Source organism: Eublepharis macularius, chromosome 3, assembly GCF_028583425.1.
Source record: "Eublepharis macularius isolate TG4126 chromosome 3, MPM_Emac_v1.0, whole genome shotgun sequence".
Classification (NCBI taxonomy): Eukaryota; Metazoa; Chordata; class Lepidosauria; order Squamata; family Eublepharidae; genus Eublepharis; species Eublepharis macularius.
The window spans coordinates 171,287,857-171,359,945 of NC_072792.1; the positions used below are offsets into that span (position 1 = coordinate 171,287,857).

The following is a 72,089-nucleotide window of genomic DNA, read 5'->3' on the forward strand; positions in this document are numbered from 1 at the left end:
GCTTTGATTTAACTTGCTTTACTTTCAGTCGTGGCTCTTGAGCGAGTGAGAGAGAGAGAGAGAGAGAGTGTGTGCTTGCAAGCAGGGCTGCTGGTCTAAAGAAGGGCAAACTGCTTTGATTTAAGTTGCTTTACTTTCAGTCGTGGCTCCTGAGTGAGAGAGAGAGAGAGAGAGATATGTTAATTAGTTGGGAGGGACAACTGTATGAGTTGTTTTTTCTTAACTAAAACCTCAGTATTCAGGTTTAATTGCAGTGTTGGCACTTTGAAATAAATAAGTTGGTTTTGTGTTGCAGCTTGGGCACTCGGGCTCAAAAAGGTTCGCCATCACTGCTCTATGCTATACCTTATACTCTATACCACCTTTACACCTGGCAAGCTTCATTGATATCCTATACTATATACTATAATCTGTTTTTATTGGTGTGGTACCCTTGACTCAAATTATATCACATGTCTTATGAAGATAGACCCCTGTCAGGTCATACCACCAATTCCAGCCTCCTGTTTTTAACACCTGCTAGCCACATATCTCTGGAAAGACCACAGGACCCATTGGAAAGCCAGTGGGGTAAAGTGTTTAGCGGGGCTTTTTTTTCTGGGAAAAGTGGAGGGGGAACTCTCACCTGGGGAACTCCTGGGAGGAGGTGGTGCACCTGGAATGGGCTGCTGCACGCATGCTCCCAGGACTGCACAATGATGTCACTTCCAGGAAGTGATGTCATCACACAGGCATGGCTGCCCCGGGAGCGCTCCTGTGCTCCATGGGGGGGAGGGGTTCCGATTCAGGCTGGACCTGGCCGCTCTGCCATGGGGGAGCACTCCCCCACCCGTCTGTAGACAGATCCGGGCAAAATATAGAGCCCAAATTGGACCCAAATAGGTCCCAAACGGCCTGGATCAGCCTGGAACAGGCTGCTGCCACATGGGAGAGCACTCCCCTGCAGGGCAGCAGCCCGAACCTGGCCATCTAGGGCCCAATCTGGGCTGTTCGGAGCCCAAATCGGGCCAAAATGGACTAGAAATGGCCCAGATCAGCCTGGAATGGGCTGCTCTCACATGGGAGAGCACTCCCTGCTGGGCAGCGGCCCAATCCTAGCCGTTTTGAGCTTGATCCTGCCCATTTTGTGTCTGAATTGGGCATAAAATGGCTGAAAGGGGCCCAAAATGGCCAGGAACAGGCAGCTGCCAGGCGGGGGAGTGTTCCCCCACCTGGTAGTGGCCCGATCCATGCTGTTTTGGGCCCAATCCAGACCCAAACGGGCCCAAAATGGCCAAAATAGGCCATTTTAAAAATACCCACATGACACCAGTCACATGGGTATTGGGACACTCAGGTTTGAATCCCCAGTTTGCCATAGAAAAAGAAAGGCAGGGTATAAATGAATAAACTAAAATAAAAAGAAATAAAATAAAAAACCAAAATAATACCCTAGCTTTGACCTGGCCACTTTGGTGTAGGACAGCCAGTTTAGTGTAGTGGTTAAGAGCAGCAGGACTCTAATCTGGAGAACCAGGTTTGATTCCCCACTCCTCCATTTGAAGCCACCTTGGGTCAGTCACAGCTCTCTCAGAGCTCTCTCAACCCCACCCTCCTCACAGGGTGATTGTTGTGAGGATAATGACATACTTTGTAAACCACTGAGTGGGTGTTAAGTTGCCCTGAAGGGTGGTATATAAATTGAATGTTGTTGTTGTTGTTGTTGTTGTTATTGTATTCAGAAGTATACAGCCTCTGAACAGAGAAGTTCCATTCAGCCAACAGTCACTGACAGAGCTTTCTCATAAGCCCTCAAAGTCATTCTCAGGTCTTTCCCCCCAAAACCTGCATCTGAAGTAATGCTATTAAAAATAATAGGCCTATTCTACAAGTAAGTATTGCTACTTTAGGATTGTTTCAGGTGGGTAGCTGTGTTGAATTGGAGTAGAAGAGCAAGATTTGGGTCCAGTTGCACCTTAAAGATTCTCAGGATATGAGCTTTTGAGAGTCGGAGCTCCCGTCCCTCACCAAGAAGCTCTGTTTCTTGGAAGCTCATACCCTGGAAATCTAGTTGGTCTTTAAGGTGCTGCTGGACCTGAGTCTTGCTCTTCTATTTTAGGATTGCAAATGAAGAGTAGCTGCAACTGTTAGTAAATAAATAAATGGTCCACTGATGTCTATAGCCTCGGATGCCTGGTACAAATGAAAATAAAATAAAACCCCAATATGAGATGCTCACCAGTAATTCACTTGGCAAAAAGCTTTGGGCAACCAGAGCCTAGGCATATTTCCTCAGGAGTAAGTCCTGTTGACTTGAATGGGGCTTCCTCCTAAGTGTCCCCAGACTTCAAGATAATTTAGGTGGGTAGCCGTGTTGGTCGGTAGTAGAAGGGCAAGATTTGGGTCCAGTAGCACCTTAGAGACCAACCAGATCTCCAGGGTGTGAGCTTTTGAGTCAGAGCTCCGACGAAGGGAGCTGGACCCTCCAGAGCTTATACCCTGAAAATTGTGTTGGTCTCTAAGGTGCTACTGGACTGGAACCTTGCTCCCAGATTTGAAGGGAGCCTGAGCAGGGCCGAGGTCTTATTTTTTCCAGTGTGTGGGCATGGCTACCAAAGCTCATGTGGTGTGTCTGACGAGGAGGGGGGGGGGAGTGCTTTTTCTAGATAGATCAGCAGGATGGTTGCCGGCTCCAGGTTGGAAAATTCCTGGAGATTTGGGGGAGGGGTAAAGCACAGAGAGGGAGGGGTTTGAGGAGATGAGGGACCTCAGTGAGGTATAATGTCAATAGCCCACCCTCGAAAGCCTCAATTTTCTCCAGGGGAACTGACCTGGAGATCAGTTGCAATTTCTGGAGATCTCCAGCCACCACCTGGAGGCTGGCAACCCTAGCTAACAAGATTTTTCAAGGGTATAATCGAAAAGACTCAAGTAGCACCTTTAAGACTAACCAACTTTACTGTAGCATAAAATTTCGAGAATCAAGTTCTCTTCGTCAGATGCGTCTTGCACAGTTCTCTTCATCAGATGCATCACTCATCTGACGAAGAGAACTGTGATTCTCGAAAGCTTATGCTACAGTAAAGTTGATTAGTCTTAAAGGTGCTACTGGACTCTTCGATTTTGCTACTACAGACTAACACGGCTAACTCCTCTGATTCAAGGGTATAAGTTTTCGAGAGTCACAGCTCCCTTCTTCAGATAAGAATTGGTATCTGATTAAGGGAAGCTTTGACTCTGCGAAGTCCATACCCAGGAAAATCTTGGACTCAAATCCTGCCCTTCTACTTCACAGCCAGCCACCCAAAACTTTTCTGGGTGTGGAAAAGCGAAGCTCCTCGCAGCGGCCGGACCCGGCGCTTTCCCGGGCTGGGTGGGGAGGCGACCCCGTCCCGTCTCCTCCCTCCGCCCTCCCCTGCCCGCCCTCCGCGGGCCTGGCCGGAGCCCCCGCCGGAGCGCGCCAGCAGAGCTCCGAGGCGCGGCGCAGGATGCAGAAGGCGGGCGGGCCGAAGGAGCGCCTCTACAAGCTGCTGGTCATCGGCGACCTGGGCGTGGGCAAGACCAGCATCATCAAGCGCTACGTCCACCAGAACTTCTCGCCCCACTACCGGGCCACCATCGGCGTGGATTTCGCCCTCAAGGTGCTCACCTGGGACCCGGAGACGGTGGTCCGGCTCCAGCTCTGGGACATCGCCGGTAAGGGCGCCGGAGGAGGGCGCCGGAGCGGGGTGGGGGAGAGCGAGCAGCGGGAAGGAGAAGGGCGAGAGGCCGGCGAGACGCAGGGAGGGACTTTGATCGTGTGAAGCGCCTGCACTTTAATGACCGATCGTTATATCAATCATTCTCAGTAATACATCGCATATATATGTAATAATACTACATTATATTACACATAATAATTATACATCACATTATATTACGTAGTAAAGAGTCCAGTAAGACTAACCAACTTTATTGCAGTATAAGCTTTTGAGAACCACAGCTCTCTTCGTCTGATGCATCTGACAAAGAGAGCTGTGGTTCTCAAAAGCTTATGCTACAATAAAGTTGATTAGTCTTAAAGGTGCTATTGGACTCTTTACTATTTTGCAACTACAGACTAATATGGCTAACTCCTCTGGATCTATGATTATATTACATTATATGTAATAGGCATTTCATACACACACATTATATGTGTAAAAATACTACATATATATGTAATTTTATTGTATTTTATTTGTATGTATTTTATTTACACTTTTTTCAGTCCGCCTTTTTCACTGAGACCCAAGGCAGATTACACAGTGTGGGTCAGTACAGTCCATTTCGAATACTCATGTAATAGGGTATAGACGAGCAAATCTACAAAGATTTAAAACCAGCAGAAATCTCACAGAGTTGAAGAAACGCTGAAACAGCATAAGCTGTTCTAAGATTGACATGTTAAACAACACAAGGTCTATCCATAGCAGGAAAGTCTGTAGTCACTCCCTGTCCCTTTATTGGTGCATCTCTTTGAGACAGCTTCCTTATATTACAGTTTTCCTATCTGAGTAACAAAGTCCTCTTGAATAATTCAGTTTTGCTACACATCAGCATCTGAACCTACAGACATGTGAAGAAACTGTCTTCTCAGTGGCGACACAGACCTCTCTATCCCACCCTTCCTCCAGGGAGGTGAGAGTATCTCATACATCATTCTCCCTTCTCCCATTTTACCCTTACAACAACCCTGTGAGGTAGGTGAGTCAAAAACAGTGATCAAGAAGAGCAGCTGGCTTGGTAGAGTCTTCCAGATAGCAGCCTGACATTCTAACCTCTAGACCAGACTGGCTCTCACCGGGTTGGATAAAACTCTCTGTTAAGAAGGTGTTTTCTAAACTTTGTGCGGGCTCCACCCGTCCTTGGCTCTTTGTAATTGCTCAGCTCCTATCGGCAAGTCCAGGAGGTGAACGGGTCTCTGATGAAGCAATAGATAATGATGAGTGGATCTCATGAAAGTTAATCATTTTCAAACTGCCGATTTCAGGTGCTCTTGGTGGCATTTTGCAGGCAAGTTTACAAGTTTTGTGATGCATGCTTGCCAAATGTGGACCGCACTTCACTCATCTGACAAAAACAGACTCGAGTTTATCATTTTTTTTCTTTTTGGAGGGGGGATCCCTGCCCTTCCTCCAAAGAGCTTGGAGCAGAGAACAGGGGTCTGTCCATTTCCGCTTGATCGACGCAACAACCTTGAGAGGTTGTCTTGGTCAAAAAACAGTGCGTAGAAACGTACTGGGAGCTTTGATGGTGGAACAAGGATTTGAACACAGCTCTTCCCAGGCCTGCTCCAGTGCTCAGATCACTTCGCCATACTGGCTTTCAGTGCCTGCAATCCTATGTACACTTACTTGGGAGTAAGTCTCATGGAACCTCATTAGTTAGGCCTGTAGAGTATCACAAGACACTTTTCTGCTTTTATTCTTTGTAATTGTAAAGCTATAGTAAAGTCGGACTTACTGCCCGGTAAACGTGGACGAAGATTGCCGTTGGGAACATAAGTATAGAAGTTTTGTCATTTGAGCTCAATGAGATTTGAAAAAGCTTAGCTTTGGCTGGGCCATACCCTTTTATTTTCTAAAACCTTTATGAAACAGTGATCCCGCCAATGTGAGGCTGTTCTTTGGATTCAGCAGAAGAGATTTAAGGATGGACTCTGCAGAATCTGTGGGGTTTTAAATATCTGGTTTGTATCAAATGTTTTTTTCCTTAATTGTTGCAACTTCAAAACAGTTCTTCAAGAGTTATTGCGCTAAATTAAAAAGGGAGTAAGATAGTTATAAAACCATACAAAAAATTAAAAAAAGAAGATACCTCCAGATTAAACTCTCATTGATTTCAGTGGGTGTTCAGCACATGTAGAAATCTCTTTTATTGAAATGAGTGCTTTATTTTTGGCAATCTCTCTGTGGCAGAGATTGCCAAAACAGATCTCTGCCTCTCTGGGGCAGAGATCTGTTCGTGTTACATTGCAAAGTATGACAACACCAAATATCAACAAAGTGTTCTCTAATCTTGGGAAATTTTAGAAGAATTTCTCACTGCCTTTAAAAACGTGGCTCCAAAATTTATTTCTTGAATAGGAAAGAAAATGAGAAAATCGTATTGTTCACTATTTTAAAAGGCAGAAGCCCAAAATAAAACAAATTAAACAGAAATACAAAACATCCATTTGCCTAAGATAACATCAGACTGTGGACATATGTTTAATTTTTTTCCTAGATGAAAAGGATTTCTGTGTAATATCCACATGTAATATTTTGCAGTAAACATTTGCACACACGGGCATTTAGCTGCATTTGTTGATCATATGTGTTTTTAATTTTCTGGCATGGGTATGTTGTTTGTGTTAAAAGCTCTGAATGGATGAAAAACATCTGCAGAATGTGTTTTATTGGGGTGGGGAAAAGAAACATATAGAAAGGAGTGTTAGGTCCCACATTAAAAGCCAGATATAGGCTATGAATCCAGATCAAAATTTGTACTGGGGGATTTAAAGGCACCAATAATTCCTTGCTCTCCAATATCATAACTGCGGTATGAGCAAGGTTAACTCTTCAAGGGTCCCCCTGTGAATACATGGAAGGATTTTTAAAAGCTCTTCTATGTTCAATTTCTGTGTGATCAAGACAGGAAAATCTCATCACAGTGTTAACCCCATTCCTTTTTGAAAATATCCTAAGTAAAGTTGTTTGTTTGATAGCAAACAAACCTCTGATTGGTTTTGCTGCCATTGGTCAAGTTTTGGATGCTGTGCTCAGTACATCATGCGCTTTTGTGAAAACCCGAGTGGGATGAGAGTATTTATGTTGTGGGGATAATAATAACATACTTTGTAAACCGCTCTGAGTGGGTGTTAAGTCATCCTGTAGGGCGGTATATAAATCAAATGTTGTTGTTGTTGTTGTTGTTAAAGTGGCTGAGCACTTTTTAGGGAATGAGATTTGGCTATGGATTCTTCTCAAGTGAACTTCCAGTGGCGGGCCTGGGTGAACAGTGAATAATATTTACTGACTTTCTTCATACCCCAATTTTTCCCCCCAAGGGTGACCCAAAGTGGCTTACATCATTCCCCCCCCCCTCTGTTTTATCCTCACAACCTTGTGAGGTACGTTAGGCTGAGTGTGTGTGACTGGGGCAAAGTCACCCAGTAAGCTTCCATGGCAGACCGGGGATTCGAACCTGGGTCTCTAGATCCTAGTTTGACACTCTAACCACTACACCCCATTGGCTCTCTCAAATATGGAAAAAGGCCTTGATGTTTAGCCTAAACAAATACACATCAAAGGTAAACAAAAATATCACACAGAGATCTAATTTTTAACAAATCCTTACTTATACTAGCATTACTAAAAATAACTTTAGCTTTTTCTACATGTTGTTTCTTGTCCTCCCTTCTTAAACCTTTTTCTGCACCTGTTTAGATATTTACACCCTGTTTTTCTCTCTTTTTGTCCCCCAAAGCAGTTTGTAACATTGTTCCCCCCTCCTCCTCCATTTTATCATCACATTAACAACAACTCCTTGAGGTAGGTTAAGCAAGAGAGAGTCACTTAACGTTGCCAGGTCCAGACTGGGAAATTCCTGGAGATTTTGGGGGGTGGAGCCTGGAAAGGGTGGAATTTGGGGAGGGGGGGCTCAGAATGGTATAATGCCATAGAGTCCACTTTCCAAAGCAGCCATTTTCTCCAGGTGAACTGATCTCTGTCACCTGGAGATCAGTTGTAATTCTAGGAGATCTCCAGCCACCACCTGGAGGCTGGCAACCCTAGAGTCACTGGTCCAAATTTACCCAATGAGCTTTCATGGCACGGTGGGGATTTGAACCTGAGTCTCCCAGCTCCTAATCTGAGGTGCTAACCATTTCACCGTATTGGCTCTCTATTCAGCTATAGCTATAAGCTGAAAGTTGAGGTCTATAATTGAAATGCATCCTAAAATATGTACTTGGTAGAATATCAGCTGCTGTTTCCATCGGTAGCAAAAAGACTGAAGTTATTTTCTTAATTTCCAGCAATATTTGTTGTCGCAATCATGTTCATTTCTAAGCATTGTAGAAAATAAAGATTTTCTCTAGAGTTATTAAAAAAAAAAAAGTAGACCCGGGAAATGGGATTCCTAACATTCTTTTAGACTTAAGGGATTTTCAATGCTTGTGCTGTGTGTTTGGCAAAGACCGGGCAAGGGACTCTTGCTTGTACCTACTTTTTGGCAGCTAATATTTGCAGCTCCTATGGAATGAACTGATTTGCATCTAATCAGTTCAGGCTTTGCCCCTTTTTTGTTATACTGGCCATATGGGAGTGAGGTCTCCCCATGGAACCAGATAATGTGAGAAGCCTAAGCTATTGGTCCATGCCAGCATTACCACTGCTGAAACTGGTGCAGTGTTGTTTATCCTGGTAGGAAATCCACTGCAGTCACTCCCACACTGTCCATATATTATGCAAAGAAGAACTTCAGTTATCTCCATACGTAAAAGTATGGGGCGGTCACTCCAATTCAGGCTGAGATAGTTTTTTTTTTTATTGAAACTCATAACTGCAATAAGCAAAATTAATAATTACTGCTGAGAGGAACTATCGTTAAATGTAGTTTTCTGAGTACATTAGAAGAAAAGCATTGTGAAAGCATTCTAACTAAGGGGCGGATGGGATCCCAGGGGAGAGTACCATGGTTTTACAAACCTTTCGATTCGTGCGTGAAAATGTTCCACAGCAAATCATGCGCTCTAGGATCATATGATGTAGCTTTCAGGCTGACCGCGAAGATTTGGAAGTAATTATTAAAAAAAAAAAAAAGCTTTGGATTTTAATGAGCTGCTCAATCTCTAAGTTATTCCACAGAAGAGGGAGAATTTGCCAAGCGTTTGTCCGAGCGTTGCATTTGCCCAAGCAGAGTCTGAGGGGAGCTGCTCAGTTCCAAGTAGGTCAGGTAGCTTTTTAAGAAGGCCTCCTGACGGTGTGTGTGTGATGGGTCAGGTTCAGATATTTCTATTTTGGGCAGACAGGTACGATGCCCATCTCTCTTGGTAAGCTCTCACTTTAAGGGGGAAAAAAAACATTTGAAAAGCAAAAGAAAATTGCCTCCGCTCTTTTAAAATGAAAATTGCTTGCCCCTGAGGAAGAAAAACGTGCCTCTTGTCACGGGTGATTTTACTACTTAATCGAGTTGTCCAACTGATAGCTATCAAAACCGAAGCTAAAGAGATTATCAGGTTTAAACTGCCACTCAGATCTTGGTCTCAGTGCTGGGGAAACAATTCTGGGGACAGAGGTAGGAATACGTCTCTGCTGTTTGCAACTAATAATTTTTTGTGTGTGTGTATCTGTGTGTTCACGTGCGCATCTTTATCTCTCACAAAAAAATCGTTAGGGGCGTTAGTTTTAAGGTCTTCATCGTTCTTCTTCACGCAATACGTTCTTGAACTTGTGGAACTGACTGCCACAGGATGGCATGATGGCCCCTTGCTTCAATGCCTTTACAAAAAACCTGGATGGTTTCATTAAAGATAGGTCTGCTGTGCCTGTTAATGAGGGCTAAATGCAACTCCCATACTCTTGAATATCAGTTTCTGAGGAGCAACGACATGAGGGAGGTTTGTCTCTATATTTTGGTTTATTCAAAACATTTTAAAGCTGCCTTTCCACCAAATTTAGGGTCCTCAAGATGGCAAACAATACACACATTAAAACATAATAAAACACACACACAAATATATAAAAAGAAAACCTATAAATACGTGAATGGAAGGAAGGGTTGATAAGAATCAGTGAGGGAACACCAGACAGAACCAAGGTCGAATCCACATTCACCCATTACCCGCATGTTTATCGGATATCTTCCATTTGCCTCCAATCCGCGATTTTTTCCTCTTCGTTCACATTCCTGCTTCCAATCCGTCTTTCTCGCGTGTCCCTCCGGTCACACAGCCGCTCGAAAACCACTTTTTTGGGCGGGACCTTTTTTCCCCGCCCATTTTTTAAAAAAATTTTGAGCGCACTTTTCCGTTATTTCGATCTTGCCTTATAAAGAAACATCATTGAAGATAATGATGCCTCTCTTTCCCCCACTGACAGTACTGATGGCTCTCTCCCGTTTCTTTTTTGGAAATTTGGAAGCATGTGGGAAGCTTTCGTGGGCATTTCCTATGCAGGACAGTTCAGTGCCTGAATTTTACTGAAGTTTCACTTCCTTGGAGTGTCATTATTTCGATATTTCATAATTTCGATATTACAGTACTATAAAATAAAAAAAAATAAAAAACAGTTAAAAAGGAAGTTTCGCGAGTCCGTTCTGAGGGTGGATTCACCCCAAAATGATTTTTCAAACTACAAGATTTGATTCAGAAACAGCATAATAAATCCAATGCTATGAAGTCAAAAACAGTCTTTTGCAGACTACGGAGCACTTGCAAGTTGAATCAGCCAATAGGAACTCTCGGAACGGCCGGAGAGACAGGGAGGGGGGTGGTTTTTAAAAAAACCACGTAAATTGCGCATTGGCCCGTTCACGGCCACCGTGAAACTCCCGTTGAAAACCTGTGACCACATATTCGGGAGAAATGCGAATGAAATGCATCTGTTTAATGAGGTAATGTGACCGGTACTCGGGATTGCGTGGGGAATGCGGGGAACATGCGACTTAGAATGAGTAATGTGGATTTGATCCAAAAGTCATCATCCACTGACAGAAGGCAATGATAGAAGGGGACAGACAGATTTCCCTCGGGAGGGAGTTCCATAATTTTGGTCACTTAGGACCCGTTTGTAGGCTTTCAGGTTTGCTGAATGGACTAGTGGTTTCATCCAACATGGAACTCTTATGCTTCAAATTCTTTACTTAATGTACATTTTCAAAATATGTTTGAACAGGGCTTTTTTTCAGTGGGAACGCGGTGGAAGGGAGTTCTGGCAGCTCTTGAAAATGGTCACATGACTGGTCCCCCCACCTACTGATCTCCAGAAGAGGGGAGTTTAGATTGCCCTCCGTGCCACTCCAGCAGCGTGGAGGGCAATCTAAACTCCCCTCTGTCTGGAGATCAGGGGGTGGGGCCACCGCCCATGATCTCCGCCCATTTTCACCGAAGGCGATTTAAACTTTAAAAAACTCCCCCTTTTTCCAGCTGACCCAAAGTGACGTCATTGTGCAGTCCTGAGTTCCACCACCTCTTTTCCCAGAAAAAAAGCCCTGGAGGAATACTTATAACTAGGGATTTCACAGTGAGAGAATTTGTACTGGAAGCTTCCTTGAAAGGCAGCTTGCCCACCCCAATCCAATTTCCCCTGTGGATTTGGGAAACCAGTTGGTTAAGAACCTGTTAGGGGAGTGGTAGAGCTCAGTGGTGGGGCATCTGCTTGGCATGCAGACAGTCCAAGGTTTAATCCCTGGCATCAGCGAGCAGGTAGGCAATGTGAAAAAACCTCAGACCCTGGAAAGCCGCTACTAATATGTATTTACTCTGTATTGACCTTGATGGACCAATGGTCTGAATCAGTGTAAAGCAACTTCACGTGTTCTTGTTTTCTTGAAGGAGCTCTACTCCCTCTAAAAGACAAGGTGTACTGTTTGAGTGTGCTCCTTGACCCAGCTGTACTCCTGTATAGCAAGGCACCAGTCATTGCCAAGGAATGTCTTTTGCCATCTTAGGGTGTTAACGTTAATCATGACCTTTCCAAGAGAAATCTGACTTGCCCTGGTGAATTCTAGACAGCTACATAAAGATGCCTTTGAAAAAGTTCCTGGAAAGTTCAATTTGTTCAGAATAAAGCTGTCTGTTGATTGGGGCTAGCCGCTATGACCACGTGTTTCCAGCCTTATCTAAGTCGACCAGCTTCCTTTGTGTTTCTGGACGCAGTTAGAACTGTTGTGTTTAACCTTGAAAGCCCTAAACAGTTTGAGACCACAGGATCTCAATATTTTCCAGTATGTATCTACTCATACTCTGAAGGCCTATCACCTTAAGAGGTCTTGTAGGATCTTCTTAGCGAGAGCATGAAGACTCTAGAACTCTCTCTCCCTAGATGTGCTTTTGGATTTTGGACTGGATTACTAGTTAGGTTTGCCAGCTCCAGGCTGGGAAATTCTGGAGATTTTGGGGGTGGAGCCTGAGAAGGACAGGTTTTAAGAAGGGGAGGGACCACAGTGAGTTAAAATTCCTTAGAGTCCATCCTCCGAAGCAGCCATTTTATCCAGGAGAACTGATATCTATGGCCTGGAGAACAGTTGTAATTCTGAGAGATCTACAGTCATCACCTGGAGGCTGGGAACTGGGATTGCCAGCTCCAACTTGAGAAATTCCTGGAGATCTGGGGGTGAAACCTGGAGAAACCTGGAGAAAGTGGGGTTTGGGGAGGGAAAGGACCTTGGCATGGCATAATTCCATAGAGTCCACCCCCCAAAGTGGCCATTTTCTTCAGGTGAACTGATCTCTGTGGCCTGGAGACCAGTTGTAATTCCGGGAGATTTCCAGCCACTACCTGGAGGCTGGCAACTCTACTGAGGCTAATAATACAGAGGCTTTTTCTGTTGTAGGTTTTCTTTGCCGTGCATGGATCTTTTATTTTCAGATAACGATTTTTTTTCAAGCACTTAGTTTCATCGTTGTGGTTCAGTTATGATCTGCTCTTTATCCTCTATGCTTTTACTCTTTCTTGCTGGTTTGGGTGAGAGGCTGTAAAAGATCTATTTTGTTTCGGAGTTTAAAAGTTCAGGAATTCAGTAATGTAACTAGGCAGAAAGGGAGAGGGAGGCAGATGGTCTTTTTGGCAGAGGTGTGACCCGCCCTACATCTCTCCTCCCCCCTTTATTTTTGCTGACTGACAGCAACTAGGTTGCATGTGTCGTGAAGATTTGCCAGCAACCTGGCATTGCAAGGGAGCCTGGGATAGTACCTGGGGATTCCGCTTGGAAATGGGAAGGGGTAGGCTTGCCAATCTCCAGGTATGGTTGGGAGATCTCCCAGAACTGCAACTGATGCTCAGACTATAGAGATCAGTTCCTTTGGTGAAAACAGCTGCTTTGGAGGGTGGACTGTACGGCTTCATAGCCCATGAGGTCCCTTTTAGGGTTGCCAAGCTCAGGAGGGGCCTGGACAGCTCCCAGAATTATAACTGATCTCCAGATGACAGAGATCAGGTGCCCTGGAGTAAACGGATGACTTAAAGAGTGGACTGTATGGCATTACACCCTGCTGAGTTCTCTCCTCTCCCCAAGCTCCACCCTCACCACAATTCACGCCCCCCCCCCCGGTCTCCAGGAATTTCCCATCCCAGGGATAGCAACTCTAGCTCCTCCCCAAACTCCTTGTTCTCCAGGCTCTCCCAAATCTACGACGATTTTCCAATCCAGAGTTAGCAACCCTAGAAAGGGGCAAGCAGCAGACTAACTGGGATTTACTAGCTGACTGTTATATATGTCTGGTAGGCTAAGCCTACTTTGTGCAATGAACCGTGATGTCTCAATGCAGCCTCTGTAGTTTTTTTTTTTTTAATGTGTTGGTGATGTCAGCTGCTGCTCTTAAATGGTTAACTGCCTTGAAGGTGAATGGCAGGTTGCAAAATGCTTAAAATAAAATAGATTTGACCGTGCATGCGCTCTAGAAGATACCCCAGAACCCTCTGCAACGAACAGGGGTTCTTCTGCGTCAAATGTACAGGAGTTCTTCAGGGGGCAGATCAAGTTGAACAAGGGTTCTCTGAAAGTAGGATGTTTGGCTATGCAATTGGTACAATATATTGACAAAATGAAAAACCAACTGCACATTCTTCAGAGAAGTAACTTCCATTCGTCTGGAGGAGAAGGTTGAAAATAGCTGCGTCCACTGCAGCTCAGCTCTATAACAGGATTAGAACTGTAGTAAAATGGAACAATCCACAAAAGTGTCTTTATAATGGAATAGGGCTGTAGTGCACTGCAGTGAGTAATGTGGGGATCATCTTTTACTGCATTGCCTTCTGCTTTTGCAGTCCCATTTCGGCTTTGCTTATAGTATGCGGTTCCTTATTCAGTTTGTTGTTTGTACCATTTCCTAATTTTGTAATCCCATTTCTTTGGCTCTAATCACTGGATGTTTTGTGCTTAGGGTAACTTGGGCCGTTTCCACACACATTGAATATTGCACTTTCAATGCTCTTTGGTTATCCTTTAGAAGTGGATTTTTTGTTCCACACATGGAAAATCAGTTATAAACGTTCACTAAAGCGTATTGAAAGTGGATTATCCAACATGTGTGGAAGCAGCCTTGGTCTCTGTACCTTCCCGGGTATGTGTGGGGTGGGACGGGACCTGGCGCTTACCTCGAGCCTCTGGAGTGTTCCTTTTTGTGCTCCCAGCGCGTGCGGGATGATGTCACTTCCAGGATGCCAGCCATAGGCCTGCTCCTGCGCTTTGTGCAGGGCTAATTCTGGCCTGTTTGGGGCCCAAATTGGTCTCAGTGGAGGGCAGGAGCATGCCAGCATGACGACATCACTTCAGGAAGCAGCACTCTTGGTGCGCGCTTTCCCAGGTTGCCTGCCAGTGGCGGGCGCTCTCCAGAGCGATCGGCAGGCAAGGAGGCAGGCAAGGAGGCAGATGCCTGGGAGGATGCCCACCACTGGCAGGCACCTAGAAAGCTTATTCATGCTTCATGCTTATATTCTGTAATCCACCTTATGTCTCGGTGAGAAAGGCGGGCTATAAATAAAGTAAATAAATGAATGATAAAGTGCTCCCCTAAAATCCCCCTCAAAGGTAAATATAGGGACAGTAATTTACTGGATACTGTAAGGGCAGTTGGTGGATACAATATTTGCTTGCACAATTTTACTTAAATTTGGGGTATGGGTGATTTTGTGGGACAGGGATTCTCTCTTTTTTTAAAAAAAAATCTACCTAAACTTCCTAACTTCTGTGCCTTGAATTGGAAAACAGCCATCGTGAATGGTTGGTTTAGATTTATTTCCTCTGCCTGTTTTATCTTCAGAAACAGAGACCTTTGAGATCCTAGAAATACTATTCTAGTGCTTTAAAAGCTGCAAAGAAAATATGAGCATTGTACACTGTGGCTGAGTATATCTGTGAATCTCTCTTCTGGAATGCAAACTGGGTTCACATGCAAAAGTGAGGTCGCCAGAGCTGTTTTGTTACTAGAGTCCCTTGAAATTACTGCTTACATCTGAAAGGCATAATATTTGTACATGCAGAGGGCCTTTTTTTTTACCATCTCTCACTACGAGGAATACACTGTTGTTTGCAAAGAACCCTCTGTGTCCATGCGCAGAAGAGGCTGTTTCACATGGGACACAAGGACCAGCTCACATAGGGTTGAAATTTATGGTAATTATGCCAAAGCACAGTTCTTGGCAGTAATACAGATATACATATTTGCATATTTATCTATTGAGATTATTTCTAACTTGCCTTTCCACAGTATAATTTTTAATGAACAAAATTTATACCGCACTTTTCTCCCCGAAGGGGACCCATTCTACAATGTTGTTCTTCCCTCCTCCATTTATCTTCACAACAACAATCCTGTGAGATAGATTAGGCTAAAACAGAATGATTAATTTATGGTCACCCAGTGAGCAGCATCCATAGCAAAACTGGGGAATTAAAAATTGGGATTCCCAGATCCTAATTTGATACTCTGACCACTACGCAATATTGACTTCTAAGTTACCTTGAGCAGGTTCTCTGGATAGGTAGCATAAAAATGTTGTAAATGCATACATATACTCGGTTTAGGATTGTATTGGAACTTGAGTAATATTAAACAGAAGCATACGATTCAAATACAGGAATACAGCAGTGAAATAGAACATGAGTAATTTGTCATGGCCTATTAAATGACATGAATTTTAAGTAAACTGTCGACTAGCTTTAATCGAGCTCATACTTTTGTTAACTGTTCATACTTTATAAGGAAAGAATGTTATTTCCAGTGGAGCTTAAAGACTAATAGAGCCTCAATCAACTTTTTCAATTACCAGTTACTGGTAACTTTTAGGAATGGCTGCCACACAGATCAGGAGGAAAATCTCTGCTACAAAAGATATATATAAAATGGAAAGAGAAAGAATTGTAGCTGAGATTGTGCCAGGAAGACGCTGTTATCCGGGAGTTTTGCGTGAAATCATGCAAAACTCCCATCTTCCTGGCCCGATTTCACACAAGAAAGATGGCGTCTTCCAGGTCTTTCACGTGATGTTCTGCAAGCAGGTATGACGTGTGGAAACGGCCCTGGAAACTATCTAGTAAAATCATATCCACAGACAGGATCCAGTAATACAATTTACATTCCCTGTCCTTTTACCAAAGCATCTCAGGGCCAAGCTACACATGACGAATGACACTTGAATGGCAAGTGTATTTCTCCCTGTTCACTTGCCCTCCACTCAATCCACTTGCCCTTCAAGTGTCATTCGTCATGTGTAGCTTGGCCCTCAGTGAACAATTTCCTTACAGCACAGGTCTATTTCCCACCTGAATAACTCAGTTTTGTATAGTTTGTGGAAAGCTAGGAGAGTTGAGAGGTGGTACCTTTCCAGTGAAGTAGGTGGAGCTAAAAGTGACTGACTGACCTGTGGTCACTCAGGGCCAAGCTACACATGACGAATGACACTTGAATGGCAAGTGTATTTCTCCCTGTTCACTTGCCCTCCACTCAATCCACTTGCCCTTCAAGTGTCATTCGTCATGTGTAGCTTGGCCCTCAGTGATCTTTATGGGATTAAAAACAAGAACCTCAAAAAAGAGAAAAACTGTAAAAGCTACAATCAGCAATAATGACATATATGATGATGACTCTCTCAGCCTTTCACACGCTCACCATTAGAATTGCCAGGCTCCAGGTGGTGACTGGATAGGGTTGCCAGGTCCAGATTGGGAAATTTCTGGAGATTTGTGGTGGTGGGGGGATCCTGGAGAGGGCATAGGGTTGCCAGCCTCCAGGTGGTAGCTGGAGATCTCTTTAAATCACAACTGATCTCTAGGCCAAAGAGATCAGTTCTCCTGGAGGAAACGGCTGCTTTGAAGGGTGAACTCTATGGCATTATACCCTACTGAGGCCCCTTCCTTCCCCAAACCCATCCGTCTTCAGGCTCCTCCCCTCAAATCTCCAGGAATTTCTCAACCCAGACCTGGTAACCCTATTTGCCATGCACCCTAAATCTCCCTTCACAGCTTTGGGGCCCTCCCAGGCAAGTAAAGGCAGGGTCACCACACACCACCCGTCTAGTCTCCACTACAACAGGCAGAGAGTCCTGACCTAAATCCTCACAGGGCCCCCTCTCTCCTCTTCCAGAGGCTTCACCAGACAGGCAGCCCGTTCCTTATGTGTACCTCTCCTCACCCAGCTACAACCCAGGGCTATCGGGGAAAGGGGAACTTAGAGGCTACTTTCCCTATATATACTCTGCCACCATTTAAACTTGGCCTGTTTAAAGTGACCAGAGTGTCTGAGGCCTGTGTATGAGATATTTCCCCTCAGCCAATGATTTCAAGCCGGCCCGGGTTAAACAAAACAAAAATAAACTTTATTTACAAGATGGAACATGGGGGTGAATGGATTTTAAACTGATAAATTGGCCTTAAACAGAGAATGTTTCGATGTAACAGAACAGGTTCGGAATTGGCCGGCCATATCTCTGCTGTCTTTCCTCAGCAGAATCAAAACCTTTCTCCTTCAGCAGCTCCCCAGAGCCTTATTTCCCTCCAACCGACATAAGCTCCCTTTGGCTGTCTCTCTGGAGAGGTGCAGCTGAAGCCACTGCTGTCTGTCCCAACTTTGCTTGCCACCCAAATCACCTCTGTAAATGAGGGCACACAGAGAAACACCTCTTTGGATAATCTGAACTGCTGGGATGATCTCGGCTACAATTTCAGTCTCTTTTCGTTTTATTTATATCTTTTGTACCAGATATTTTTCTCCTGATCTGTGTGGCAGCTGATCTTAAAAGTTATCGGTAACTGGTGATTGAAAAAGTTGATTGACGCTATATTAGTCTTTAAGCTCCCCTGGAAATAACATTCTTTCCTTATAAAGTGTGAATAGTTAACAAAAGCATGAGCTCGATTAAAGCTAGTCTACAGTTTACTTAAAATTCACTATGACAGAACTGACCAGGATTTGCTCCACCTTTGATAGGCTATATTGCGAATGAATTATTTACTTCTCCTGGCAGTTTTGTTTAGGGTTGTGTGATTATGTGATTTCTGTAAAACGGAATTAACATGCACAAATAAGATGAAGCATTGTTGGTTAATTTTTTCTGTAATTTTTATCGTTGTTAATGTTTGATTTTCCTTCTAATTAAAAAAAAGGAAAAGGGGAGAGCCAGGTGGTATATCTGAAGCAACAGAAAAATAAAGGATATACCAAGTAAAATAGACTTGCTTTAAGTTGCAAAATGAAATAATATGAACTGTAAATGATGTAAATAAATACATTTTTATTTTTAAATAAAGGGAAGGTGACATGGTTCCCCAACGTGGTGCCTGTGGACACCGTGGCACATACCAGTACTTCCCTTGGCAACCACTGAAATGGACTTTTCAGTAAGTGGCCATTGTAAAGCAGGGCTTGTTACTAGTTGCCTTCATTCCATTGGAAGAGTTTTCCATGGTTGCAATAACAGACAACCACTGAAAGCACTTGGCCTTCCTTAATCAGTATTGTTCCATTTCCTCTTCAGCCTTTCCTTCTTCCCAGGCAATGCAAGAAGGGAAGGCTCTGCTTCCTGTGGCAGCCATATTGGGATTTAGCTCAACTTCCTGTGGCAGCCATTTTAGGTTTGGCTTCACTTTCTCTGGCAGCCATATTGAGAATGGCCCTCACCACCCTCTCTCAAAATTCCAAAGGTGCCTGCAAACACAGAAAGGTTGGGAACCTCTGGAAATCAATATTATCAACATCAGGAGGAAAGCTGTGTCTTCTATACCCTCTTTGTTGACCCCCACCCTGGGCAACTGGTTGGCCATTTTGTGAAACAGGAAGCTTGGCTAGTTGGACCACTTGTATGATCCAGTGGTACTCTTTGTTCGTGACCATTTGGGTTTGGGGAAAATGGGGCAAAGTTGTTATTTGTTGTTATTATAAAGTTGTTATTTCCTCTTGCAGGTTCCTTAGAGATGTCCAATGCAGAAATTCAAAACTGAATGGCTTATAGACCTCTGGGGTATAATATTAGAAAGGGAAAAGTTCGATCAGTTGGTTGTAAGAGCCCCAAGGGGCAAAATTAAAGCTCTTTTTGGTTCTAAGCAGAGATGCAATGCCTCCTGTGATGCAATTTGGGCAGTTGTTCCCCCTAGGCTGTGTTGAAATGCGAGCTTTTTCTTTTCTTTTTTACCACGGAGGTACATTGGCATACAATGCAGTCTTCTCAACAAGGAAATGATTGACTAGCACATGACGTGGCCGCTCATCTGATTAGTCCGTTGGGATGGATCATATGGCATCGTTACAGGAAACTGTCCGTAAGGGGTGTTTTTTATGACCTTCAGTTTCCCCTCCACCCCCCAAGAACATACTTGCATTTGGCTTCATCAATGGATTGCAGTGTTATATGAAACAGAAAGAATCCGAGACAGAAATTTGCTTTGGAGCTTCTCTATCATGTGGATGGCTTTGACCCCTCCCCCTGTTATATTGAATGTCAGCCAATTAAACAAAGGCTTAGTGTTACACATTGGTGGTATTGTCAGTGTAAGAGGCTTCCTCGTGCTACAGTTGTGTAGCAGTGGAATTCCAGATCAGGTTCAAGGCCTTGGTGTTAACCTTTAATGCCCTTAGTGGACTGGAACCAGCATATTTACAGGACTGCCTCTCACCCTATGTTCTCCGGAGGACACCCTGTTCAATAGACAAATATCTCTTGGTGGTCCTCAGCCCCAAAGAGGTCCGCCTTGCCTCAACCAGGACAGGGCCTTCTTGGCCCTGGCTCCCGCCTGGTGGAAATCTCTGTCTGAGGAGACGTGGCTCCAACAGAAATTGTTACCTTTCCACAGAGCCTGTAAGACAGAGATGAACGGCAAACTATGGTTGAGGCGGGTGGGCTAGGAAACCAGCCTCCTGCCATGGTAGCAATTTACCCCCTGTTCTGTTAACATCTAATAGTTGGCCATCCGTCCCCATGGATTGCTCTTTGGGTCATGCAATGTGTGTGCTGCTTTCTTCTAGAAATCGTATTGTTATATTTATTGACATTTTTATCTGGTTTTAAATTAACATGTTTATGTATTTCATATATGTTGCATTCTGCTGTGAACCCATTCGTGGGGAGAGCGGATTAGAGATGATGATGATGATGATGATGATGATGATGATGATGATGATGATGATGATGATGATGATGATATGGTGCATTTAAAAGTGCAAGAATGGAGTATAAGAATAAATTGGTGGATCTGGATTCCTGAACCTCTGTAACCTCAATACATGTTTTAGACAATGGGGGAGTTCCTTAAATATTATGTCATGGGTTCCTCAGGGAGAAGATCAATAAATCATCCTGCAGTGGTTTTCTGCGATCAACCTCAGAAGAGTATTGAATGTACTTTTAAAGATATTTATACCCCATTTTTCCTTCCAGTGGGGGCCTGGAGCAGCTTAAACATTCTTTTCCTGTCCCCAAGTTTATCCTCACAGTTGCAGCTCTGTGAGTTAGGTTAGGCTGAGATAGTGACTGGCCAGAGAGCTCCTATGGCAGAACAGGGATTCGAACTTGCGTCTCCAAGATCCTAGTTTGACATTCTAACTACTCTCCCATGCTGGATCTCTAGGGCCAGGGAAGCCAGTCCTGCCACTTTGGTGCAAGGCATTCCACTCCTCCACCAGCTCAAATACTTTGGGGGATGTGTGTATGTGTGTGTGGGGGGGGGGGAGTCAGCATTGCTGGCAATGCAGTGACATAATTTCTGGAGTGACCTGTAAGGAACATTATCATGGGGACAATGTTGTAGCGTTTGCCCCAAACTCTATGCTTAAACCTTAGAATTTTGGGTAAATGCTAAAGAGTTGTACTTCTGGGTCATGCTGGAAGCAATGTTGCTGTGTTGCTGGCCAGGCCTCCCCCGCCCCCCGCAAGAAAGTTTCCTGCTGTTGATAATTGCTATCCTCTGACTGGAAATTCTGCTTAGGATAGGGTTGCCAGGTGTCTGGTTTTCTCCCGGACATTTCCGGATTTTTTTGCCAGACTGTCAGTGGGAAACAAAGTTGAAAAAATGGACGCCTGGTGCACGCAAACACCCAGGGCAACACTCAGGGAGGTAAGCCGGCTGACCTGCTGCATTCCCGGGAAGTGGCCCACTCACCCAGTTGCCTGGCGTACTTTGTGCCTGGGGAGTGGCCAGCCTGCATGCCAGACCACCCAGCCTGCTGTGCACCCAAGGAGCGGCTGGTCCACAAGCCCAGCTGCCCAGCCTGCTGTGCAGCATGAGCTTGGCTCGCTCACCCAAACTTCTGGCCTGCCACGTGCCCAGGGAGCAGCAGGCCAGCCTGCTTGTCTGGCCTCTTACTATATGCTCCAGTGATGATATCACAAAAATGACATCATCAGCTGGGGCCAAGTGTGCACGCACGCACGCACGCACACACACACACACACGCACACTGGTAAGTGCCAGATCCCCCGTTTGGGTTGCCAGGTCCCCTTACCCTCTTGGTGTGAGGAGGAGGAGACCCAGCACTCAACTTTTGTTTGCTTCACACCCACACAAGAAGCTCCTAGAGGTAAATGCCGGATCCCTACTCTCCCGCCAGCAGGGTAAGGGGACTTGGCAACCTTAGCTGTTACTGAGATCTTCTCAAACCACCATTAGAACTGTGCATACGACTGAGGGAAATTGCATCACAGTTGAGCTGTGTGGAACTACCCATAGTGGGTCACAATCTAAATATATGTCTACTTTGGTCCACTTTGACAGTTGTGTCTCTTTAAGCTCTGTTTTTTTACTTTGTTTATAAGACCTCCGTATGATCTGATTTCAGGCTTAATGGTGGAACATCCCTTCCAATTGACTTGGATGATACACAGAGCTCTAGTTGAGTGAAGACTGACCCTTTCTTTTTCACATTGGGAACGTATTGGTTTTTAATGGCTGTTATTACGAATGGAGTGCTCTGTGAATATGCAGCTCGGCCGTGTTCCAAATGACTGCATTACAGCGCGTGGTCAGAGCAGTATCCGCTCTTATTATTTATGTTTGTTTCCATCATCAAAAGTATTGATTAATTTCTTCTGTATCTCAGTTACGCGAACAGCATTTCCCTATGCTGCTCTGTCAGTGCTTTAAAAAGGTAACCCAACCAATAAAATTGATTTTAAGATGAGGTTTTGGCAAGTAATAGCTTTTTCAATGATCCGTTGTAAAGTGGATATGTGTTCACAGCACGATCAGCCCGAGTGATCCAACACGGTCTGTTTTCTTTGTAAACTATCATCTGTGCTCCTCATTTTATTCAGCATAACATTATTTAGCCATTTTCCCCCAAGATGGGGAAGTAGCGTTTTTATTTGTGTAGGGTTTCTATAATATTTTCCTTTTCATGTCACAGCTTATCTACTTTTTCTTGCATTACATGTTCAGATCAGTAGATCAGCCAAAACACAACCTGCTCTAGATCTCAAGCAGGGATGCTCAGTCACCTGTTGGTTTGTCTTGTGTCCGATCACAATCATTTCATTTTGTTTATTTATTTGGCCAGTCATATAACACAGTTGAATTTAAAAGAAAATTCAAAGCATAGGATAGAACAAATCAGGAAATGATGGTGGTTCAGCTGTTCAAATCTATCCAAATAAATTTGGGTGTGTCTGTCTTAGGGCAGCCAATCCCCCATCTGGAGCGGGGGATCCCCTGTTCCCACCTCCTCCCCCCGACCCCACTTACCTGGCCAGTGGGGGGGCGTGCCCCGCAGGGTGCCCCCCGGCGGTACAGCACACCCCCAGGTGGTGCACTCCCGTACCCCGCAACGAGGCTGCCCTTTGACCCTCATGATGACATCACTTCCCAGAAGTGACATCATCGTGCACGCCAGGAGCGTGCGCATGTGTGCTCACTACAAGAGACAACAAGGAGCATGGAGGGTGAGTGCCAGGTTCCCCGTCCCCCCACCGGGGGACTCAAGGGAACCCTGGTCTGTCTGCATGATTACGTACTACTGCTGCTCCCACTCCACCCCCTATCTGCCATTACTGCCTACATTTAAAAGGCATATAGTTAAAAGAGAGGGGGGAATCTGTTTGAAATCCCCTTGAGATTTTTGTGGTTTTCTACTTAGATGTGTCACTGTGCCTTTCATGTCTGCCCATGAACGTAGCTAATCTTACAATCAGTTCTTTTGACCGCTTCACAAACAGGGATTGTGCAGATACAAAAAAGCAGGCGATCTTTTCTGTCCAGTGCCAACTATTTTGAGGATGCCTTCAGCCATGTAGGTGTAAAGAAGAACTGCAAATGATTTTGCACTTGACAAGTACGTCATGCTAATGACCTGACTATGATTGAAGGGGATATTAAACCCAAAATTTAATTTATGTATTTATTTATTTGCTTCACTTTTTCTCTAGTGGGGAGGGACCCAATTTGGCTTACCTTGTTCTCCCCTTCTCCCCTTTATCATCACAACAACCCTGTGGGATAAGTTATGCCAAGAGTATGTGACATTCTTAAGGCCATCCCGCAAGCTTCCACGGACGAGTGGGGATTTGAACCTGGGTCTCCCAGGTCCTAGCTCAGCACTCTAATCACTACGCCACACTGTTGTTTGTTAAGGATTTGCTGCAAAGCAGAGCGTGCAACCGTGGTCTGAATGGATTTGCAAACAATGCTTCAACACTGCACGATGCAAACTGTGACTGGCAGTCTCTCAACCTCTCCAGCATGTTGTCTTGAGAAATGGCCCTTGCTGGTATTTCCCTGTATACTGGTTCTAAGGGGCAAGAGTCAGTGTGTTGTAGTAGTTAGAGCATTGAGCTAGGACTAGAGAGTTCAGTATCCAGTTAACTGTGAAGCAAAATGGGCCACTCATCAGTTTTTGGTGCACACTTTGGTGCACACTTCAGTGCACACTTCAATTTATGGTCCGCCCTCCCCACACAAGTGGGCTCAGGGCGGATCACGACAGACTTAAAATACACCACACAACTAATCACATCACCCTTAAAAGCATAAATAATACATGTCGTTCAATTAAAATATATACTACAACTATATAAATACAAATGTAAAAACAAAGAACATGGCAGCACGTGAGCATTTTACAGCAACTGTGTGAAGGACAAGAGGTGACATTGGGTGGGAGGGCATAAATTTTTTTAACCCCCCCACCAAAGGGGGGGGCACCACCTAGCATCAACCATATGCCTGGCGGAACAGCTCCGTCTTGCAGGCCTGGTGAAATGCCAACAAGTCCTGCCGGGCCCTGGTCTCACAAGACAGAGCGTTCCACCAGGCTGGGGCCAGGGCCGAAAAAGCCCTGGCCCTGGTCGACGCCAGGCGGGCCTCCCTAGGGCCAGGGATCTTTAACAGATGTTTATCGCTTGAGCGAAGGGTCCTCTGGGGCTTGTATGGAGAGAGGCGGTCCCGCAGATACGACGGTCCCAGTCCACTTAGGGCTTTGTAGGTTAATACCAGAATCTTGAACCTGATGCAGTACTGACTCATACAAGAGGTTATCATTTTGTTATAGTTTTATTGTTTCACTATGAGTTACAGTTCATCAGAGCTTCCATATTTTATTTTATTTTCATTTCATTTTGTTTATACCCTTCCTTTCTCCCCATTGGGGACCTACAGGAACTTACATCATTTTCCTCCCCCCCACCCCATTTTATCCTCACAACAACTCTGAGGTAGGTTAGGCTGTGACTGGCCGAAGGTCACCCAGCGAGATTCCATGACAGAGCGGGTCTCCTAGATCCTAGTTTGACACTCTAGCCACACTGGCTGTCAGCAATATACAGCAACAGTATAGCTCTGGATGCTAAATGTTATGGAGAAGGAACAGAAGAAGCCACCATTTTCGTGTCCTACTTGTTATCTTCCCAAGAATCTTCTTTTGTGAGAGCTGGAGAGGTGTAGGGATTAAAGTTTTGCATTAAATTGTGGGTACTTTGAGTTCTAATCTCCACTTGTCCATGAAGATCTCCTGCAGTGCAATCCTAAATGGAGATAGGTCCTTTGAAGCCCACTGAAGTCAATGGGCTTGGAAAGGTATAGCTGCTTAGGATTGCGTTGTTGGCATTCTTGGGGCAGTCACTCTCTGTGAGCTCTTACCTTCTTCACAGGGTTGTGAGGAGACAGCGGAGGAGAGGGAAACCTCCAAATATGCTGCCCTGAGCTCCTCGAACAAAGTGTGGGATAGAATTTTAAATAGGATACTGAAGTAAATGGATTTTCAGTCTGATCCCAGAAGGATATATTAGATGTACTTTCTGAAGCAAGATATTCCACACTAAATCTAGACTAAGGGCCAAGCTACAAGTGACGCCTGACACTAGTTGGACACTTGTCAGCTTCCCTCAAGTTTTGATGGGAAATGTAGGCATCCTGGTCTTCCAGCTTGGCTCTCCAACTGCTGTCCAATGGACTTTTCAACTGTCACTTGTCCAACATTCCGCCAAGCTGCCTACATTTCCCATCAAAACTTGAGGGAAGCTGACAAGTGTCCAACCTGTGTCAGGCATCACTTGTAGTTTGGCCCTGACAGAATGGTCTAATAGAATGTTCAATACCGACTTGTAAAATGTCTGTGTATTTAAAAAAAAAAACATATGCGCTTTTGTCATCGTAGGTCAGGAAAGGTTTGGCAACATGACCCGTGTCTATTACCGAGAAGCAATGGGAGCATTTATTGTCTTTGATGTGACAAGACCGGCAACTTTTGAAGCCGTAACCAAATGGAAAGAGGATTTAGACACTAAGCTGACTCTCCCCAGCGGCCAACCTGTGCCGACAGTTCTCTTGGCAAACAAATGCGATCAAGGCAAAGACGTCCTTGTGAACAACGGCATGAAGATGGAGCAGTTTTGCACGGAGAACGGCTTTGTGGGATGGTTCGAAACTTCGGCGAAGGTAAGGGTTCTTGTGTTAGTTTACTTATTTACTTAACAATATTCATGTGCTGCTTTTCGACCATAATAGTTCTCAGAAGTGGTTGGTAGGCAAGCAATATTTCCTTGACTCTGAGGGAAGATGTCTGCTAGTTTGGGAGAATTTCTGAGGTAAGACCAATCAGCCTTAGAGTAAATAAGTATCAATATATAAAAAATGTATAGTAGTCAATATTATGCTAAGACTGAGCGCTAAGGTAGAGTAGTGTTTGGAATGTCTGACTATGATCTGGGAGACCCAGGTTCAAATCTCCCCTCTGCCACAAAAGCTTGCTAAGTGAATTTGGGCCACTCAGACCCACTTAGCATCAACTACCTCGCAGGATTGTTATGAGGATAAAAAGGAGGAGAGGAAAGTGATCCAAGCAGCTTTGGGACTCGAATGAGGGACTCCTCTATCTTTTCATCATGACACTGTGAGGTCGGTTAGGCTGAGAAACAATGGCCAGCCCAAATTGACCTCATGAGCTTCAGGCTGAGCAAGGATATGATTACTATTCTAACCAATCCAACCCTCTAACCTAGTTATCCCCAACATGGTGCCTATGGGTACCATGGTTTCCGCTTACGTGTTTCCTGGCATCTGCTTACCTCTTCTCCAAAGCAAAGAGCCAGTCCTGGTTTTCTTCCACTGGAGTTCAGAAGAACCCTAGCACCTTCATCTTTGCACCTGCAGTGAACACTCATTTGGAAATAGCTGCCTTCATCATATGAGGATACTTGGCTGGGAACTTTCCAACATTTTGCAGTTGGTGTCACCTCCCATGTCAGCTATTCCGTTGTGAACCTGCGCTCAAAGTTCTAAAAGTGTCCACAGGTTCAACAAGGTGGGGCACCTCCCTCCTCCAACCACTTCACCACACTGGTTCCCATCTCAGATGGCTTTCCTTCGTGCAAGATGCTATCCGTTTGTATTCATGGAGCTCATTTGACAAAAGATGGGCTGATGGAGTCTGGCTTAGCTGGCTTTTAATAAAAGAATTTGACACATTCATGCAAGAAACCCTGCTTGGAAGGAACAGGAGCACCAAGTTTAGAGGCTGACTATCAGAGGTGGGGGAGGGGACAGTGGGGACGGCTGTCACTCTCACGGTCTGCTTATGAGTGTCGCAGAAAGGAACCGCCGGCTGTTTACTATCGAGGTATTCTTATATTCATCTCGACTTCTCCGAGTCAGATCAAAGGAGGCAATCGTGTTTCTTGAGGTGTCTGTGTGTAATTAGCTCTCTTGAGAGTTAATGAAAATCTACTCGAAGGAACCACTATAATTTTCCAACTGAATGCAACATATTGGCAAGGATCAACTTTAAGCACACATGGTGTATCTTAGCTTGTTTGCAGCTGGCTTCTGGCTCCATGCTGTTGATGTTTTCCTAGGTAAATGTGACTGCTGCCATTGTAGGGGGAAGAGAGGACTAATAGTTGATAGGAGAACAGAGGTACGTTCAGATTTGTGTCTTTGTGATGCTGGAGAAATGGAGTTTAATGTCTGAGTGCCTGACTTCAACCCAGGCCTCACTTTCCATGGCTAACGCCTTATCCACTACACCACACTACTCCCCTGCACTTACCTCCTTTGAAGTGTTCTGAATTAGCCATTTACAAGGTAACTATAACATCTCTTAGCACTGTGATAACAAGTTGAGGTCTGGGACTCAGGAGATCTGGGTTTATTTGCATTTCTCCACTTCCTTTTCCACTTTCTGTACTTAAGAGGCTGCTTAATCCAAACTCTTCCATCCTCTGCTCAACGTGAAAGAAAACCCAGCTAGATTAGAATGGGCTTTTTAAAAATAAAAATTAGGTTGGATAATGGAGCCGATCTTTATAAAAGATGCACCGTTTGCATAAAGCTATACAGAATTGCTACTAGAATGTAAACTGTTTTCTGTTATAAGCTATAATGTAATATAATTATTACCAACTAGCAACAAAACCCATTATGGAAAAAAATACAGCGGGCTCTAGAAAGGGGAGAGCGGGCAGGCAGGCAGTGCTTCCTCCTCTGTGACTGAATCTGGCCGGATGAAGGCAGGGGGGATGGACATGGCCACCTCCTCTGCACCTGATCCTGGCTGAGTGAAGGAGGGGCATTGCCACCTGTTCCACTCCTGATCCCAGCTGGGTGTTAGTGGGGGATGGGCATTGCCACCTTTTCTCCTCCTGATTCCAGCTTGTTGTTGGCAGGGGATGGGCATTGCCACCTGCTCCCCTCCTGATTCCAGCTGGGTGAAGGCGGAGGGCAGGCATTGCCACCTTCTCCCCTCCTGATTCCAGCTTGTTGTTGGCAGGGGATGGGCATTGCCACCTGCTCCCCTCCTGATTCCAGCTGAGTGTTGGTGGGGGATAGGCATTGCCACCTGCTCCCCTCCTGATCCCAGCTGTGTGAATGCAGGAGGCGGGCATTGCCACCTGCTCTGCTCCTGATCCCAGTTGGTGAAGACGGGAGCGGGCATTGCTGCCTGCTCCATGCCTGATCCCAGCCTGGGCTTTCCGCCAGGGCGCGTTCTCTGGAGGTCCGGCTGCCTCATCTGAGCTTCCCTCCATAGCCGCGCCCTCTGGTGGCGCTACAGGGTAGGAAATGAATTGTCTTGAATACGCTTAGCCTTTTATATAGTAGGATGAATGATCGGAAAAGATGGGTGGCTGGTGAAGTACTCCGTTAGTCAGAACCATTGGCTGCTGCCAAGGGTGACTGAAGGATACGAATCTGTACTTGAGCCCATAAGTGCTGAGTAATGGCAGTGGAAGAAGTGCCTTCACCAACATTGTGCAAAGATGTGGTTGCTAATTGGCCAGCTGTCCTGCTGATGTCATAGCCTGCACCTGCATGCCAATCAGCAGCCACATTCTTGAATGGTATGGATGCAGTCACCCTAGGCCTTTGTCACTGTCCCCCAATGCTTACTGAGAAAGGCAGAAATGCTCTTCCCCATTGCCCCAGTGCAGGGCTGGAGGGCCCAATGAATGAACTCTTTCCCCAGCCAGTGCTGGGAAAGGAATGGAAATCTCATCCTCACCATATTTTTTAACTCTTCCTGTATTTATACCCCACCTTTCTCCCCAATGGGGACGCAAAGTGGCGTACAACATTCTCCTCTCCTCCATTTTATCCTCACCAATCAGTCAGCCAGTCTTTATTATTAATTTTATCTTCATCACAACCCTGTGAGGTAGACTAGGCCGAGAGAAGAGGGACTGGGCCGAGGTCAAGCCACCATGTTTGATTGGGGATTCAAAGCGGGTCGGGCACTATAACCACTATACAATATTGCCTCGTGCCAGGGGTACTGTTCAGAACAGGCAGGGGATTGTGTCCCTGTTCCCCATTCTTCAGATTACAGGCAGACCAGGATCAATTATATTTCCAGTCAGTGCACTAATTCTGCACGATTCTATAAACAATTGAAGATCCAGATGGCATTGCTTCCCAAAGGCACGGACTGCATTGCTTAAATGGGATGTACGTGTAATAGACCAATATGTGTAATAGACCAATAGTCTGATCTGGCAGAAGCCAACATGTATTCACTCCTGACTCCACCGGTGTTTTCCCTTGTACTCAACCGCACTAAAGAATCCCTGATTTTCCTAGATTAACTCTGAGTGATTAGGATCCCACTTCTTCCCCCTCAATGATTTCAACAGACACGTAATTTTGCATAGCCATAAACTAGAAGTACCTGACTATATAAATCTCGAATCTGCTGTATATCCCAGGACAATAAGAACCATAAATCCTAAGAGAGCTACATGGCCAATAATAAAATATTTCATTTGGAAGCCTGAAAGGCCCATAAAAACTAATAAAGGCACATTATGTCAGCAAAGAAAGCCAAGCCCCCCGGGTCGAAGGGGATTTATTTCCGATATTAAGCATGAAAGATCTGAACGTTAATCCCGTGCCTTTGCATTAAGGGAAGATGAAAGATACAGGACGGGTACCGGTAAAGAATACTAAACTGTATCCTGGGGTTTCTTGGAGACACATTCAATAAAGTGTTTATATGCTCTTCTGTTGAACGGTGTGCTCCTCGGCAATAATGTGCCTGGAAGCCGCTGTGGGGAAGAAAAGTGAAACGTCCCAGCCAATAAGCCTCCAGTGGTGTGTATCCATGTGGATGGCTGGGATCCCTCTACTTCGCCCCAACAATTTCAACAGCTGCACAGTTTTTCATAGCCATAAACTAGAAGCACATGACTTCTGGACTGTGCAGTGTGTACGAGGTGATGATTCTCTGTTGGGCAGCCATTTATTGGTTTATTCAAACATTTACATCGCAGGTCTGAAGGAGGGCCCACCCTATTGTCGGCGCTTAACTGGAGGCCGTGGAATGGGTGCTCAGCAACCCGCTGTGAGGGCCACAGAAAAGCCTGCCATGATGGCAGCAAAGGTCTGAGTTCTTGAAGGCCACAGTCCCGCCAACAGTTGACAGTCTTTTAGCCTGTCCAGGCCAATAGAGCTGCCAGGTCCCCTTACCCTCCTGGCAGGAGGGATCTGGCACTCACCTTTTGGGACATCTTCATGCACATGCTTTGTGCATGTGTGCTCCTGGAGTGTCACAATGACGTCACTTCTGGGAAGTGACATCATTGCAAAGGGGCCGAGAGCACTCCCGTGATTTTCAGCAGACCGATTTGGGCATCAAATGGGCCTGATTCGGTCTGTTTGAGAGCCAAATTGGCTCTCTGTGAAGCACAAGAGTGGTCCCGGGGTGGCGTGGTGACATCACTTCCGGGAGTGTCGTCATTGCACTGCCCCAGGACCACGCCTGGGAAGCCTATTTCCCTGCTTCCCCTCCCCTCCTGCAATGGCCAGGTGAGTGGTGGTGGAGGGTGGGAGTGGGGTATCCCCCACCCCCGCCGGGGGACTTGGAATCCCTACAGAGCAATGAGAGGTTGTGGGTCCTTCTGAGATTTCCCCAAAGTCTCACAAAGAGGCCTCAGGGGAGCTGACCCTACTGCACCCTACTGCCCCAGCCTGTAAGTGCCAGCTTAGAACTTTGTTTGCGCTGTGGAAGGGGGAATGCAGCTTTGGGAACAAAGTCCATGCAAGGCTTGTGACTTTAGGAAAGAAAGAGACGTCCTTTATTGTGAAAGAACATTCTGGGACAGTAAAGGGAGAGAAAGCATTGTAGCTATCTGTCTACGCTATGATGGAAAGAGATTGCAGAGGGCACATTTCGCCCTTAACGGTGGATAGAAAGAGGAGTTAGCCGAAGAAAAGAATCCTTAAGAGTAGCATTTGGGGTAAACAGAAGCCCTATTCATGTGTTACAGTGAACATACGTGCAACCGGCATGTACGTACGAATGCCTGTTTTGTAAGAAAGAGAAAATGTGTGTTCATCAGGGATCAGTACATGAATAAATGTGCTGTTTCAATCCCGCATTCAGCTGTACATGCATTGAATGTGTATGGGGCACAAGAATGACTCAACACACATAGAGTTTCAGGTGGGCAGCAATAGTTGGTCTGCAGTAGATCAGCAGGATATGAGTCCAGTGGCAATTTAGAAACCAAGAGGTACGTGGGGTGAAGCAGAGGAGGGAGTTGGGATGTAGCAATACAAGGCACCTCCTGACGAGATATAAGAGCTCAGGGATCTCCCTGTATCTGAAGAAGAAAGCTTTGACCCTTGAAAGCTTACACCCTGAAAATCTTGTTGCTCTCTAAGGTACCACTGGACTCCAATCACGCATATAGAGAAAAATCAATTGTACGCTGTACACAGATTGTGGCTGAGAGCCAGTTTGGTGTAGTGGTTAAGAGCATGGAACACTAATCTGGAGAACCGGGTTTGATTCTCCACTCCTCCGCTTGAGGCCAGCTGGGTGACCTTGGCTCAGTCACAGCTTCTCGGAGCTCTCTCAGCCCCACCCACCTCACAGGGTGTTTTGTTGTGGGGATAATAATGACATACTTTGTAACTTCTCTGAGTGGGCATTAAGTTGTCCTGAAGGGCGGTATATAAATCAAATGTTGTTGTATGTGCATTCACTGTAACTTGTGAACAGGGCTACTGAGGCAGCAGCCTCGCAGACAGACAAAGATTCAGGAACTGACCTGTCTAGATTTGCTAGCTCTGCTGCCTCATCTTATGAAGGGAACTTTAAAGCAAACACCCTGAAAATCTAGCTGGTCTCTACGGTGCTACTGCACCCAAAACCTGCTCTTCTACTACAGACCAACACGGCTGCCCACCTCCTCTTGCGTGCTTTGTACAGTCTTTCACTTCCAACAATCAGTTGGAATAACAATTTATTCCGAGCCCCTTATTATACCTCTTCTGTTGAGAAGATATGGCTTTTCCCTAATATATCTGCAAGGGAAGGGGCAAGAGACTTAGTTTTTTTAAAAAGAAAGCTGAGAATTCACAGAACATGTTACACCTATGGTATATTACTATAACGATATTCTAGTGTCAGTTTTTTTTAAACCCCCCCCCCCAAAGTGGCAGGGGTATGAAATGGTTGCCATAGGGAGAGGGTTAAAGAAAATGGCTGCCACACAGGCTTAGCAGCTCCCCAGTGCCCAGTCGCACCTATAAGATTGACAAAATTTGTAGTAGGGTATGAGCTTTCGTGAGTCACAGCTCACTTCTTCATGGCTCATGAAAGCTCATACTCTACCATAAATTTTGTTAGTCTTATAGGTACGGCAAAAGGACAGGGGGAACGGTCCCAAACTCCAAGGCAAAGGCACACTAAGGACACACCAAAAGACCGCTGCTCCAATCTGATTCTGTTCAACTAAAACTAAGAAGAAACTTGATTCTTGTCTAGCAGGTTATTTTTCAGTAAAAGAAATACGCTTTACACTAAGAATTTATTTGTGGTTTTTGATGAAGCTGTGAGCCTTGCGAAACGGGACAATTTAGCCAGGCAAACCCGTTGCCAATCTCCCGCCGGGAGCAGCCGGAGAGTGTGGGTGCTCCCCTGTCTTCTTGATTTGACCCTCGGCACTTGTGAATAAAGCTTTGGATTGCAGCAGCGGTCTTTTGGCGTGTCCTTAGTGTGCCTTTGCCTTAGAGTCTTATAGGTGCGACTGGGCTCTTGCTCTTTTTTACTGCTACAGACAGACAAACACGACTACCCATCTTGATCTGTCTGGGAATGATGTAATTCCTGGCACAACACAGAAGCATTGGTTCATGCTGGGGGCCAAAGCAATAAAAATCAGCCCCAAACACTAAATTTGGGGGCAATTTGTACTGAATCAGCCCTGGAGCAACCAGTCGCTTCCATGCCTTGCTGGGAATGATGTCATTCCTAATGCAATGTGGGATCCGGCACATCCCCCCCACAGCTCCCATCCCCCACTTTCAAGTCCAGGGGACCTGGGAACCTTACTGCCATGTGGGTGCAATAATCCAGTTTTTTCCACCCACTCTGCCGCTATCCAGGCTTTATTGCAGTCTTTACCCCAAAGCAGAGCAAAGCAGGTTTTGAGCCGATCAGAGAAAAGCTAGGGAAATCGAATGCATTACAATGTTATAAGCAAGCCGAAAAACCACTTCCTAGCAGTACAAAGCCCAAAGTGGATGACCCTAAGATGCCACGAAAATCTGTGTAGATGCTACAGTAGCTGGTGTGTTCTTTGGAAATCCGCACAAGCAGGCATGTGACTCTGTGGAGATGGCTTGGCACTTATCTAACGGCCATAAATCTACAATTCTGGCTGATCTTCCTGCTGTGTCTTAGCTAGGGATGGGAGGGCAGCATTTAATGCTTCCCTTGTTTGTTCGAATCACATTTTGCAGAAATAACTTCTTGTGAGCCCGAGGAATTTGCCAGTCTGTTCAGAATGTCGCGTGATAGACTTAAGGTCTTGCTTAGAGTTTGTAAGTCTCTGTTCCAGGGCAGTGCCAGCATTTCAGCTTGTTAAATTCCATAGTGAGACGTTGGTACATCACCAAGGAATGCCTGGCTTCTCCCAGCACGAGCATTTGCGGGGAGGGCCTGTGGCTCCATGGTAGAGTACATGATCTTCGCATATGGATGGTTCCACGTTCAATCTTCGGCGTTGTTAGTTGAGGCGTCTCAGCTGTTGAGAGAGGCCCTCTTTTTGCCAGAGTTCCCTGCCAGCAGAGTGAATAACTCTGTGCTGGATGTGGTGGTAGCTGGAGATAGCCTGGAATTACAACTGATCTCCAGCCAGGTAACAGAGATCAGTTCCCCTGGAGAAAATGGCTGCTTTGGAGGGTAGACTGTATGGCATTATAACTCACTCAGGCCCCTCCCCTCCTGAAACCCCACCCTCCCCAGGCTGTACCCCTAAAACCTACAGGAATTTCCCAACACATACCTGGCAACGTTAGGATTGTAAATGCAGTCTTGCTTTGGAATAGTTATTGTCCCTGTTTCCATGGACCAACTTGGATTAGAAGTAGAGATGAGACTAAAATTTGCAAGATGGCCATTTCGATTCACATATCATTATCTTCTTCCTTGTGAAATGTAAGCTCAGGAGTCTTGATTTTTTTTCCCCCATTCATTTTCAGTTTCCTCACGAGGGCTGATTCCGCACACGTTGGATAATGCACTTCCAATCCTCTTTATAGATCATTTGGAATGGATTTTTTTGTGTGCGGAACAAAAAATCCACCTCAAATGATTGATAAAGTGCATTGAAAGTGCATTATCCAACGCATGCGGAATCAGCCAGAATATTCCTGTAATTTTCCCCAATGTTTTTTGAGAGCCAGTGCAGTGAGTGCTTAGAGTGCCAGATTAGGATGTGGGAGACCCAGGTTTGAATCCCCATTCTGCCATGGAAGCTGGCTGGGTGGGGTTGCTAGGTCCCCCTTGGGAACTGGCAGGTGGTGGTGGGGTGGTGGTTGCGCATATGCCTGTGCTCATGTGTACCCCTGTGGGTGTGGTTGATGACATCACTTCTGGCACCATCTGGAAATGTCAGCATTGCACCAGGGCTGATTCTTTAACACTTGGCTTAAAACTAGGGATCCCAGGTCCCCCGGTGTGGGCGAGAGGACTTCCTGTCACCACTCACCTGGCGAGCAGGAGGAAAGGTGGGGGAATAGACCTCCCAGGCGCTCTCCCGGGGCGGCGTGACAACGTCACTCCTGGAAATGATGTCATCGCTCTGCCCCAGGAGCACTTCCATCCTTTGCAGAGGGGCAATTTGGGCCCAAAAAGGTGAGTGCCAGGTGCCCCCTCCCGCTGAACCTGGCAGCCCTACCTAAAACATATCCTGTGTTTGTGGCCAAGTGTCAGAGAATTGACCCTGTTGCAATGCAATCACTTCCAGGTCATTCCAGAAGTGATGCCATTGACTGAGGCTTCATTTCCCTGGCCTGTCTCCCTCCTGCTGATCAACTCGGGTTTGGTGGTCAGAAGGCCCAATCCTTGGGAGACTGCCCATCATAACTAGGCAAATAGTTATGGCTGGGTGAACTTTGGCCAGCAATTCTCTCTCTCATCCTATGTCACGGACTTCCTCTTGTGAGGGTAAAACGGAGGAGAGGAGAACAAAATAAGCTGCTTCAGGTCCCACTGGGGGGAAATAAAGGAAGCAAATACGTAAATAAAAAGTGTTCATCCGTGGCATGTAAATGGTGCTAAAATGGGGTTGGATCCCATGGAAAAATCCTACTAATGGAAGGCAGGATTTGTGCAATTTCCTCCATCCTTTGGTAGATCTCCAACTTCCCCTCTGTCCCCAGAGGAAGCATTTTGACGATTAAGTAGGAAAGGAGAGGCGAGGGAATCCTGTTTCCTTGATGGAAATCCCTTCCGTCAGCAGAGATTTACTTCATGATCCCAGTCATTCATGGGAAAATCCCCAAATTATTCTCAGTGACCTCAACAAACATGAGGCACATTGAAGCCAATGACAAGGACAACACTCACTATAAAAAAGATATAAACATAGCTGTACTGGCGCCCCTCTAAGTAAAGCCCCTATCATACATCACATAATGGCAGCTGCTTGTCTTAAGCTGCCTAATTGTGGAATCCCAAGGACTCGTCTACACTATATACTTAAATAGGTTTAAAAGTCCTTCCCTCTGTGAGCTAAAACACACGAGACGAATTACACGAGGACGCTCAAGTGAAGGGAGACGCAATGTTAGCTGGGAAACCGAGTTTTAAAAACAGATCGGAAGGCATTGTCCATTTCCCCTCTCTACAGAGCCAGGAGATAACTCCTCAGAGGGTTTGTTTTCATCTTTGCCTCCCCAAAGAGGAGGTGAAACTGTCAGAGCCTTCCAAGAGTGTCCTCGTGCACTGCGTCTCGTGAGTTTTAGCTCTGTGAAGAGAGAGCTGGGGATTTTCAAACAGAATTCTCGGTCATCTTGCCAGACTACAATTCCCAGCAGTCTTTGGGGAAATCTGTGATACATAGCTAAAGTATATGTTATTCTCAATGATTGGAAAGATGTAGCTGAGTTCTGTGTGATGAAAAAAAAAAAAAAAAGCTAGTGTGGTGGTGTAGTTTGGGTACCAAGCTAGGATCTGGGAGACCTAAGACTGAATTCCTACTCTGCCGTGTAAGCTCACTGAGTGACTTTGAACCAGTCTCTCTTACCTCAGAGGGTTGCTGTTGTCAGGATAAAATGAAAGACGGGAGAAAGGAACTGTGAACTGCTTTGGGTCCCCATTGGGAGGAAAATGGGGTATCAATTTAGCTTGCTTTCAGTATTAAAAAAAAATTCTGACCCAGATAAAGGCCACTTCTCTCTTTATCAGGGGTTCTTGTTCTTTTGAGTCAGTATTGCTGATTGAGAGCCAATGTGCTCCCGGCTCTTGCAAGATAACATCTCATCCAGGAAATGATGTCATCACACTGGCCATTCGGCCCATTTGGGGCCAAAATTGGCCCCAGCAAAGCATAGGAACATGCCCGCAGCTGGTGCGATGATGTCACTTTGGGAAGCGATGTCATCATGCCCACTGGGAGCATTCCCAACGCGATTGGCAGGCCACAGGGCGAACCCCCGGGAGATTGCCCACCACCAGCAGGCAACTGGGAAGCCTAGATGAGATGCTAATTTCTGTTCTAATCAGATTGCGTTGTACCTTTACCTCCTGATAGCCTCCTCCGTAACACCCCACCTACCTTTGGCTGGGATATAAAGGCCCAGGGATCTCCATTTCTACTCGTGCCTGAAGAAAGGAGCTCTGATATTTGAAAACTTGTACCGTAAGATGCCACTGGACTCAAACCCTGCTGTTTTACTAACACGGCTACCCACCTAACAGTATAGATTAGGTTGAGAAAAGGGAGAAAAGGGGTTACACCTTTTCCTCTGATCTGTTTCCAGATGTCACTCAATCACACGTCCAAGCATAGGAAAGCTTCTTCAAATAAGGAAAACTACACACACACACACACTACACACACACACACACCCCAGAACTGATAGAAGCTCGAGGGAAGGGATTTGTAACAGGCAGATAGTCTTGGCCTCATATGGCTTTGAAAGAATTGTGAAAAGCCAAGAAATGCAGTCCTGGAACATCAATTTTTCATCTAGTTTGGCAATGAGACTTTGATCTTTACCGTTCCCAGCGTTCCCTTTGGACAACATCAGGAGGCTTAAAAGGAGTTTTCAAACTTGATTTCCACCCTGTGCCAGGCCCGGAGCCTTCTGTTTAATGAACGCTTTTACAGGGCATGGTTGCAGTGCTGAAAGAAAGCTAGGAAGATCTATACAGAGCAAATTTGTTTTAACAAATGGGCTGAGTTTGTTATTTTGGAATGATAAACATGGTGATGTGCACCCGCTTCTCTGAGCAGTGACGCGTTCCAAGGGCTCGCACTTATAAGAGCGCACTGGAATAGTGTCTTTGTAGTATTTATTTGCAAATATGGTGAAGACATAGAGGCACTCTTGCAAGGAGGCCAGTCTGCCCTCCTGCATCTAATCCCAAGAACGAGACAGACCCAGTACTTTCCAGGTGATTTACCCAGCTCCAGCAAAATCAGTCTGCTTCTTTCTCTGTCTCTCACCACATTTCCTTCTCAGCCAAACACTTGTCAGTTCAGTTTTTCCAGCCCCGGTAGGCACTTGAACAAAACCCAATAATTATGAGCCATTGAGGGGATTTTAAGAAATACCGTTCAATTTGTCATTGGTTCCGGTTCCTCCAGGCAGGCCATTTTAGGCCAAACCTGTGGTGTAGAACCATGCACAAATATCACACCTGTATACATTTGTAACAATATCATGACTATATCCTATGCTCTTTTTGCTATGAAATGATCATTTATACAGATACCTATGAAATACGTTATTAATAATTTTATTAATGTAGTGCCCAAGCAGGATCTAGGAGACCCAAGTTTGATTCTCCACTCTGCCACGGAAGCTTGTTGGGTGACCTTGGGCCAATCACTCCCTTCCAACCTAACCTATCTCACTGGGTTTTTGTTGCAAGGATGAAACGGAGGAAGGGGAAATGATGCCATGAGCTTCTTTGGGTCCCCATGGGAGGGAAACATGGTATATAAATAAAGTGAATATTATGGGTCAGCAAACTATGCTAGCTAAAGTGATGGACAGGTCTGGATTCAAATGCTTACCTTGCTGCAAGGTTGGTTTGGTAACCCCAAGTCGCCATCCTCCCTCTTCTGAACCTACCTCACAGGGTTGTTAGGAGGATAAATTGGGAAAGGGGCAGCCATGTATATTGGCCTGATTATGGTAGGAGGATAAAATTTATTTATTACGCTGTTTGGATTTTAGTAGATTTTTATTGCAGTTTGTTGATTTTAACTAGAGATGGGCATGTACCGGGAAAAGGGTGGTTCGTTGCAGTTTGTGGTTTGTCACATTTCAGGAACTGCAAACTGGCATGAAGTTGCCCGGTTCGTGAACTGGTGTGTTTGGTTCATGAATACGTCACTTCTGGGGCAGCAGAAGGTCTGCAGAAAGCCCAATACCCCCGTTGCCTAGGAAACTGATCAGTGCCAGACTGTCTGCAGTACCGAAACAAAAAACTAAACAAATGAACCAGCCTAAAAATCATTGAGGTTCGTCACGGTTCACGAACCAAATAACAGCCTGGCTTGTGACAAATTTTGGTTCGTTTTTCAGTTCGTGCCCACCTCTAATTTTAACTAATGGAATTGATTATTGATACGAACCGCTTTGAGCTCTTAAGCAAAGAGAAACAGTATAACACTTCGTTTATACCCTGTCTTTTTACCCCTTGGGGACCTGAAATGAGGTCCTCTCTTTCATTTTTATCCTCACAGCAACCTATTGGTAGGTTAAATGGAGAGGGTGTGACTCTCTGAGCATGTTTCCATGGCTGAGTGGGAATTTGAACTTGGGTCTCTCTAACCATTACACAACTCTGGCTTGACACTTGATAGATACAATGTGCATGGTGTGACTTTTGTGTAATAATTTAAAAAAAAAAAGTTTAGAGCATGACTTGAAAATCTGTGCATATGGGTTTTTAAATCAAAATTATTTGAGTCATTAACACCATTTGCTTGTTTGTTTTAAACCTGCAGGAAAACATAAACATTGATGAAGCTTCCAGGTGTCTGGTGAAACACATCATTGCTAGTGAGAGCAACCCAATGCAGCCCATTGAACCGGACATCGTTAAACCCCACTTGAATTCCTCCAAACTCGCCAGCTGTTCAGCTTGCTTTAAACCCTAAGCAATTTCCAAGCTGTTCGCGGACATGGGAACTGAGCAAATAACTCGTGAAGAAAATTTCTACCCCAGTGCATCTGCCCATATTCGGCTGCTCCCAGCCGCAAACTGAGATCTGAAAATGTGCAGCTCTTCCAAATACGCAGATGAAAAATAATTCGAGTTGCTCGTTTGTTCTGTGGCTAGGTCGTGCGAGAGTTTTTCTGCGAGCATTTGATGTTGATTATCTGAACTGTTTCTGTGAATGGCCCGGGTGCTTTCATGAAAGAGGCTGGAAACTTCCAAATGCTTGTTGTGTTTTGCGATCACCCTCCTGAGAGAGACTGCAAAATTTGCTTTCCGAGGACGTTCAACTGACACATCTCAGTTAAAGGGATGTTTGCGGAAAGCAAAGAGCTGATTGTTCCTGGCCTATTTCAGTGGCAGGTGGTTATTTTCAATATTTTTCTAGGGATTTTTTTTTTTTTAGAAGAGAGGGTGGAATATATATTTTTTGCACTGCAGCACACTTATAAGAAATGTAAATTCTGGCCATGCCCCTGAATGGTTTGACAGTTCTCTTAAGAACTGGGAAGTCTGCCTTAAGAATGAGCAGGTGTCCCTATTTCCTTATATTAGCGATCCAGGCATTGGCTTTGCATACAGTCTACTCTGCCCGCATTACAGTTGAACTGGGAAAATTTAAAAACACTTTGCACAAAAGAATCTTGAGACAATTGTGTGATTACAAGAAGATGCCTTGTTGTGCAGTCTTTTAATCAAAGCATTTATGTTCTTATGCCCATTGTCAGTCCGTAAGGGCTGGGGGAAGGGGAGTGGGGAAATGTGCAGAGCATCATTTCTGGAAAAAGTTAATCAGAAATAATTATAAAAAGGAAGTATGAGAGATCGCATAATTAAGTAACTCGGAACTGAATTGCAAATCAGGGGAGAAATTTGGATGAGAAACGTCTCCTAAGCATCTGCTTTCATAAGCTCTGAACCGCTACTGCGGGTGATACGATTTCCTCCACCCCATTCCTTCATTGTTCTGGAATGTACTGTGTGTCACATCTCAAAAGCTGTGTGCTGCGTGTCACTCCCCAACTCTGTTCTAACTAGAAAATTTTTCTGCAATTATTTCTGGCAATGGAGCAGGCTTTGTGTGTGGTAAAATTACCCTAGGGCCCTTGTTTTTGCCTTAGAAAATGAGCAATTGACTCAGACGGCTCATCTCAAGCTGCTAGACCTCAATAAGGAGTTTAAACTCTCTCTCCCCCCCCCCCCCAGCACTCCTCTGCTTAAAGCCAGCTGGGTGACCTCGGGTCAGTCACAGCTTTCTCAGAGCTCTCTCAGCCCCACCCACTCACAGGGTGACTGTTGTGAAGATAATAACATAGTTTGTAAACCACTCTGAGTGGGCATTAAGTTGTCCTGAAGGGCAGCATATAAATCAAATGTTACTATTATTTATCGTCATTATTATCCCACTCATTCCATTTCAATTGGGGTTTACTCTTTGCTACCACCACCAGGCCACTAGTAGAATTGCAATCTGACAGCCTTCAGTCACTTTCAGGTAGGTAGTCATGTTGGTTTGCAGTTGAAGAGTAAGATCGGTCTTTAAGGGTTTTTGGTCTTTAAGGTGCTATTAGACCTTCGATCAAACTCTGCATTCAGATTCTGCATTGCATGGATTTTTTTGGTTTGGGAGAGTTTTTCAAATACATGAGCGTCATGATGTGACGCATCTTGTGCACATGCATACAATCTCCATAAAAACTAGACTTTAAAAAGTCATTTCAGATCAGAGCGAAGCACCCTTTTTACTTTTCACACGATGCAAGAATGTAGATAGCTGACAACAGAGTGAGGAATTGGGCTTTTGCCCAATCCTTTGAGCCCTTCAGGGCTACCCGTGAGATGCCGCAGCTCCTGGTATGTTGCTTACGTGCAGGCATATGCAGGAATGAGAAATGTTTCACCTTCAGTAACCTCCTCTTCTCCACAGGAAGAAAAAACTCTAGCTGCCGGGGGGGAAAGACTAGGGAATGGCCCTCCTGGGTGGCCTGAAAACATCACTTCCAGGCGTGGCATCATTGTGCAGGGTGTGGGAGCGCTCCTTTGCTTTGCACCAGGCCGGTTTGGGCCCCCAATAGGTTGATTCTTTAAGGATCAGCCTGGTACAAAGCACAGGATTACTCTTGTGGCCTGCATAACGACATCACTCCTGGAAATGACATCATCATGCTGCACTGGGAGCACATGCATGCTTTGTGGGTGCACGAAGATCCACTGGAGATGAGTGTCAGATCTCCCTCTCTCCTGCTGGGAGGGTAAGGAGGCCCGGCAACCCAAGTGAACATAATTCCCAAGTAGATGTGTTTGCGTTTAAAGTCTTAGAACAGTGGTATCCAATGAAGTGTTTTCTCGAGCCCGTTTCCTTCTCCCCCCAAGTAAAGAGCCAAGCCTGCCCTTTCTCCATCTCATTGAAGCAGAAAGTGCTTTGGAAGACCCCCAGGAGGGGGTCACCTTAGGGTCTGCAGGAAACAGTCGTTCAAAAACAGCCACCTCCCTCATAGAATAACAACATTGTGATTCATTCCTCAGCCCCCCTTGGCAGCCATTTTGTGGTAACGCCTGCTTGTTTTCGAAATGCCCCACGGGCCCACAGACCCAACGCACTTGGAGATTCCCACTTGAGAATAATGCCCAGCAACTCATTTTCACCCAGGAGTGGAGTGTTTCTTAGTACAGAGAGTTGTAATTTCTCATTTCACCTCTGACACAAACTGTAGCCTTGAATAAGCCACCTAATACCTCCACTTCAGTTTTTTTTCATTCTTTTCAGCCAGGGATAGTACTACTTGCCTACCTCAATAAGGGCATTCACCAGATTGGTTTTTTTCCCCTTCCTAAACTTGTACTACAGCTTTCAGGTGTCAGAATGAAGTATTACTTCAGAATTAAGGAGAAGGGCTACTGGAACAGATCGCAAGTTGCCTCGTATTGTACTTCCTGGAATGATACACTCCATTTCTTCCACGGATTCAAAAGAATAAAACATTGTTCCCCTGAACGGTGTTACCGCTTCATTTGCAAAGTTATAAAATATAGAAATTTTAATTAGTGATGGGCAATTACTCCTCTGGGAGGGAAGGAGGTGTGGTATAGGCCAATCTCTTCAGATCTCAAAAGCGAAGCAGGGTTGGATCTGGTCAGTATTTGGATGGGAGATCACCAAGGAAGACTCTCAGTCAATCAATCAATACTTTATTGCTTCAGCACAGCCGTAGCAAATAACAAAAAAAGTACAATATTATTAATACAAATTACTACATCATAAAATTTAAACTCAAATTGACAAAACTCCATCAAGATCTTTAAATCCATAAAATCCATAACAGCATGTAGTATAATATAATACTACTAAAGGGAACTTATTAATACCCTCAAGTAAATTAAAACTTACTTCTATAGTCTTAACTGTATTTTGTTTACCGATGTTACAAACTTTGCCACTTGCATTGTAAGGAAGACTCTGCCGAAGAAGGCAATAGCAAACAGCCTCTGCTTCTCACTTGCCTTGAAAGCCTCTTGTGGGGTCACCGTAAGTCAGTTGAGATTGGACAGCACACATGCATACATATAATTATTCCTCCATTTAAAGTGTAATTTGATCAAAATTTGTGAGCGGCATCTTCAAATGCTCAAAAAAAATCCTCACCATTGGAAGTTATTTCACAGATACTTTGCACATGAACTACTTTGCGCTACTGCCTGGGAACTGTGGGTGGTGTCCTTAGCACACTTTCCTAGGAGTAAGCCATTGAATAAAATGAAACTTCTTCAAAGTCCTGGGCTGTTTTCACACAGCTTACCTTGTTCCGGAAAACAGCGAAATCTCGCGAAAAGACGCTGTTATCGCATCTTCTCGGGCGATAACTGTCTTCTCGGGCGATAACAGCGTCTTCTCCCATGATTTTGTGCGAAATTTCGCTGTTTTCCAGAACAAGGTAAGCCGTGTGGAAATGGCCCTGGTTAGGATCACTCCCTTTGGTCCATAGACCAGTGCTGAATGAAGCCACACAGCTTTTCCCTGCTACTCCACACCTCCAACCAGAAAAACCTTTTTAAAGGTTTGCAAAAAAAAAAAAGTATTATTTTGGTAGTTGTTGGTTGGCTTGCCCTTTTCACGTGCTTGAGTGCCAATTCTGCCAGGAGGGAAGCCACGCAATGTGGCTCTCAAATGTTTCGTGTGGTTTGCTCATTTTTGCCTGCCAGAGTTTGCCCAGGGTGTCAGGTATTTTATCAAGTATTCCTGAATGGGTTGCCAATACTTGGCATGTGTGGCAAGAATTTGGGGGGGGGGGACCCGACCCCCTCGGATCCCAATCGCCTTTTGGGTTCGTTGCTCGGGTTTGCCCCTCATTGTGGCATGTATGTGAATGCAGACTAACCTTGCTTTCCCTGCTACTAATGCAAAACAGTGCCCTTTGCACAGAGAAGATCTTAACCAAGACTGAAAGTTTATTTTAAAAGCAAGCAGGAAAGATACAAAATAGCAAGACAAGGCTCCGGTCCCGGGCCTGTCTGCCCTTAACTGTTACAATGCTAGCAAGATAGATAGAGACACACATGAGTAATCATAGAAAATACAGGTAAACTGCAATGTCCCTTCCCCAACCAGAGCGCAACCACCGTTGATAAGCCTAACCAAGAGGCAGTGCTGTGTGCTCTGTACCCACTTCTTTTATAGGGAAAAGGTCCCCAAAACGTGCATAGTTTGACACTTCATCAATTGCATAGGCTTTGTTAAAGGAATTCTGATGTGGAATGTTACAAAAATTATAAATCAGGGATATTCTCTTCTTTAAGATAGACAGTTTTCTTGATGTGCATGCTAGCTAAAGTTGTAAATAAGAAAGGAATCTTTACACTTCACCAGTCCTGGCAGGGTCAGTTTGCCCCTGCCGGAGATAAGATGCCCCTTCGGTACTTATCTCCCTGTCCTGTCCGTAATTTACATGAAAAGGCCAAGAGGCCTTCAGAAACTATCTGCCAATTGACAACTATTTCATGACTCTTAATCATCTGTTCTTTGTCACAAGGGGGGTGAATCCTTCAGCCAGCTCCCCAGAAACGAAACGTACATGCTGAGAGCTTTAGGAAGGTCTCTTTCCCAGCTAAGACTGGTTCCATGTTGCATTTGGGCCTGGCCCTCGACCCAAATTCAAAATTCTCCCCACAGCATGTGTACACCGCCACTTAGTGGTTCATATGCAGAGGAATATACCAGCTCAGAATGAAGCTGAAACGTTTCCTGTGTTCGCTCCACCATTAATCCACTGCATTGCCAAGGCAACCACTCGATGATCTATGCACATCATGCTTCAAGAGGCCAAGCATGTGCCAACCAGCTGGCTAAACCAGCGCTCAAACTCAGGATGCACCTTGCATGACCATGCTGCATACTGAGTCAGACCCTCCATCTATCAAGGTCAGTCTTGTCTACTTTGACTGGCAGCTGCTCTCCACAGTCTTTTGTACCATGTACTACCTGATACTTTGAACTGGAGATGCAGAGGATTGAAGGTGGGACCTTCTGCAAGCAAAGATGATGTTCTTCCACTGAACCATGGTTCCCATCCGTGCAAGACTGAACACATGAAGCTGCCTTGTACCGAATCAAACCGTTGGTCCATCAAGGTCAGTATTGTCTGTTCAGGCTGGCAGCAGCTCTCCAAGACCTCAGGCCTTTCACATCATCTATTACCTGATACTTACAGCTGGAGATGCTGGGGATTGAACCTGGGACCTTCTGCATGCCAAGAAGATGCTCTACCACTTGGCGTTGGGGCTCTGCCCCCATCTCAGTTTGAAAGTGCATATTCTGACTTTGAGGCATATGTGACTTGCCAGCAAGCTCTTCAAAGCACATGTCAGCAGTGGCTCCTGGCTTGCTGCTGAATGTAACAATGAAAACACGATGAGCTGCTGCGCATATCCTTGAACATTTCACTGACGGAAACAGGGACAGTCTTCCTCAAAGGCTCCTGGGTTTGGGGAGGGGTTTCCGGGAATGGAGTCTGGCAGTCCAGCGAGGCTGATCCAAGGGACTAGCCTAGTAAGCAATGGAAGAGGAAGTCCAACACAATGTAGACTGCAAACTTCTGCCTACTAGACTATTTATTCATTTAATTTATACCTCACCTTTCTCCCAATGGGGACCCAAAGCAGCTCATATCGTTCTCCTCCATTTTATCTTCATAGAGCCCTCTGCTTGGGGTTGTCATACTAACTCAGGTGAAGACATGGAGACATGAGAGTGGGACTTGGGGAGAGGAGAGAGCTTAGCAGGGATGTCATGTCACTCTAGGACTTCCATTTCTCCTAGAACTCTGTGGTATACCATAGAGCCCTCCCTCCAAAATGGCTGTTTCCTCCAGGGCAACTAAACTCTAGGTTGGAGATGAGTTGTAGTTCCAGGAGAATTGCAGATCCCGCCAGGTGGTCAGTTACATTACTACCTGCAGTAAGGCTGCTATAAGGCTGAGAGACTGTGAGTGGCCCAAGGTCACCCATTGTACTTCCATGGCAGAGTGGGGATACAAAGCTGGTTTGCCTGGACACTAGTCAGCTACTCTAACCACTACCCAACACTGGCTGCTAAATTTGCAGAGCAAAACAGATGCAATCTGTACACTTGAAGTGCAGCGTGGTTTGCACCGGGAACATATCAACTGTTTTAAGAGCTTGGTAGGGGAAAGTCTGCAATCTAGATTGTGTTGGACCTGTTCTTCTTTGGGCAATTAGGCCAGACCTTGGATACGTCCCTCTGGGTTGCTAGAATCCATCCCTGGAAAAACCCTACCCTCCTAGGGCTCTTGCACAGCCTATTTTCACGAAATGTTGAAGGATATGTGACATCAGCCCATGCAAGCGCTGCACAGCAACATCTGCACCATGCACATCTGGTTGCCTTCTGCTTTCTCCCCTCATTGGCCCTGGCAGCTCAAGCATTGTAGCGCAATGCCGGGGAGACGCATCTCTTTCACGGCACCACACGCGGTTGTATAACTGCAAAGTGGGGCAGCCTTTTCTATCGCTAGATAACTAATAAAAATCGCTGCAAGCGGCAGAGACTCAAAGCCCCTTGGAGATGTATACAAGCTGAAACATTCGAGATGGTTTCTTTCTTTGCCGTGATCAATTGGGATGCTGCTTTCCCCCACGCCACTTTACGAGTGCAGTTTTCAAACAGCTTAAGAGGTAACTAATTGGTAGGGAGCTTGCAAGGGAGAAAATATTCAAAAGGCACCTGGGTCGTTAGTTAGCAGTCTTTGTGTGCTGAGCTCATTTGGAGATCCCTGAATGAATGCTCCGTAATTCAGAATTAAGACTTTCGCGGCATGAGCCTGAACTTTCAAAATGAGGATTTGAATAATGCTGCTCAATTTGTGCAGGGAAATGTTTCTCTGCTGTTGCTCTCCATGCACTCTTATGCCATAACTTCACCACCACACTGAGCATTTGTACAGCATGTCCAGGGTTCAAAGGGATCCACTTGCATTACTTTTTGTAATCCTCGCCACAGCAGGGATGGATGACTGAAGCTAAGCCGTGTTGGTCTGCAGTAGAACAGCAGGATTGGAGTCCAGCGGCACCTTAGAGACCCACACGATTTTCACAGTGTAAGCTGAGTGGCTCGTGTCTGAAGAAGGAAGCTCTGACTCTCAAAAGTTCACACTCTGAAAATCTTGCTCGTCTCCAGCCACTGGACTAAAATCCTGTTGAAGCTAAGCGAGAACAGCTATCCTGCAAGGTAGGTCATTATGAGCATAATCTCTGGCTCTAACAGGAAAGGAGCTAGCCACATGCAAATCTCAAAAGCAGCAAAATCAGGCTACTGAGAAACAAGGCAGGAGCCTCTCTTCTTGGGGCTATAATGCTAACTCAGGCTTAGGAAATTCCTACAGATATGAGAGTGGAGCTTGGGGAGAGGAGAGAGCTTAGCAGGGGGGTCATGTCACTCTAGGACTTCCATTTCTCCTAGATTCTGTGGTATACCATAGAGCCCTCTCTCCAAACTGGATGTTTCCTCCAGGGCAACTAAACTCTGTAGTCTGGAGATCAGTTGTAGTTCCAGGAGAATTGCAGAGCCCATCAGGTGCAGTTACCTTACTACCTGCAGTCTCTCATCTGGGCAATGAACAGGTTTATATCAATGAACCAAAACAATTCCTATGCATACTCCCTTCCCTCTCTCTCACACACACACCAGAATTACTATGTGAACTATGGAGGATAGCGTTCAGGTGAACAGCCAGTATGGTGTGTGTCAAACTAGGAACAGGGAGTTCTGTGTTCAAAACTTCCATTTTGCCATGGGAACGCACCAGTGACCTTGGGTAGTCACTTCATCTCCATCTACCTCGCAGGGTTGTTGTGAAGGTAAAATAGGGAAAGGAGAGCCGTGGATAGTACTTTGATGTCCCCAAAGGAAGATCAAGATGGGCAGCCATGTTAGTCTGTTTGTAGCAGTAGAAAAGAGCAAGAGTCCAGTAGCACCTATAAGACTAAGAACATTTGTGGTAGGGTATGAGCTTTCGTGAGTCACAGCATGTATGAAAAGCTCATACCCTACCACACATTTTGTTAGTCTTATAGGCGCTACTGGACTCTTGCTCTTTTCTGGCCCTTGATGGAATGCTGGGATAAAAGGGAAGAGATCAATAGATACCTGCTTTCCCCTCTCTGACTTTATACCACTCAGAGCCAAGCTATAAGTGATGCCTTACACAGGTAGGACCCTTGTCAGCTTACCTCAAGTTTTGACGGGAAATGTAGGCGTCCTGGTTTTACAGCTTGGCTGTCCATTACAGCTGCAAGACCAGGACGCCTACATTTCCCATCAAAACTTGAGGGAAGCTGACAAGTGTCCAACCTGTGCCAGGCATCACTTGTAGCTTGGCTCTCAGTCACTTAGCACCAACTTCTTGATATCCTCCATCTTGAAGCATCTTAGTGTTTTATGTTATTCCCTGAGCACGGCTTCTAAAGGGCTTGAATTAAAAAGTTTTTTTTTTCCAGTTCATAAATGAAATTAGAAGAAGAGGGGAAAATGAGAGAGAGAAATAAAACTACTGCAGACTGTCCCTCCAGTGCTAAAGAAGACATAAGCGATTAATACTTTGCAAACATTCATAAAAGAAGAGACCTCCTTAAGAGAACGATTATGAGTTTGGAAAGGTGTACTTGTCACAGAGATGGGCTGTCAGCCAGACGCTACTTGTGGGTGTGTGGGTGTGTGTAGTGATAAAAAGGAGGTTTCTAGAGAGCGAAAAAGCTCCTGAGAAAATGATTTCAGTTGAAACGTCCAAGAAATATGGCACTGCAGACTCGTAAAAGAAATAGGAAAGATCTCCGTAATCCTTTGCCAAGCAAGGCATAAAGACTGTCATAGGGGAAGCAAATGAGTGCTGATAAGTGATATTATGCGAAGACAAACAGAGAGGACAGTCCAGCTTCCTTTCAAGTAATTGGCTTTTTCAAAGGGCTTACGATGAATGCATTTTCAAGGACAAGCCAAGCCAAGCCAAGCATCCATTGATAAAAGAAGCCCAAGGCAGCAATCCTAAATGCAGTTCCTGGGAAGTTAGCCCCATTAAAATTGATCCAATGAGTAAACTTGGGGCACAATCAAACCATGTGTGTACACAGATTGTCGTTAGGACCAAAGGAACTATCCTTTGTTCTCATCCTTCAGTGGCACGGGTATGCTACGGCATACCAAACCTTACCCAGAATATGTGTGTAGGTGTGTTTATAGACTGTATGGCACAGTGGTTTGAGAAACAAAGGTTCAAATCCTGATTCTGCCATGAAACTTACTGGGTGACAATTGACCAGCCACCAGTGCCATATCGTTGTTTGCCAGCACCCAGGGCAACTCCTGTCAGGTGGTGCCCCTGCCACCACACGTGCGCTCCCAGGACCACACATTGACATCACTTCCGGGAAGTGACATCATCACGCAGGGCACAGCTGCCCCCTGGGACTGCTCCAACAATTCGAGCAATGGCTCCCCTGTCAGTGTGGCAGGAGGTGTGAGTGTCCTCCCAGCTGCCTGTGCTGCCGCTGCCATGTCCGTGTGTCGAGAGAGCCAGCTGCCCCATTGGAGTGGCAGGCAGCCAGGGCAGTATGGGTGGTCTCCCAGCCTTCCCACTCAGTTGCCTGTGCTGCTGCTGCCAGCTCTGCGCATCCAGCGAACTGGTTGCCCTGTCAGCACAGCAGGCAGCCAAGGCAGTGTGGGAGGCCCCCCAGCCCTCCTGCGCAGCTGCCTGCACTGCTGCTGCCAGCTCTGTGTGCTTCTGGCCAGCACCTGTGCCTAGTGCCCTCTCTTTGGCAGTGCCCGGGGCAAGTGACCCCCCCGCCCCCCCCCTAAATACAGCCCTGGCCATCACCCTTTATCCATCTCACCTGCACCACAGGCAAAATCAGGTAATTACCAAAAGAATATGCAAGCTTTGGATGTCTCAAAAATTCTTCCTGTGGGGGGAATAAGACCTGTAGGATACCAAGCAAATTTGGATAAAGTAGTTCTGGGTGGAGCTGGCTTTGGATTGGCAGTATGAAGAGAAAAGAAGAGACAATGGCATCCTCCAATTTAAAATATTTTTGTAAAGTGTTTCTGAGCCCTTTTGGAATTTTGAGAATCAAGGGTGAATGCCACCATAAATGTTTACCTTAAGGAAGGTGAGACACAGCCAAGCACAAAATAGTAGGGAGTTCTACGATTATGGAAGGGTCCATGGCTTGGTGGCAGAGCATCCACTCGGCCTGCAGAATTCCTGGGTTCTGTCCTCAGCATCTTCCGCTAAAAGGACCAGGAAACAGGTGACGTGAAAGACCTCAACCTGAGACCATGAAGAGCTGCTGCCTGTCTGAGTAGACAGTTGTGATGGAATGCCTGAAACTTAGTGTATTCTGTTCTACCAAGAGTTTTTACCTCAACACTTTCATTCCCTGACTGCCCTTATTCTATCCCTGCCTGTACAATAAAGCTTCTGTTTCTTTAGAACATTATTCTGCCTCCAGTGCCATTTCTTACAGAGAAGAGTTTCTGGGCTGGGCTGAAGAGCCAAAAAGATAACTATTTATCAGAGTAGGACACAGAAAGAAGTTTAAAACCACAACTAGAGGCACACTATTTAAGGTGGTTCAGCCAAGGCAGGCAATCTTAGATTTTGGTGGGGAAATCTGCCTCAGAGTGGGGGAGTGAAGGGGGGGGTCCATCATAATAGTACTGGCTTTGATGGACTGATGGTCTGAGTCAGTAAAATGTAGCTTCATGTGCCTATATGTTCTAACCAAATATCCTCCTATGACAGAGGAAATTTTTCTGAATGAGTTTTCCCCGCATATACAAAGATGATACCATTTTGACTCTTGCAAAGCACCTTGTTCTTCAGTGAGGTGGAGGAAAGCCAGTACAGGCTCTTTGTTTAGGTGAAGGAGGAGGAAGTGGACATCAGGAAAAATGTAAGAAGTACTGTAATATATGTTTGCATTAGTTGCCACCTAATGGCCGAGTAGCAGACACTTTTCGTTGAACTATCAGACCAGGCATGGTCCTCGGGAAGGTGGACTTAGGCTGTTTTCACACGGACCCTGGGAGATCACCCAAACTCATGGCACTAAGTGTCTTCCTAGCACAATCTCCCGACACGATCCCCTTTAATGGCCTGATGACGTCAGAAACGGGATCGTGCTGGGAAATCGCACTAGGAAGACACTTTTATGCCATGAGTTTCACGTGATCTTCCAGGCGCATAGCCATGTGAAAGCGGCCCTAGTGCAGGTCTTCTCCAACAAGCATGCCCAGTCAAGACGTTGTATGCTGCAGCTCAAATAAAGCAGATTTATACCTTTGCTGTGTTGGTGTGGACTCCAAACTATACAAGCACGGTGTTGGGGCACACTGCAGTAGTTAACCACATGTTTCTCTGACACCAAATGGGACACAGAGATCTCTTAAAAGGTTCTGCAAGTTAGTTTGATGTGGCAAAGAGAGAACCATGTATAGTGCTTGAGCTCCTTGGAGGAGGGGGAATCTGGATGGATGGATAGACAGACGGAAGGAGTGACAGACCGGAAGTTAGTGTCCTATTTTCCTATCAATTTCTCCATCTCCTCTAGTAAGGTTTCCATATCTCCTTCCATGGCAGGAGACCTTCCACTGGCACTCTGTGTTCCTGCCATCACTTTTATGGTGGCGGATTTCTTTTTTTAAAAAATCATTGTCATTATGCATGATGTGATGTCACTTCCAAGAAAAACCCAGATCTGACATCATAACACTCTAGGAATCTCCAGAAGCTCTATGATTTTATCAGAGAGTTTCCAACGATTCTACTTGGCATCATTTCTGGTTTTCCCCAGAACTGACATGTTGCGTACAACAACGATGCCCCAAGCCCCATTTTCCTGCCGGATTCCAATAATTGACTGCCAGCCCGACACTCCAGTAGAAATTTCACCTCATTTATTTTGACCTTTGAGTCTGCATAACTTCCCTAGAGACTGAATGGAGAAAGAGCCGAGCCACTTCAGTTAGAGGAAGGCTTCTTAGGCTGGAGGCAGGCCTCATACTTTGCTTACTGAAGTGCTAGGATACAGGCCAGTGATCGAAATTCTATGTGTGAGGGGAAAAGAGAGTGAGAGAGAGCAACTGCGTGTGACAGGATAATCCCTAAGGAAGCGAACTTTATGCTTAAACAGTATATTGACTGGCTTCTTTTTGCAAACATTTTGTTCCAGGGACTCAGATTGTTAAGGCCTTGTGGGATTTATTGATCTGTGAGCTAATGCTAAGATAAATTTGTCTCTCAAACCCCATTCCGAATACTGCGGTGGATTCTGACAAGGGTCACATATTTCATTAGCTACTGTAATGCGCTGCAAGCGTTTGGCATTCAGCATTTGATATTCAGGGCATGTTATAATGGAGTCTTCCCTCTCTGCGTGATCCCAAAGGAAACAAAGGAGTCAAGGCCAGGTCAAAGAGGAACTGCCTCGAGGCTGCAAAAGGCCTTGGGCAAATCCATTGAATCAGGCAATGGCAACTTTTCAGTGTTCTAAAGCAGGCTGAGAGAATGGATGGTGGCAGCATCAATATGGATGACATCATCTATGCATCATCAACTTATTTTTTTTAAAAAAGAAAACAATTAAGGAAGAGAAATTGAAACAAAGGAAATGGCAGGAACTGTATGCTGGAGTCACATTGGGCTCTTGGCTGCCTTCCTTGACTTGCCGAGATTGCCTGCCAATTTCAATAAATCTTGGTGGCGTCACGTTCCCCTCTCTGATCTTCTCAGCGAGCAGAGATCTGCAAACACTAAAGGTAACCCAATAGGCAGGGGTAGCCGGTCCACTAGGCACTCTTAGGCCATCACCTAGGGTGTCAGAGGAAGTGGAGCACCCAAACCAGCCCAGCCCAACCCTGTTACTGCCCTATCTACCCCTGCCATCAGATTCTGTTGTAATGAGCAGCAGCAGGCACCCCTCCCCAGGACAGGGCCATGGGGGGGGGCCAGGGACAGAGGACTTTTTTGCCTCCTGATTAGGGTTACTGGGTAGAATTGCCATCCCCAAGTTGGGAAATTCCTGGAGATTTGGGGAGTGAAACCTGGAGATGGCAGGGTTTGGGGAGGGAAAGGACCTCAGCATGGTATAATTCCATAGAGTCCACCCTCCAAAGTGTTGGAAATACAATATCTTGTGTACGGAGAAGGCTGAAGACAAAGAATAGCTGCAGGGGGCAGCAAATCTGACAGTTAGATAGCAAAATAAGATCCTTCTTTCTTCCTCTCTTCTGTCCATCTTGCGTGTCTCCAGATTGCTACTCTTAGGCTACTTCCTGCTTCTTCCTGGAACTCTCTTTCTCTCTCCCAGTTTAGTAAGGTAGTTGGCCTCTATTCTGTTTCTCTGCTTTTCTATCAGAATAAACTCTCTTCATTCACTCCTTAATCAGACTCAGGATCGTTGTCTAGATGCCTACACCAAGTTCTCCAGATGAACTGATCTCTGTGGCCTGGAGGCCAGTCGAAGTTCCGAGAGATCTCCAGCCATCACATGGAGGCTGGCAACCCTATTGCCAGGCCACAGCCGACATTCCTTCAGAGCCTCTTGGGAGTGGGGACTGGTATGTCGGTGTGTACCTCCGTTGCCTCCCACCAGTGCTTCAGGTGCCGGTAGATAATGAACGGATTCACTGGGACGTCTCCTGCTTTGGGAAAGACCTGGCCACCCTGCTCCCCATCTGTTCCGGTTGGGAGGTGTGACACTGAAGTAAGCCACATACCTGGGCTCATTGAGGATGACATGAGTGGAAGCAGCTACACACTGTGTGTGTTTGTGTGTGTGTGTGTAGCACAGTCATTCACCTAAGGTGCCAAAGATTCCCTGACAACAGGGAATCACTAACTTGCAACAAGTTTGCCTGTGGGAGAAGCGTTTTGTGTATGTAGTACCAAATGCACAATGATAGCGGTACATATGAAAATACAAAGGACAAGTCCAAATAGCTATCTTCTGCACAGAAAGATTGCTGCTGGAGGCATAGATCCATTCAGGGATTTGTGGAGTGGAGGCGGACCTAATTGGAAAGGGTACATTTTTTGTACAGACAGGATCCCTTAGTGGTAGTGCTGCAAAGAGACTTTGCAGAATGGCTGCCAAAGGAGACAAATGCAGGGCCAGGAAGCAAAGGTAGCTACCTTATCTTGGTCCCGGCAGCTTCGCAGCAGTCCCTCTAACAAGAAACTCGATGGTCCCATGCTTATCAGCCGGATTGCAAAATGGGCCCACCTACAAACGAAGGAGTTTCTGCATATGAAGATGCCATCAGAAGGGGAGGGTTGTGTCAGCGAGGACCGAGAACACCTTAAGAGGCAGGAATGTTGAGGGCAGCTGATCATAAGTAAAGGGCAGGGGCAGGGAGACACAGAAGTATGAAAATCGGGCAGTTCAAGTCCCTAAGAGCTAATAACCTCTTGGAGGAGGAGATGAAGATGGGGGAAAGAATTTTCCAGTGCTTCCCCCGTAAGCTGATAATGTCCTAGAGCCCCACATTTTACTTTAGATAAAACTCAGTGGCTGCTTTGGGATGGATGGAGGCTCTTTGAGAAATATTTATTTTGGCAAAACCTACTTTTTTTCTTTCCTTGATTATCCTTGGAAGTGTTGTCACACCCCTTTGGTAGAAGTTTATGTGGAGTTATTCACCTGATGATATTACTTACTTCTATGCCCCCCCCAAAAAATCGTCAACTGTCCATTTCCACACATCATTCCTCTAGTGAAGCGACAGGATATTTTCTTCTAGGTCTGCTGGCAACCCTTCACTGTTCAGAACTGTCAAATTTGCCTCAGACTTTCTCTTTAGGCAAAATGTAATAACAACATTTGATTTGATGGTTGTTGTGGGTTTTCCAGGCTGTATTGCCGTGGTCTTGGCATTGTAGTTCCTGACGTTTCACCAGCAGCTGTGGCTGGCATCTTCAGAGGTGTAGCACCAAAAGACAGAGATCTCTCAGTGTCACAGTGTGGAAAAGATGTAGGTCATTTGTATCTACTCAGGAGGGGTGGGGAAATGTAGATACAAATGACCTACATCTTTTCCACACTGTGACACTGAGAGATCTCTGTCTTTTGGTGCTACACCTCTGAAGATGCCAGCCACAGCTGCTGGCGAAACGTCAGGAACTACAATGCCAAGACCACGGCAATACAGCCTGGAAAACCCACAACAACCATCGTTCTCCGGCCGTGAAAGCCTTCGACAATACAACATTTGATTTATATACCGCCCTTCAGGACAATTTAATACCCACTCGGAGCAGTTTACGAAGTATGCTATTATTATCCCCACAACAACAATAACCCTGTGAGGTGGGTGCAGCTGAGAGAGCTCCGAGAAGCTGTGACTGACCCAAGGTCACCCAGCTGGCTTCAAGTGGAGGAGTGGGGAATCAAACCCAGCTCTCCAGATTAGAGTCCCACCACTCTTAATCACTACACCAAACTGGCTCTCTGTAGCAGCAAAATGCAGGGACAGGAGATCTGAGAGCATCTAACAATGCGTTATGCACCTGTATGAAATTATCTAAGACCTACATTACACACCTGCCGGATTCTTCAAGCCAAATGCAAAGTGCTGCTTATTACACACAATGCTTATTTCACAGATTAGTCAGTAGCCTTTTCAGGCATTTTTGGAGTTAATTTCTTGATGCAGCTGTCCCATGCCTTTCTACGTCTTGCCGTGATTGCATCGCAAACACCCTTTCCCTGATTCTGTACATTTTTCCAAATTTAGCAAGAAGAACTCAAGTGATTCTCTTGTTTAGTTCCAATGGCTTTCATCTTTTGCTTCAGTCAAGAATCTGTGCTGATCACAGTTGAAAAGTATATAAATGGCAACACAGTCTAATCATTCCGAAACCTGCTTCACGCCAATCTTTTTGGAAAGGGTGCTGTCAAAGCACGTTATCACACCATCTGGAAGAAACGGCGAACATTTACGTGCCCACAGCTCTGGGGGTGGTTTTGATAAGCAAAAATGTGCAGGGGTGGAAGAGTTAACCATCACACATACACACACACACAAACACACACTAGTGTGGGATTTTAAAAAAAACTGGAACAATCCTGTCACAGGTCCTATAGAGTCAATTTGATTTTTGTCCTAAGTGATAAGGTTAAAATATCAGCTTGACCTCTGTGCCTACACTGTCAACCAATGTAGTGGTTACAGAGTCTGCATTCAAGAGATAAATGAGTGGAAACATCAGCTGTACCCATTTCTAAGGATCTGTAGGACCCAGGTTCGCATCCCTGCTCTGCCATGTAAGCTGGCTGGGTGACCTTGGGCCAGTCACCCAGTCTTGCTGTCAGCAAAACCTGCCTCACAGGATGGTTGTTGTTGGGATAAAATGGAAGAGGAGAGAAAGTTGTTGTAAGCCACTTTGGGGAGAAAGGTGAGGTATAAAATTGATTTAAAAAGTGGAAGTGAGTTCCACAAGCCAACTGCCCATTGTGTCAAGCAGCACTTCCATTTGTCTGTCTTGAATCTACTGCCAAGTCGATGTCCCTGGGTGGCCCCCGAGTTCTTGTAATCAGATGTATGCATTCACGATATAAATAACTTTTCAAGAGGAAACAACCACAACAACATTAAATTAATATACTGCCCTTCAGGACAATTTAATGCCCACTCAGAGTGGTTTACAAAGTGTGTTGTTATTATCCTCACAACAATCACCCTGTGAAGTGGGTGTGGCTGAGAGATCTCTTGAAGAGCTGTGACTGATCTAAGGTCACCCAGCTGGCTTCAAGTGGAGGAGTGGGGAATCAAACCTGGCTTTCCAGATTAGAGTCCTGCCACTCTTAACCACTACACCAAACCATCAGTTGGACCCCTTTCTAAGGAGACTAAGAATGATGTTGACTACATATGAACCTACTCAACCACTGTGGTTTAGAGGCCTTTCTTCAAATGCCCCTGACTTCTGAGTTTAGGCAGGTGGCATCTCAGGAGAAGGTCTTCAAGGTCATGGTGGCACCAAAATTCTGGAACTCTCTCTCCTAGGAAGATTCGCCTGCCCCCCTTCTGTTGCCATCTTCTGCCAGTGGGTAAAGACTTCTTTGTTTCATTTGGCATTCCCTCTTTTGGGCTCAATGTTTTAATTCTTTCCAAAGTTTTGATAAGTTTTTATGTCTCTGTATGCTTTTTAGCACTAGTTTAAATTGTTTTAAAGATGTGTTGCTGGTACTTCAGTTGGTTTTAGTGGTTTTAATGTATGCTTTTATTATGTATACTCTACTTTGTGAGCCCACCTTGGTGGCCTTTATGAAGGCAGAAAGTCAGGATGCATTTTAAAAATAAAGAAATGAATGAATGATGGCATATCTGAAATGAGGCAGCTCAATCATTATAATGTTTTTGGCTTTTGGAACAACAAATTTTGTAGAAAGCAGGCTGGTAATGAAAACATTTTTTTTTAAAAGACACCCAACACACTTCAGTTAAAGGAAACTCGGGAAAGTAATTAATGCAGGGAACGCTTTAATGAGGTTAGTAAAGAGCCTCCCTATAGGTATCCTGCCACAAAGTTGCTGCAGAGTGAAAAACCATTGTATTTTGACTGCAGCTTGTTCAACCACTCAATACTCTCTGTTTTTCTTTGTGATCATTGCCAAGCCACTTTTGTGAGCCTTACTCTTGCCCTATCTGACAAAGAAGCCATTTAATTTTACAACAACAGGGCAGAGGTTAGGATTACTCAAGTGTAAAACAAAACAAAATGCAGCCATACAGACATCTCTTATTCCTTTCTAGTTCACTACACAGAGGAAATGCATGAAACTGTTCCAGAAGTTTAAACAACAACAACAACAGGTTAACATTTCAATTTGGTTTTCAGGAATGCTTCAGTAGAAACCAGGGCAGCTGAATAATTTCGTAAGAATTGCCTGAACGACAACTCATTTTAGGAAATGACTGCATTGCAAAGCTTGTGAGCATATGGAGTATTTATTGATAGCAGTGAAATGAAAAAGTCTATGAGCACACAAACTTTTATATCATGTTGTGAAGAAGGTTGCCAGCCTCCAGGTAGGACCTGGAGATCTCTCGGAATTACCATTGCTCTCCAGTCTACAGACATCTGTTCCCCGACAGGAGATGGCAGCTTTGGAGGGTAGACTCTAGGGCATCACTCACCTACTGAGATCCCGCCACCCCAAAGCTCTGACCTCTCCAAGCACCATGCCTCAATCTCCTTGAATTTTCTACCGTAGTAGCAGGTATGGCAGAGGGATAGTTACAGCTCTCTGTGAAATCAGTGGGTTGGATCCAAAAGTACCACCCCCTCAAGGGGTTCTTTCATCAGCAAAAGGAGAAGGAAATTTAAAGGTCCAGCTAGGGAGACCTCCCACTCCTGTTTTATGTTGAGGATCATTCTTTTTAAAATGGTACCATACCAGTAGTGCGATATTACTTCTTGCGAGGACCCAGGAATGATGTCACATAGCGAGTATGACAAAGAGGTAACACTCTAGGGTTTGGGCAAAATCCTATGGTTTTATTATAGAATTTTGCCCAAATCCTAGAGTGTCACCTCAACATCACACCAGTGATATTACATCACTTCTAGAATTTGCTGGAAATGGCATTGCACTTCCGGTATGGTGCCATTTTCCCTGTTCCCACACCCTCATCTTTCTGCTGGTTGCCAGCAATCAGTCCATTTCCTGTAGTATTTGAAAGGGGAAAGTAGCATTACTCTAGTTTGATCAGCTCCCCTGTTATTATTGTTGTTAACAACAACAACCTTGTGCTTATATACAACTCTCAGGACAGAATAGTACCACACTCAGAGCGGTTTACAAAGTATGTTATTATCTTCACAACAATCACCCTGTGAGGTGGGTGGGGCTGAGAGAGCTCTGAGAGAGCTGTGATTGACCCAAAGTCATCCAGATGGCTTCAAGTGGAAGAGTGAGGAATCAAACCTGGCTCTCCAAATTAGAGTCCTGCCACCCTTAAACCCTGCACCAAACTTGCTCTCCAGTTTAAAACCATAGCAAAGTTTTTCTTTTTTAAGAGACTGATTTAAATATATATATATATATAACACAATTGTTTTGGTGGCAGAAGCATTAACAGAACTAATTGTTTGGGGGCAATTAACACATGGTTCCAATTTGACAAAGGATTTCCCAGAGGGCTAATATGCTAAAACAAATTAGAGGTGTTTGATGAATGCAGCTGTTTTGTCGTTTGAACTCAGCCATTTGTCAATTAAATCTATACAATGGGTTCAGCCCACACACTTTCTAGAAGTACAGAGAATGAAAGGGAAGGGGAAAGCAGCAGTCAACTCACGAAGCTCCCTTATACTGAGTCAGATGCACTGGTCTATCTAGGTCAATGTTGTCTATTTTCAATGGCAGCAGCTCCCTGGCGTTTGAGATTGAGGTCTGGCACAACCTCTACTGTGGGTAAGGTGCTGTTGTTGCAACCAACTTATGGTGACCCCAGCAAGGGCTTTTGAAGCAAGCAAGAAGCAGAGATAGCTGGCCATCACCTTCCTCTGCAAAATCGTCCCCCATCCAAGTACCAACCTTGCTTAGCTTCCGAGATCTGCCACAATTGGGCTATACCATGCCGCCTTCCCTCCCATAATCCTCCCCTACCAGTCCCTTTGAACTGGAGATACTTTGGATTGAACTTGGGGCCTTCTGCACACTGAGCCGATGTGTTAACACTTTGCCATGGATCCTCCCCTTAATTAGAATACAAGAAGCTGCTTTATACTGATATACTATTGGTAATGTCAGTATCAAGGATGGTATTGTCTGAGAGTCTCTATAGATGAGAGACATCTTACATGAGGGTGCTCGAGTGAAGAGAGAGGCACTGTTAGCCAGGAAACTTAGGAGACAGAGGAGAAGGATTCACCACTTTCACCTCTCTACAAAGAGCCGGAAGATCGCTCCTTGGAGGGTTTGCTTATTTCTTCTTTGCCTCCCCCAACCAGAAGGTGAAATTAACATAGCCTTCATAGAGGAGAAGGGGGAACAGGAAATTAACAAACCCTCGAAGGAGCGATCTCCCCGCTCTTTGTAGAGAGGTGAAGGTGATGAAGCCTTCTGCTCCGTCTCTTACGGTTCCTGGCTAACATTGTATCTCTCTTCACTCGAGCATTCTCGTGTAAGATGTCTCGTCTATAGATACTCTCAGAGTGGGGTCTCCAGGCTGTCAGGCTGTCATTAGCATCACTGGACAAGCAAGGTTAAGTTTCTAGGGTGGAGCAAGGGGAACCCCAGTACAACATGCAAAGTGGGCGTAAAAGGTCACAGAAGTACATCCATGACTTAATTCTTCCATGCAAAATATGGACTGCTACATCATGGGGAAAAAACCCCAGCGAATTAATTACCAGGTTTAATCTGCATACCTCTGAGCATGGAAAAAAAGCATTTTTTTTTTAAAAAAAGCATGCCTTCTTTCTGTTTCAGCAGTCACCACTTGCCACCCGAGTTCATTCATTAGGAGATGACAGAGACTGAACCTGTGTAAAGGTAAAGGTAATCCCCTGTGCAAGCACCGAGTCATTACTGACCCATGGGGGGACATCGCATCACAACGTTTTCTTGGCAGAATTTTTATGGGGTGGTTTGCCATTGCCTTCCCTAGTCATCTATACCCCCAGAAAACTGGGTACTCATTTTACTGACCTCAGAAGGATGGAAGGCTGAGTCAACCTTGAGCCAGCTACCTGAACCCAGCTTCCGCCAGGATCAAACTCAGGTCATGAGCAGAGCTTGGACTGCAGTACTGCAGCTTACCACTCTGCACCACGGGGCTTTTGAACCTGTGATCTGCATGCAAAAGACCAGTGCGACCTCTGAGCCTTGACTTCTTCTCTAAGAAGAGGCATCTTAGAAGTGGTATCCCCTCCTTTATGAAAAAGAAGACAGAATACGATCTGGATCCTGAAGAACTGCCTCAATTTTCTCCTTAAAACCTGTTTGAACACCCACCAGACTCATTCCTTGACAGCTGTTGCTCCAGGTTTCTGGAATGCTTTCCCCCAGTCTAAGTATTTTTTATCCCAGTGCATGGTGTTTTTTTTCAGATATTAAGCTGGGTGGAAGATATGATTTGTGGATGGGGGCGTGGTTATTGGCACATTGAATTTTGTGACACTTTTTATTCCAATGTCTTATTGCCAGCTTGTGCTGGCTCTGGACCCTGCTTTGGGTCACTGTCTATGATGGAAAAGGCAGAATTTTTTAAAACTGCTCAATTAATTGGAGGCACCTTTTCAAAAGTTTTTTTTAAAAAATAAATAAATGAGATACATTTCAACAAATGAAAACTCAGAGCCTCTCTACACAAGGCATCTTATACGGGGATGCTCAAGTGACATACTTTCCGCGTGGTCTTATATTCAAGGGTACTCTGTCTCCCTAGCAGTGCATGCGCTCACAATGGGAGAACAAGAGTAAGATCTTTGCCTCTAAATGAGATGAAGTACACGCAGAGGCTCAAGTGGAGAGAGGTTCCGTGCTAGCCAGGAAGATGAGTTCTAAAAAGACAGATTAGAAGGCTTTGTCAATTTCCCTCTCTACAGAGCTGGCAAAAAAGATTGCTGTTCAGGGGTTTTGTTTATTTCCTCCTCTGCTCCCAGAAGGGGAGGTGAAACTGACAGAGCCTTCCGGAGGAAATTGACAAAGCCTTCTGCTCCATCTTTTAAAATCCTACGTTTCCCAGCTAGCATTGTGCCTCTCTTCACTTGAGCCTCCATGTGTACTTCGTCTCATTTAGAGAGACTCTGTCATGTGTTCCAGGGCTTAGGGAAGACAAAGCTTCAAACAGAAACCTTTCTTTCCATTTTTAGGAAACCACACTTAAAGTCAGGCATTACTATAAGAGATGCTACAGCCCTATACACATGACATCATACTATTTAAAATCAGTGCACATAGATGGGGAGCAGGCATGAGCGTGTTACCAAAATGGGGTACACATGCAGCACCTTTAACTTCAAAGTGTCCCCCTGTGTATCAGATTGAACTAGTGCACCTCTGAGCAAACTGTGGTTCTCACAAGCTACACAGTTCGGTTTGGACAAAACCCCAACCTACCTCATGTTTAACATGTGACTGTAAACTTACCTTTGAAACCGTGGGGCACAAATGATCTCCTTTGCACACACAGAGGGAGAAAGGAGCATTTTCATCCTCCCCTTTCACCCCTGCATGCTTTAACTAGCTGAGAAAGGCCCTGGAAGGAGAGCTATTTGCCTTGCTGGAGCTTCCACGTGTCTCCTCTAATCACGCCTGGGCAGACGCATGGAATTTTCAGTAATGCAAACAGCCCCTCCCCCACAGCCTTTCTCATCTAGTTCAAGCTTGGGGGCAAGGGGAGGATGGAGATTTTCCTTCTGCCTCCATGAGCACAGTGGAGATGATTTGTGTCCCTCCCCATTTCAAAGGTAAGTTTACAGTCACATGTTAAACATGAAGGGGTTTGGGGTTTGGTCCAAAGCAAACTCGAGTTTGTATAATGTGTGAGGGGGCACTGTACTTAGGACCACTGTCTGGTGTCTACCAGGGTGCCAACTTGGTAGCGCTCTGGAAAGAGGTATAGGGGAAATTAGCAAGGAAGGGGGAGGAGGTAGTCCCAATGACCAGCTGACTTGGTGGGATTCAAGCATACTGATTGTAGCAAGTGAATCCATAAACTCGATACATGTAGGAAGTGTTAGAGTCTCTGTACATGAGATGCATTACATGAGGATGCTCAAGTGAAGGGTGACGCAATATTAGCTGGGACTTGTAGTGTAAAAAGACTGATTGGAAGGCTCTGTCATTTTCAGTTCTCTAGAGCCGGCAGGGCAAAGATTGCTCCTCAGAGGGTTTATTTCCTCTTTGCCTCCCTGAAGACTCTATCAATTTCCCTTCCCCATCAGGGAGGCAAAGAGGAAATAAACAAACCCTCCGATGAGCGATCTTTGCCCTGCTGGCTCTAGAGAGGTGAAAATGAGAGAGACTTCTGATCTATCTTCTTAAACTACAGTTCCCGGCTAACATTGTGTCTCCTTTCACTTAAGAATCCTTGTGTAATGTGTCTTGTTTAGAGGGACTCTTAGGAGAGGAGGCTTTAACGCTATCCCTTTCCTCAGGTTTTAGAAGAGGACAAACCAGAAAGGCAGAAAGAGAGGTCAGGACATCTGTTTACTCCTTACTGACCTGAACTATCCTTTGATGTGTAGATTGCTAATCTCAGGACTTCCTCCTCATGACATCCTTCTCTTCCTCCCTTTCTCTCCATCTTGTACCATGGATGCAAGACCTGTCCTGAAATCCACGACCATCCTTAGACTAAACAGGTAGATGGGAATCTCACTCTCTTCTATCCTATCAGAGTCTGGGGTTCCTATAATAAAGACCTCTTATTTCTTTTCTACGCCTAAGCTAAGTGTAAGTTTGTTATTTTCTCTCACACACTCCCACCTGTCAGCAAGCTCCAAACACCCATCACATTCTCTCTGTGATTGATATACTCTGCCCAGATATATATACCTTTTCATAGGTTTAGGGTCCAGTTGTTTTTAATAGGAAGTGTATGCTCCCCCCTTCTGAATGAAAACAATCACGGTGCGGAAGTCTATATGTATACACTTTCTATGCACATAGACTTCATGCTCACAAGTCAGCAATCACCCTCAGCTGGGGAGGGGTCAGGGTGTCCACTCCTCTGTGCACAATGAAATTACTTTGTGCATAGAGGGTTTTTGTGGGGCAGTCTATCAAGATTGGGATTTTCAAACAGTGCAGAACACAGTGGCAAGGCACAGAGACCTCTACTGCCAATTTTGAAAGAGTTTCACTGGCTGCTATTCTGAGAACAATTTTGATGCTTCTAAAACAAGGTGTTGACTTCTCACATTTTATCCCTTCCTCCAAGGAAGTCAAGGCAGGCTACATGATTCTCCCTTCTCCCAGTTTACAACAACCCTGTGAAGTGAATTTGACTGAAAAAAGTGTCTGGTCCGCAATCACCCAATGAAATTCTTAACTGAGAGTCTTTCTACACGAGACATCTTACATGGGGATGCTCAAGTGTTGGAAGATGGGATGTTAGCTGAGAAAGGTGGTTTAGGAGCTGGCAAAGATTGCTCTTCAGAGGGTTTGTTAATTTCATCTTTGCCTTCTCCAAAGGGTGGTGATATTGACAGAGCCTTCAGGACAGCAAAACTGAAATTAGTCCAAACTCCAAGCATTATACCAAATTAGCTCCCTAAGGGCCACCTTCTCCCATATGCTCTTTTCCAAACTTTAAGATCTATGTCAGAGGTCCTGTCAATGTGTAGTTCCATTCACTGAAGTAAAACAGGCAATCGTGGGGGACAGAGACTTTTCTGTACTGGCACCACACATGAAGAATTCCTGACCATGAACTACCTAGCACCTTCCTTGTTACGTCCCAGGCCAAAAGCTTTTTATTTACCCAAATGTGTGGTGCTCCTAGTGTATATTTTCAATCCAATTGAGGGATTTGATCCTGTCATTTCGATTTGCTGAATGGGGATTTGAACCCGGGTCTCCCACATCATGGCGCAGCCCTCTATCCCCTACTCTACATTGCGGACACAGCACAGAGGGCTCCCATTTTCATTTATTGGCCCTGTGCATCCAAGCAAATGCCACAGTATATCAATTGCCATTCAGGATGCTTAACTCCCAAGTCCAGTTCCTCTGGGAGCTCCCCATGCCTGCGGCAAATCGGGGAGAACTGCAGAAAACGGCAGCAAATTATTATTCGGATCCTTGGCAAATATCCACCACTAAAAATAGGTACCTGGTAAGGAGATGCCTAGCGCTAGCAACAGCTGGAAAACAACCCGGTAATAAAAACTCAGCATGACGCCCGAGGCTAAAAAGAATGAGCAGCAAATGCGAGGTGCTAAGAAACAGAATGTTAAACAGCCCTGAACTTTTAGAGGATAGTTATGGGTTCACGTAGCCAGACTCAAACACAGCTATATTCTCTGTAGAAAGACCCATTTTTCAGGGGGTCAGGATTTGGCTCATCGTCTTGGTCTGGATTCTAGCAGCTGCCAACATCCAACCTGCCCCTTACAGTTGTGTTCTACTGCGCTTTGTCGCCTATGTGTTATCTTAGTCTGCGTTCCGGCTCGAATGACTCACACGACACCTGTTTTGGGTTAGAAAATGGCCACAACTTTATTGATTACAGCTAGATGGAGCATTGGCCCGGCATCTGGGCACGGATCCCCGTTGGCATCGAGGGCCATCCTGCCGATCGATGCATCTTCCGCCAGTCCCGTGCTGGCCCAACACAGCAAATGTCATCCCCCACCAGCACATGCCAAACCACCTCTTGCCTTGAAACCCCTATGCGGTTACCATAAGTGAGCTATGACTTGAGGGCACTTTACAAACACCCATGTTCAGTCTTTGTTCTAGGGTCGCAGCCTCTAAGAGGAACTTGAAGATCTCCTGGAATTACAAGTGATTTCCAGATGGCAGAGATCAGTTACCCAGGAGAAAATGGCTGCTTTTGAAAGTGGACTCTATGGCTAGCAAGCGCCCACCGTCCCCACCACGGCCGCACTGGCAGGCGGCCGAGCCCGAGCAAAGCCTCAGGAGATTTGAGAGATAGAGCCTGGGGCGGTCAGGGCTTAGGGAGGGAGAGGACTTCAGCAAGGCGGTGGGCAGTGCCACGCGGGAGGTGGTGGGCTGAGCTACACCGCGAGCCATTGCCTGCCTCTGTGTGGCCACTCTAGATTCCTTGGTAGTCTCTCATCCAAGTACTCTATGACTCTTTGCGGTGGGCTGTGCCCCGAGGCGAGCGTCGGGCAGAGAAAAATTGGAGGGCTGGCCAGGGCCATGCTCATAGCGGCTGCTGAGGTCCCGCAGCACAAGGAAGACAGTCAGGCCACCCCGAGGGTAGACATACAGCAGTTTTTCAGCAGAGCAGGTGTAACCCCTGTGAGGTTAATTGGTTGAGCCCAGTGGGGTGGAGTCAGAAGCTAGAGGCAGGCTGCTGAGGAGGAGGCTGTTTGCAGGGGAGCTTAATAAATTATAAGCTCTTATCACCTTGAATAAGGTAATCAAATATTGTATGTAAAATATGATTTAAAGTGGTGTTTGTGTATTGTGTGTAGCTGGTGTTACTGGGGTTGTATTATTTTTGCAGGGCTATAATTCCCAACCAGAAGCCTGAAGCCTGGGTGCAGCTGCTTCAAATGGACGAGAGAGGACTCATCATCACTTCTTGGATGCCTTTTCAAGGACATTGTTGATTTGGAGGGTTTTTTGGTATGGTTGTACTTAAAAGTTAATTTTTTTGTTAAAGTTGTATTTTATTAATTGTTAAAAAGTTTAAAAGAAAAAAAAAGTTGTTTCTTAAAATTTCGTGAAAGTTGCTTTCTAAGCCCCATAGAACCCATGTAAAGAGAAGTTACACAGGCTCTTTCGAGCACTAGCCATGAGCTGGTTTTCATCTAAAGGACACTGGAGGAGCTGGGATCTGAAGGCAAGCAGGAATACGGCAAGGGTTTTCTTGATTATTTCACCCATCCAAGTGTGTTTTCCCTGGATCTTTTTGATAATTGTTATAAGTAAGTAGCTTATTAAGCATAGACTTGATCTCTTCACAACACCGAGATGGGTAGCCGTGTTATTCTGTCTGTAGCAGTAGAAAAAAAGCAAGAGTCCAGTAGCACCTATAAGACTAACAAAATTTGGGGTAGGGTATGAGCTTTTGTGAACTCACTTCTTGAAGAGCTGTTATGAAAGCTCATGCCTTACCATAAATGTTGTTAGTTCTATAGGTGCTACGGGACTCTTGCTTTTTTCTACTTCATAACACCATCTTTTTCTTTGGAAGAGACAGTAGCTTTGGGGAAATCCTGGAGATTTGAGAGATAGAGCCTGGGGCGGTCAGGGCTTAGGGAGGGAGAGGACTTCAGCAGGGTATAACGCCATAGAGTCCACTTTCAAAAGCAGCCATTTTCTCCTGGGTAACTGATCTCTGCCATCTGGAAATCACTTGTAATTCCCGGAGATCTTCAAGTTCCTCTTAGAGGCTGCGACCCTAGAACAAAGACTGAACATGGGTGTTTGTAAAGTGCCCTCAAGTCATAGCTCACTTATGGTAACCGCATAGGGGTTTCAAGGCAAGAGGTGGTTTGCCATTGCCTGCCTCTGTGTGGCCACTCTAGATTCCTTGGTAGTCTCTCATCCAAGTACTCAATATTGGGAATATATTTTTAGTTTGGTTCACTTTAGTAACTTAGCAGAGTAACGTAGCAGAGTTATTTAGTCAGAAGTGTTTACCTCGTGGAACACTCTGTCTACCGAGACCAGGGCCCGGCAGGATCTACTATCTTTCCGCCGGGCCTGTAAGACAGAGTTCTTCTGCCAGGCTTATGGCTGAGGCTGGGCCTCCGCTGGCTGGAGGCCCCCTCCCTGTGAGAGCTGCCCACCACTGTTCTTAAGCTGCTGCTATGTTCAACTCCACTGTTGCACTTTTTGTAATCAACGGTATTGCCGCCATCAAGAAAAGAGTGCTGCTATTTTAATATCTTTGTACAATGTTTAAAATGTTTTATATGAAATGTTTTAAATGTTTTAATGTTGTTATCCGCCCTGAGCCTGCTTGTGGGGAGGGCGGAATATAAATACAATAAAATAAAAAAATAAAATTAAATAAACAAATAAACCCTTAAAAACGTACATTAATTCATCTTCAGACAAAATCAAAGAAAGATAGAACTTACAGTTTATTGTAGCAGATTTCTTCCATAGCAATATCTTCTGGTAATAAGAAGGGAAAGATCCTAACCTAAAGAGTTACATTCCCTATTCTAATGCCACGGCCTGAAAAAGTAGGCGGCGAGGCTGTAGGTGTGTGTTTGTGGACAAAAAGAAGCTCCATAGTGGAGCATGGAGGATTTACATCCTTCCTCTTGGAAGACCATGAGGAGAGGGGGAGATTTCCCAAGAGGAACAGAGGCAAGAGAGGGAGGAGTCAGTAGGCGTCCCCACCTTAGACAAGAGAGTGGCAGATTTCTAGACTTGGAGTGATTCCGCACACGTTGGATAATGCACTTCCAATCCTCTTTATAGATCATTTGGAATGGATTTTTTTGTGTGCGGAACAAATAATCCACCTCAAACGATTGATAAAGTGCATTGAAAGTGCATTATCCAACGTGTGTGGAATTAGCCTTATACATTGCATTCAAGGAGACATGCAGCGCCCCCCAGTGTCCAAAGGCAGGCTGAGTCGCCTATTCCAACACTCAATAGGGCTGACCCAATAGGGCTTCCACGATCCGATGAAATCGGGTTTGCATGGGCCATCCAAGTCAGAGCCAGACCGAAGCTAGCACAATAAAAACTTGGGCCCACTCCATGCCAACAGCTCCCTGTGGTAATGTTGCCCCTGCACTGTATCACTCCAAACTTTTAAGGAAGTGCGCACACCAGATTTTCCTTGGAAGTAAGTCCAACTATATTCAATGTGTTTGACTCACAGGAAAGTATGTATAGGATTGCAGCCTTGACGATTGCTTCAGAGGGAACATCCATCAGTGCGTCTATCCTGCAGAAGCTCCCACCTTAGCGAGAGCTTTTTAATTACAGTGTTCAAAGAGATCTCTAGCGTGGTGGTTTGGCACCAGCCATATGCCTAATGAAGTTTAGGCAGCTGGGGATTTCACTGGCAAGCCCGGAATGCTTGCGGGGATGACTTATCTCAATCCATCCTTGGCACTTGTGGTCGACGCGCATTTATATTCTTTGCTAATGAACTGTCCTTATGGATGGTACAGCTTCTAAGCTATGGTGGTATTAGGTACGTGATTTTCCTGTCCAGTTACCAACCATGTTGGGGCTCTGACATTCACGAAAGCACAGATGCAAGGCACAGATTCTGCATCCTTTCTTAGAATAAAATGGAAGGTGTCTTCCTAAAGCAGCATCTCGGAAAGATGGGAGTAGCCATTCTAAAGCAGAGAAACTTGCCTTCAGGCCTCTATAGTCACCATTTCCCCAGTGCTACCAGAGCTCTCTTGAGGTTCTTTATTAAAATGATAATTAACATAGGGGTTTTTTTTTCAGCTGGAACACAGTGGAATGGAGTTCTGGCACTTCTTGAAAATGGTCACATGACTGGTGGCCCCGCCCCCTGATCTCCAGACAGAAGGGAGATCAGGGGGCGGAGCCACTGGCACAGAGGGCAATCTAAACTCCCCTCTGTCTGGAGATCAGGGGACCGGGCCACCGGTCATGTGACCATTTTCACAAAGGGCGATTTAAACTTTAAAAAACTCCCCCCTTGTTCCAGCTGACCCAAAGTGATGTCATTGTGAGGTCCTGAGATCCACCACCTCTTTTCCCAGAAAAAAGCCCTGAATTAACATATATTAAGCTATGTTAATATGTCAATTACTGATTTTAATCTGCAGGAATATGTTTGTCCCCCGTTACCAGGGCAGAGGTGCTTTGACTGCAATCTTTCTCAAAAGTTTGTACCAGACAAGGTTTGGGAAAGGTCACAGCAAAGCAGAGGAAAACATGGGATCTGAGGATGATGTTGGATGCTCCCTCTAAAAATACACTTGCTCCAGTTTAATTACAAAGTCAGAGCGAAGCCTCCATATAGAAGTAACTTTAGTTTAGAAGTCGATCCCACTTCAAAAAGTTTGAGAACCAATGCTTTAGATCGCCAGCCCCTATCCTGTACTTTGATTGAAAGCTGCTCTCCAGAGTGTTTCCTGCTTCTGGTACTTAAGGTCCTCCAACCAGAGATGCCAAGGATTTTCCCTGGGGCTGGAAGCATGCAAAGCTTAGGCCAATCTAGTGTTGGGGACCCATTTTTATCAAATCAGTCCTGCGTGGAGACCTTCACTTCCTTGTTGAGCTGGGGGTGACATCATTCCTGGCTCAACAAGGAAGTTCTCCGGAGTGCACAGGAGCACACTGCAGGGCTCCCAGGCTCATTCCTCATGCCTTTCCCCCTCCCTGGCCAGGTGAGAGGTGGGGGGGGGAAGCAGGGAATCCCCTGCCCCCCTAGGGGAATCCCTATTCTGACTCTGAGGGCTGAGAGGAAGATCCTGAGGAGCCAAAGCCAGGGGACCAGGAGGGCCAGAGGGATCAAGAAGGGCTTCACTGCAAAATAGGGTTACCACCAGTCCCCCAGTGGTAGTGGGAGATCCCCCGCTTTCACCCTCCACCCACCCACCACTCACCTGGCCAGCGGGAGGGAAGGCATGAAAATGGGTCTCCTGGGCACGCTCTGGGGCAGCATGACGACATCACTTCCCAAGAATGATGTCATTGCACCACCCCAACAACACTCTGGTGCTTCTCAGCGGGCTGATTTGGGCCCCAAATGGGCTGAATGGGGTCTCTTTGAGGCCTAAATCAGCCTGCTGTGAAGCACACACTCCTTCACCTGCACAATGACATCACCAGAAGTGACATCATTGCACAGGTGCAGGAGTATGAGGGGCATAGAGAAGGCGAGTGCCTCCAGCCAGGAGTCTAAGAGGACCTGGTAATGCTACTGCAGAGGCATCTCCTGACCCTGTAGGGTTGACAGTTCCAGGTTGGAAAATTTGGGGGGTGGAGCCTAGAGAGGGTGGGATTTAGGGAGGGGAGGGACCTCAGTGGAGTATAATGCCAGAGAGTCCACCCTCTAAAGCAGCCATTTTCTCCATGTGAGCTGATGTCTGTCAGCTGGAGATCAGTTGTAATTCCGGGATATCTCCAGCTACTAACTGGAGGCTGGCAACCCTATGGCCATGCTCCAGAAGTGTCAGAGGCCACCCTAACAAAACCTACAAGAGAGACCTTCCCACTGGCCTCTGAGATAGCCAGTGGGCTTTTGCCAGACAGGAGATGAACCCAGGCCCATAGCCCCCAGGATCCACTCCCATGCCACAAGAGTGGCTTTGGCAGAAGGCCTAGGCCAAGGCAGTGCAAAGAAGACAAAGCTTTGTGTCATGGATATAGATTGAACGATAGAGGAACAGTTGCTGGACGTGACCAAGAAAGTCATAGATGATGCCTTTGCCCACAGAAACAGGACTAACTGGACCCCATAACTAGACATGCCACAAAGGGAGTCTAGACTCAGAGGCCTAGAATGGAGCAACCTCGGAGAGGGGCAAAAATCAATAGAATGACACAGTTGTATTGCCAGGTGTAGATTAGAAGAGCCATTTGACTTATACCTCTCTATACAAGGCCCAGCTGCAGCGAGTGTCTGAGAATGGCAAGAACATCGAACTTCATAGAAGCTGGCGATATTACTCAAGGATAGATGTATTGGTTGAAGGTCAAAAGATATTCATATGTATGAGAAACTTGTAATCACTAATTTTACATAGCCTTGGTTAATCTAAAAGTCGACAAGAATGAACTATCTTACTATATATCTGAGTAAGCATATTTCAGTCAACTCACTTTATACCCTGGTGCACCACCAGAGGGCGCTGCCATGGAGGGAAGCCTGGACAAGGCAACATGTCCCTCGAGAAAATGTCCCATGGTGGGAAGCCCAGGCCGGGAGAAGGATGGGAGCAGTGGCAATGCCCACCTCCTGCCTTCACCCATCAGGTATTAGGGGTGAGGCAAGTGGCAATACCCACCACCTAACTTAACCAAGCTGATATTAGGAGTGGTGCAAGTGGCAATGCTCACCCCCTGCCTTCACCCAGCCAGTATTAGGAGTGGAGAAGGTGGCAATGCTTCTCCCTGC

General features: G+C 45.5%; 1 protein-coding gene across 1 annotated transcript; it reads left to right on the forward strand.

Moving 5' to 3' along the window:
- Positions 1–3,467: 3,467 nt before the first annotated feature.
- RAB38 (RAB38, member RAS oncogene family) lies at positions 3,468–39,994 on the forward strand. Its single transcript, XM_054974470.1, has 3 exons — positions 3,468–3,675; positions 25,778–26,058; positions 39,585–39,994. The coding sequence occupies exons 1-3, from the start codon at positions 3,468–3,470 to the stop codon at positions 39,735–39,737; spliced, it is 642 nt and encodes a 213-aa protein (XP_054830445.1). The 3' UTR covers positions 39,738–39,994.
- Positions 39,995–72,089: the final 32,095 nt, after the last annotated feature.

Coding starts and splice junctions, on each gene's coding strand:
- RAB38 (XM_054974470.1), top strand. CDS start 3,468: ATGCAGAAGGCGGGCGGGCCGAAGGAGCGCCTCTACAAGCTGCTGGTC. Junction 3,676..25,777: donor CCAGCTCTGGGACATCGCCG/GTAAGGGCGCCG, acceptor TTGTCATCGTAG/GTCAGGAAAGGTTTGGCAAC. Junction 26,059..39,584: donor GGTTCGAAACTTCGGCGAAG/GTAAGGGTTCTT, acceptor TTAAACCTGCAG/GAAAACATAAACATTGATGA.